Below are 65992 nucleotides of genomic sequence, written 5' to 3'. Positions count from 1 at the left end.
TATGGCTATAGAAAATTATCATATTTAATAACTTCTTATTAGGTGAAAAATTCAAATCTCTACGGTTATTACAATTATAACAATAAAACAAAAGTTCCGTTTTTCCGCTGTTTATTTTTTAACCTGTTATTCTCGATTCTTCAGAAAAGTTCTAGGACTTTTATAATTTTTGCCGCCCACTTCGACCAAGTCTAATCCGCTGCCAGAAACCAGGTTAAAGACTGAAACATTTATAATTACATATAACAAATATAATTTTATTGTAAATCCTATTATACTTAATTCTACTCAGAATCTAAAACAAAATATCAATATATTTTATATAAACGTAGTAGTATTTTAAAATCAAACACTCATTATTATTTACTTTGAAAATAATAAACATTTTCGAAATATTATATAAGATTTTAACCTAGAATTTGTATTAGTTTTTATATAAGTATTATCCTTATCTTTTCTTATTTTATTAGTAAGAACACCCCGGAGTATCAACTTATGATAATTAAACAGCAATATTTACCTCCTATATATTTTCATTTTTATAATCTAAAGCTAAAATTTTATTATTTTTACCACTATTTTTCCGAAGGTATTTAAATTTGAACCAAAATTATCAAACTAATGTCATAATTGAATTTTAATATCAAATATTAAAGCAATATATTTTTTTAAGACCAACAACAATTTAGATCAGACCTTATAGTTGAGTATATAGTAAGACATACTTTTCTGTATACAGATTTCAGTCGGAAATGCAAATATGTAGTACGAATATAAAATGTGCTTCATGCTATGGTTAATTCGTGCAAAATTTCTAAATGGTTTTTATGATTTTGCTCTCGTTCCACAATATACATAATACCTGTGTAGTACAATAGTATTCAAAAAAAAGAGGCTAGTTTTATGAGACAAGTATTTATGGTAATTGGTTGATAAATCATAAATATAATTAAAAGGTATCTTGAGAAATTCTCTTACTTCTATTATATAAAATTAAGATTAAAAGTTTAAAAAAAAATACTTTAATACCATAAGTAGATATTCGTTATTTATACAATATAGAGACGATGATAATAGCATTCAGTTTTAGATTATAGAATTATAAATTGAAAACTTAATAATTTATACTTTGTCGTTAAAAAACCGAAAGTTGATAGTGCACGTTTCACCAACAAATGCGTGAAATGTGATTAAAATATAATAATATATAAATTCAGTGACCATCCCGTCCGTCCAACGTCTCTCTATCGCCGAACACAATAATAATTGTGTTATTACTTATTTATTAATATTGTAATTAAGAATATTAAATAAAAGTCTTGATGGTAATTTTTTTTTTAAAATGCCTAATAATGTACAGAAAAAATGTGTAAGTACCAGGGTACATATTTATAAGATAGGAACTAGTTTGATGATCATTTACGGTAGGTAGTTCATGAATATTGAGTAGTACTTATTGGAAAATTCTATTAGGTACTTCTGTGATCTAAAATTAAAATTAAAATAAAAAGTTTAAAAATATATATATTAATATTCAATACTATAACTAATCAATTTTAGATTATGGAATCAAAAATTAAAAACTCAATCATTTATAGGTTGTCGTTAAAAATCCAAAAGTCAATAGGACACGTTTCACCAAAAAACGATATTGATAAAGTAAAAATAATAATAGCAATATGGAATGCTAAAGTACCTACACAGCGGACATCTGGAAATTTAAGACTGCAGCAGAAAATGTCGTTTCATGCATGATATAGATTATAATATCATTCAGGTCCAATCGTTTTAGATTATGGAATCGAAAATGTGAAACCTTTTAGATTGTCGTTAAAAACCCAAAAGTTGCAGATAGTGCACGGTTTACCAACAAGTCACTGCAATGCAAATAATGCTGATGGTAGGGTGAAAAATATTAAATTGTTGCGGGCATAATATGAAACCTGTTCATATTATTGTTACAAATTTATAACTTATAACTGATAATACGCCCTGTAGTACCAATAAATAGACAATACGTACTTAAAGAGTTATTTTTTAAATTAATTCTTAACAAATAGTGAAAAATATTTTCATAGTAAAAAAAATTCTTCTCTAAGTATTAAACATTTCGAAAAAAAAACTTTACATTATCACCAGACCCAATTAGGTCGACACGAAGTAGTTTTTAACTTGTAAATATTTTATGTAGTTAAAATGTCATTAAGATTACTCTACAGACGGAATTTAATCTGTATATTAAAGAATACCTACACAAAATCAATTAAAATATTTGGGTTTTAATGGAGGATATAGGTACCTACCTAAGTAGCCACATGTCACTGTGTAAGTCTCGATACCTCGAAAACGAACGCTTTCTTAAGCCACATATAAGATAATTGTGTTACGTTTTCAACAACAAGCGATCACTTTAATAATTTGTTTTTGTTGTCATCAATAATTCTTTATAACAAAGAACCATAAAACTATAGTAATATAATATATTGAATAACTATTTACGGGTTGTACAAGACCATAGCTTTTGATGGTTGTCTAATAAAATGTATATAATATTTTGATTGCAAGCCTATATTATATTATATAATGCAGTAAAACTTGAATGTTTAAACCAATTTATGTACTCGTAAATTCTTAATAAATAGATTTACCTAATTTAAATAAATAAAAGTACAGTCCAAGTGTCGAATATTTAAAACAACGAAAACAGAACTGTTAGATTTTGAAAATCATATTTAAAATAGATAATTTATTGAATGTTTCAAACCTATTGTAGGTAGGTGTCTAACTTGCTCGCAAACCCTATAACATATAAGCAATCCCTTAAATTTGATAATTAGAGCATTTTTCTACTGTAATATGTGGCTGAGGCCACAAAAAAAAAAACAAAAATAAAAATCACACATAATTTTAAAACTAGTACCTACATTCATCACTATGCTCAAAATCTAAAAACAAAACAAACACAACATTTTAAAATCATTATAAATTAAAAACCGTTTCGACCATAATATAATAAGACGTTTAAAATGTATATGATTTTAAAATTTTCTTACACACACATATTACATTTCTATACGGCAGTATACCTATATACCTTAAAAATACTTTAATATTATTATGTTTATTGGCCGAGAATATTAGTTCATATAATATCGTCATTTGACATCTATTATATTATAGATAACCTATCTCATACAGTATGTATGTTATATAATATTATTACTAGATTCACTTTCCTCGGAGAAAAGATATTGTGAAGTTGAAAATCAAAGCATTTTATCTATTATAAATCGGGTAAATATACACACAAGAATAAACACATTGTATTATCAATAGGTACATTCATCCGATTCACTCAGCTCAGAATCTAAAATAGAGGAAAATGTCATGTATTTATCAGGGACTTTTATCAATGTTTTTGTTTTTGACAGAACGGCTGGTCGTGGTCAAACAACAATATTCAAAAATAATAATTATCAGAGAATAGGTATATAATGTTCAGGGACTGGAACCGGAACCGAAAGAACCGGTTCTTGGAGAAAATCTAAGAACCGGAATCCATATTTTACAATGCTTAGGACCGGAACCACAATTTAATATAAAATAAGTTTTCCGGTTCTTTTAGGTTCTTATCGGTTCTAAGAAAAAGTCCTGTATTTCAAATAACTGAACATTTTATTTAAATTAGATTTTGTTGTAATTAAATAATAATTTTTCATAGAAATATTTTTGTTTTGTACATAGTAAGATGTGGTATTTTAATACTTTAACTCGAAATAATCGTATTATAGGTACGACCGAGACTGATTAATTTACACACATACAGGTTGCATTTTTCATTGGTAATGTACCGAGAATGGTCGACAACAATGATGTGTTTTTCTACAATCTTTCCCAAATATCTACGACTATTACGAGAAATAATATTTATATAGTTATTTATAACTCTGTCTCACATTCTCAAACACAGTCACACACTCACACATTATACGAGTAATTTACGACTTATTAAACTTATGGGCATACTGTAATTTTATGTTTTGCTTATTAGTTATTAGCAACTTCTAAGACCTAAACCCAGACACTTGTTAATCAATTAAAATCATTTTTGAAAATTAAATACACTTCTTAAACTAATAATTTCTTACCTAGTAAAATTATTAAATTAATTTCTGATTTTATTAATAACTGTTTAATTCTTTAATTACCCACCTAATAATAAATGATTTCAAAATTATTATATAGCCAGTTTTATTATATTTCATTTTAAATTTAAGAAGGAGGTTCAAAAAGTTCTAATAATATCTGGATGAATGTAACAAACTAACATTACACTATTTTAAATTAGCAATTAAAAATTAATTTTGCAAACTGAAATAAATTGAGTAAAATTAAAAAAGTATTTGGAATGTATTTTAAATACTTTTTGAATGGATGTATTTGTATTTGTATTTAAATAAAATTTTAAAAGTATCTTTTATAAGACTGGGCCAAGTTATGACTTTATGAGTAAACAATCTACCTAATAAGCAATAGGTAATTTTTGAAAAAATTAATTTTTAAGAACCGGTACGAATCGGAATTAACCGGAACCGGAACCCATGTTTTGTAATTTTAAGAATCGGAACCGGAACCTCTTATATTTTTTGTATAAGAACCGAACCGGAACCAGAACCGGAAAAATCCTAAAGGTTCCAGTCCCTGATAATGTTATGTATTTTGTATAATAATAACACTTTGAACTCAGTTATTTTACAATTTCATTCCATTCTGGATTACAGGAAAATGTTATAAATAAATCAGCGCTGCTATAATAGTGACGTATAAGCTGTGAAAATAGAGTGTTGCCTAGTGCAGTTTGTTTAGAAGACAAAGACATTTTATATAAAGTGCATTCTAGCTCTGTCTCTTTTCAAAACTCTTATGGAAAATTTCATTCATGACAGAGACAGATGCGTTGGATAATTCCATCACATTCTTATATTATAAAAATAATAATATTATTATGTGGTTTAGACTACACAATTTAAATTTGAATGTATTCAGAACAACTATCTGATTGTACGGATATGTTTTGATGTAGGACAGTTGTTGTAGGTGTCAAGTGTACTTCGTCATTCAGTAAGCACTGTAATGATTGTGTTAACAAATGTTCGTATTTTTTTTTAGTTTCTCCAGATTATTTTAAGAAGTACTTAGAACTTTCACTTTGACCTCTCAAAAGTACCAACTAGATACAATTTTTTACCAGAAATCTCCCTCAAAGTTGATAATCAAATCATTTTTCTACTATAAAAAGTGTCTTTAGACACAAAAAGAAAACTTTCATCATTTTAAAATCAATAAGCCATATCATTCATTCCCCTCGGAATCTTAAATATAAAAAAAGTATTAATATTTTTATTTGCTGTTTTATTGTACTACTAATATAGTATACATAATAATATGTTATATTATCCTATGTGAACGTAATTATTAACATTAACATTTTGCCCATCATAAAAATTAAAAATGGTGTCTAATCGATATATTAATATAAGACGTTTAAAATGTCTAACACACACATTATATTTATACTAGATGTATAACAGTACATTAAAAATAGGTACTTTAATATCATGTTTATCGGCTGAGAATATTATGGTTAATGTAGTATCGTCATTCTATATTATATAGATTATATCATATAATATAATATTATATTATATGTAATTTAGCTGATAAAAATAAAAATTGTAATTTATTCAGAAGAACTATCTGATTATACGGATATAACTCCTTTCTGCTGTACAGTAGGTGTCGAGTTTACCTCGTCATTGAGTAGGCACTGTAATTGATGTGTTGACAAACGTTCGTATTTTCTTTGTGTTTTTATATTATTTAAAAAAGTACTTAGAACTTTTAATTTTGACCTCTCAAAAGTACCATCTAGATGCAATATTGTTTTCCAGAAGTTTAGTTGAAAGTCGATAATTAGAGCATTTTTTCCACAGTAAAAGTGTCGGAAGACACAAAAAAAAATAAAAATATTATTGATTGTATTTGCATTATAATAGGTATACCTACATAAACCTAACATATCATATTATCCTATGTGGACAATATGAACGTTAAAATTATTTAATATTATGTTTATCGGCCGATAATTTAAGTTAATATTATAATAATAACGTCGTCTATTACATATGGATTATCTCATATAATTTAATATTTTATGTGATTATTAGCCGATAAATATTTTAATTAATTCAGAAGAACCGTCTGGTTATTACAACTGTTCTGCTGTACAGTTGTAGATGTCCAGTGCACTTCGTCATTAAGTATATGCACCGTAATGGATGTGTTGAATTGGAATTAAACCGTGTAAATCATTTCGCGTATACAATGAAGAAAAACTATTTCGAGGGAATGTGGCCCGCAGGATTACAAATCAACGATTTTAATAAAAAATATACCTAAAAACCGTAGAAATAAAAATAAAAACACGATTATATCGTGTTTATCGGTCAAGAATATTGGCTGAACATAATAATATAATATTACCGTCGTCCATTATATAGATCATCATCTTGCACGCCCAATAATATACGATGGCATAATTAAATTGTTCATGATATTTCGTTGTTATTACATTGTCATGACGTGATATTCAGTCGGTAAAAACGAAAATAAAAACGTGTTCGGAAGGACCGTCCGATTATTACCATACTATATTATACGGATACGGCAACAATACACGATCGTGTAATATAATATTGTACGATTGTCTTGACTAACCACCTCGCCCCCCTCCGCGGACGAACCACACACACACTATGTACGCACCATACAACAACTCACTCGCATAATATATATATATATACATACAGTCAAGTAATCCGCCGAGCCACCCAGCCGAACATATAGAATTGACCAAAAACTGAGCCCTGTCCGGCGATCGGCCGCGTACCACCAGTCAGTTGTGTCACAACTGCCATTCAGCGCGCGTCAGCCGTCTTCCTGCTCCGGTGCAAAGGTAATGTGCGTTCGCGTCACGTCAACGATCGTCATAATAATAATAATATTATTGTATAGTAATCATCAGTTCGCAATATTATAATGATCTGATTTTAGATTTTTATTTGATTTGATCTTTTTGTTTTTGATATACACGTTAACGTATTACTTTCCATTCCACGCCCGTTATTAATTCAAAATTTTTTTTTTTCGTTTGTTTGTTTGTTTGTTTATTTCTAGCCCGTGACCACTTACAAGCGCTTCATTTCTGGAAGATCTCCACGCTTCTTCGCAGCAAAACAGTTCAATTTTCAACAGACCACAAACACTAACTAGATGTGAGTTTATTACTTAGTAAGCAATTATTATAATATTTAACTGATCAGTCGAGTATCAAAATATAAAAAGTCTATAGCACTTATAGCACTCCATAGTGATCATTGTTCAATAAATTCAGCACCTATTTAAGATAATATCACCTATATTATAATATATTATTATTTCTAAAAATATATAAATAAATGTTTTATTTCTCATTTTTTTTTTCTCAACTGCAACCATAATAGTATAGGTACCGCACGCTAACCACTCTTATAAAACTATGCAATTGAGCAGTGGTTTTTTAATTAAATTATTTCCTGGTATTTTAAAATCATACTTTTCATTCTCGAATAATACATTTAAGAACATAATATATTAAATTAATACCACTTGGTTGACAAATGCGTGGTTAAATTTAAATCGAACAAATATTATTTTTCTTTTTAAAGCAATTTGTTGTATTTTAATTTTTCAAAAGTCATCAAATGATTATTAATTTAACATAATAATATGCGGGTACCCTTCAACAGTTTTTAACATTCCATATTATGGTGGAGATATGAACTTGAGCGTACGGGCATTAATTGTTGTTTGTGCCTAATTAAATATTTATTTTATGGGACCTGTGCTTTGAAACTATTTTTTTTATGAATAATATCATTAAATTTATAAATTAATAATATAAAAATTAAAAAAACATAATTTAACTGAAAACATTTAATATTATTCGAGTTTGTACCTATATATTTTATTTTTTAAGTACCTAGACGACAATGATGTTGTTTGGAGTAAATAATGCGGATATAGAAAAAATACTTAACCCATTTCCACCAAAAGTGTGTATCTTTCCTTATCCACCAATACCTGTTCCCGCTAAATGAGATATTGACAGATTCCACGTTTCCACTAAATAAATGTCTATACTATTAAAATCGGTTAGTTTATTTAAAATAGTGAAAACAGTACATTTGTTAAACATTTATAATTCAATACGATATACATCATACCTACCCACATTGAATAAAATTAAAATTATTTTTGTACTGCGTGAAAAATATTATTAAGCATTCGTCCGTATGAATTCGTTAAAAGTGTACCTTACAAAATTAACAAACGAATAAGAAAACTTATAACTATAAATTAATTATATATACCTACCTCCTACCTATCTATTATTTTTATTTATTTTCTCAATTATTGTGTATAACATATTTTAATGGTACCTAATTATTGAAATTATTCTGATGAAAACGTGGAGTTGGTAAATAACATTTGATGAAAGCAGCTAGGTGGAATCGGGTGTTGGGAAATGTACACTTTTGGCGGAAATTCTGGAAACGTGTTACCCCCGTTAATATAGGTTGACCTACCTATTTACTGCAAATAATCGCATAATCGTGGATTACGGAAACGTTCTATACGTGTTTGTCACATTAGAAACATTATGTATTTACACACACTTTATTTACGGACCTAAATTGTTGATTGATCGATAAATTGCATAATTGTGAAAATCCAGTGGCGTTATGATAATATATTATTACAACTAATTTTGTTTGATAATTAATAACTACGGTATCGGGTGTTCACGTATAGATTAATATAATGGGTTGATTTTAATATAGATTACATACATATTGTTTTTGTCTTTACGATTTAGCGCGGACTAGAAAATTGGTGATTCATTCTTATGATAATAATGAAATTGTTTTTTTTTAGATAAATTAAAGTTTTTTAAAGTACCTATTAACGTTAAAACATTTTTTTGATTTTTTTTTTGTTTTTCTTTTAATAAATTAATTGTAACTTGTTTATTTATGATTTAATTATATTTTAATTAACGTCTTTGTAAATGTTTCAAAATCAATAATATTTAATTTATATTAATTTATCATTACATTAAATGTATAATTTTAATTTCCTCGTTTGTTCCTTGTACCTGCAGGACGCGTATAATATAACATTATAATATATCAAAGGAGTAGCAGGTTTTATTTTGAAAATTTAATTTTTAATTTATACTCGCCTCAACACCGGCAAGGCTTGAGTACATTTTCAACTCAGAAATGTTGACTCGTGCAGACATATACTCAAATTAAAATCACGATGGCTCGAAATCATTGTGCTGCTGCAGCTAGCGTTTTGAACTTAGATTATTGGTCGGTATCGTTCGTTAATAATAGGTATAATACCTAAATAAAAGTACCTATAAAAAACAATACGCTGCGATTTTTTAAAGTATTCGTTTGTAGGTACTAATTGCCCATCCTTCGATTTATTTTAATTTTTTTTCTTATTATATAATATTACGTATGTTGTATCTATATAGAAAAAAATCAAATTTTGAATAATTTGTATATGGATAACTTTTTAGATTCAAATGATAACATATATTTTTAATATTATTTTCAAGTAAAACCAAATATTATTTTGGAAATTTAAATGTACAATTATGATGTCAAACATTATTCCAAATATTTAGTTATAATACTTTACTTAAGCATTTAAAATGTGAAAGTAAACTGGAGAGACTGCTTGTCTAAAGCTTAAAAATAATATAGTGAACTAGGTACTATATTATTATGGCTTCAGTTTACGAAATCAAAAATATGAGTTAAAAATGTAAATAATAATATGTACACTGTAAATGTTGATTCGCCTAGCATGCTCAACCCCATTGTTTTCATTAATATATATAAATTTCCAATTCAGATTTTTTGATTTTATAAATATAGTTATACTATATTTTGAATTATTTAAATTTCTATACCACTTATATAGTGTCCTATAAACACTTCTTTTTTTTCAAATACAAACCAACCTTTTTTCCATTAGATAATTTTTTTGAAAATGTTGATGTATTTAAATCAAAATTTGATCGTTTACTGAATTATTAAAATGTACATGGGATGAAAAAATTGGAAGTGAGCATGCTTGGTGAGTCACTCTGTGTTTTCTCAGTCAAAGTTTTTGATTAAAAAAATGTTTAATATAGTTCAAGGAACCTAACATGTTTGCAAAAATATCTTAATATTTACAATATTTTTTATTTTTTTGATTGCTATTCCATAATACATTTTAAAGCCGATTACAATATTTTAAAACTATCGGTTTACATACATTAAATATATCAAGCGTAGAGAAGACAGTATTTTTTTTATTTAAGAACATTTACATATTTGAGTGAGTTTGACAGAAAAATACGTTGCAATATAATGGTATAGTGCACAATAATACGTAGACACCGCTCACTTAAACTTTAAATAATTCATAACTTAAGATACATATTAAGTAACATTAACTATTAATTTGGTATTCAATACGAATCTAAATTTTTAGACAAACATCCACAGATTAAAACTGTAGATTGATAAAAACCAAAAATTAAAAATTAAATCGTTTTTATTACTTACTAAAATTTACTAATTTACTTGAAAGTAATGAATATAAGTATACACATTTTGAAAATCACAAAAATTGACTGAGGGTGACTGTGGTTAAATTATTTATCGCCTTGCAATATTATATCAGTATGATATATATTGGTATAATACCATGGTCCATGGTTGCTATTTTCTGCGATTGTATGTGTAATAGGCAATTATATAGTATAAACCATGCAGGTGATCAAACTTGTGGAGGTATATATGTCCCTTGGATGACCTTTTTTTCAAAGTTTTATAATAATATTATATAATATTACAATTTATATTATCTACATATAAAAAAGACAACTAATAAGAAAATTAAAATCAGCCCTCCCCCCACCACTCATGAAAAAAATCATTATTTGATCGCCTGCATTGCGGTCACATATTATATCACATTATATATTATAAATGAACGTAGTATAATATGTTATTATATATTTTATGCACTGTAGATGTCCGACCAGCAGGGAGACGACGGCGGCGACAAGTGGAGAAAAACGTCGCCAGGGCTCTCTGGGTCGGATAATCCGCAGTGCACGCCCAAGCAGATCAAAGAATTGACTTTGGACGAATTGCGCCAGGACGAGAGACTGTGGACAGCGTACGAGAGAGGCTGGTGTGACTTCTTACAATTGTACATGAACATGCAACTGATGCAGTCGGAAACTTCCTACATGTTGCCCGAACTCGCGCGGCCTGGGCTTCTGGGCCCCGCGGGTGCTGCAGATTCCGGTGCAGCAGAGCAGGCCACTGCGCCGAGCGCACGCGATCCTGAGAGTGCATCTTCGGGAGGCGATCCGGCATCGGCTGCACCTGCAGTTGCAGCAGATGTGACGGACTCGCAGGACAAGGCTAACGGCGAACCGGACCCAGTGCGTTCGCCGGGCAAGGTAGCCGAGGTGAAAGTGGACAACGGTCTGTCCAGACGGATCGATGTTCGCGTTCTGTCGTCGCGCATAAAGCGCACTTACAAGTACGCCGACGTCCGCCTGTGCGAATTCCAAGGACTTGGCCCGCGTGCTGTGGTGCAGGATGACGACAAAGATGATCCGGAAGTGGTTGCTAAGCAGCTGTCATCGATCAGGATCAAGATCACGACACCGGAAGCGACTGAGTTCGAACTCGATACATTCGAGGAAGAAGCTGACGAGGACGCTGACGACGACGACGATGAGAAGCCGAACGCCGACGACGAGTAGTTTCCGTCTGCTAGGAACACAGACATTATACTTTTTACGACATATAATAACCACTTATTCATTTAAATATTATATTATAATCTGCTCCGGGGCTTGGAAGTTGAAGCACTATAATAGTCACTTTTTAGCGCTTTGATGTGCAATGCTTATCGAAATGCAAAAATATGCGCTATCAGTAGAACTAAAAACTGAGAAACATGAAAAAAAAACCTTTTTGGAAAATCCATTACAATTTTGCTTTTTATTTTTTTTTAAATACTTTTAACTTTTGCCTTTATTATTAATTTTAGAACTTTTATTTCTGAAAATACAAGATTTAGGTATTCGGGAACCAGGTAGTTGGACCAGCTGCTCCATTACTACCAGCTGTTTTATACAATTCCATAATAATTTTAATTTTAATATTATAGACAATATTATGCTGGATGAGCAAATATAAAGAAAAAAATTCAACAAAATGTTTTTTGACTACATTCTTATTTGAGATGAGCATACAAATACAAATTTAAAAAATCAAATTCAAATTGTTTATACAAAAAAGTACTAAATAAGCATTATACGCTTAAAAATAAAATTTCGTAACTTTTATGACATCATCTGCGGGAAAAAAATTTGAATCTTACTATAGGATACGTTTTAAGGCTTAACAAAAAAAATATGCAAATGCTAGAACTTCCGAGCCCTGAATTCATTATATATTATTATATATTATTATTATTATTATTATTATAACGAGTAGAGTTTAGCTGTCTTTTTTAAAATCCCAGTGTCTTTTCATTATTTCTCCGACACTGGGTTATATTTAAGAATTCGATTTAATCATATAATATTATATTCAAAGCATAATTTTTTTTTCAATTAAATATTATTAATTATATTATATTATTTTTTATTTTTGCGTTGACATAATATTAATATACTTTATACGCGCACAGTAGCGATGCAGCTCACACGTATATTGTAAAGTATAATAAATATTATATGTCCAGAAAATATTCAAATTTAATTAAAAATAAACATAACGCTATTATATACTGAAATGTGCGTACCTATTTAATTATTTTATTTAACCTACGAATATTGTTGTGGTTTTTGTTATTGTTGTTGTGTAACAACAATTCTGTCATTCTGTTTGTAAACAGATGACAAACATAATATTATAATATAATAATAATATTATGATGATGGAACATGATAGGTATAATATCACATCTTGGTTATAAACACTATAAAACGTATTGTTCTATATAACATAATATATAGGTACTTAACGTTATTGAATTCGGAAACGACAGAAAACATTATAAAGACGAAAATAGTATTTTTTATGAAAAAAGGTTCTTTTACCCATAATAAATGTCTATAAAATCGTCGTGAACTTGCAAAAGCGATTTTCACGAAAACGTTTGCGCACTTTGGTGGATAGGTATGCCTGCAGTGGTCTGTGACACAATAAATTCTATGAATTCATTTTCCACAAAAGAAATATTTTCAGAAAATGTGAGATATTTTCCTCGTTGAAATTTGAAAACAGTTTATTTTTAAACTAAAATATTTGGCAGAGGTAAATAAATATAGTTTAATTATTAAGAACGATTTCGCTACCGCCGTAATGGGTACAAATTTCCGTTATTCTCTTATTTATCGTGGCTCAATATTATTTTACGCTAAAGTATAATTTCTTACAATGGAACAAAAATAATGAGATCAATTTCTAAGTACGAAATAGGTACTTATTATAATAACTAAATTAATTATGAATTAAATTAAAAATTATGATTAAATTAATTAATTATGAATTAAATAAAAAATTATGATTAAATTAATTATTTATTTATCTCAAAGTAAAACATCATAATATCTAATAATATAATATAATTATTTTAATAAAAATCGCAAGAAAAATAATGATAAAATATATTGAGCTTAAAAGGACGTCGCACCAACATAATAATTATTATGTTGTCTCCGTCTTACACACTTATGCGAGTATATGACGTACCAAATTTTCGTTCACCAGTTTCAATAATGTGCTGTTATTTTGATATTAGAGTGAATTGAAAACTATTTTCAAACTTTTAGGTAAAGACATTATCCGTGTTCTCTCGTAGGTTTTTTAAATTTTTAGTGAGTATTATGAGCATTTTCTAATATTATTATTTTACACAGGTACTCATAGCTTGCTTAAAAACAAAAATAAAACTGGAACATCATCGTATGTAGTATGTCTACTGAATTAGGATGTAACAGCAAGACCTGGCAAATAAAAATAAAAATAAATATTAGTTAAACGTGTGTTTATGTAAACTTTATGAAAATTATAATATGGTTAGTAAATAATTTCAGAAATATACGTACTTATTTCAAGAAATTCCCAAAAAGATTATTTTTAAAAAGTAATTACGTTTAAAATTAATTTAAAAATAAACTAGGTGGTAGGTACTTTACTTAAATAAACGTTTTTACCATCAAAATTTGTTTAAAAATTAGATTTACAAATAAGTTATTTTGAATTTTTCAAAAAAGTATTTAATAATATTTATAAATTATAATTTTTAGTATTAAAAAATGAAATAAAAAAAGGTAGGCAAGCGGGTGTTGTTCTGCTGTACAGTAGGTTACAAGTGGGTCAATGTAATGGATGGTGTTAAATTTGAATTCAATGATATTATATTATCATTGTATAAGAAAAACGATTCTGAGCGAAGTCCTATGATATTCCTAAGTATATTTAATTGATATAACTGTGAATAAAGTAATTTATATATTACCTCATCTTTACGTGGAGCCTTGTTTTAAATTTTCAATCCTTAGATATGAAAGTTGAACATTTTATACATTTTAAACTACAAAATAATTATAAAATTAAAAATTTGATACATTTTGTCAAAATTTGAACTTTAAATTATTATAAAAAAAAATTGTGCTTATGTATTTTTAATATTTTTCAACTACTATTATATCAATATATCAGGAGCCTTGTATTACATATTCACGCATTTTTACCCAGCAAATAAAATTGTATTGAAAATTATAGAAAAAAAACTAAATATATTGAAAACTGACAATGTCCGTAAACAGCTCAAAAAGAGTCAAAATATTTTCAAAATTGTATGGTGTATAGAAAATGAAAATATAAACATTCAGTGAACTTTGCATGTATCTACAGTTATTTGTTTTTGAATAACAACAAGCCTTCTATTAAATTTTCAACCTTTTTTACCCAACAAATAAAATGTTATTGATATTTATAGCGTAAAAAACTAAAAAAATTGGAAACTGAAAATGTCCGTAAACAGCTCATAATAAGTCAAAATGTTTTGAAAATGTTATAGGGTATAGAAAATTCTAATATAAATATTCAGTCAAAAATGCATGTATCTAGAAAATGCAAATATAAACAACCAGTGAAAATTACAAGTCATTTGGTTTAGAGTTACATCAAAAACCAAAATCGATTTTTCGTATTAACTCCCGTTTTGCCTTAATTTTTCTTTTGTTTTTCACGGTGCTTTTCAAAACTACTGGAAAATTTTTACTTTTGACTCCCTCCCCAACAAGATTCACTTTCCTATCAGAAAAGATACCGTTGAAGAAAATCTAAGCTTTTTTACTGTCCTAAAAGGTGATGCCAGTCACAAAAAAAAAAATATAAAAAAAACACATTGTAAAATCGATATTTTTATTGCTCCGCTCAGACTCTAAAATATTAGAATGTTAGATTATTTGTAGCACAAGCGTCTATAAATTATGTATATATATATATACTAATATTATAAAGAGGAAACATTTGGATGTTTTAACAAATAAACTCAAAAAATACTGAATTGATTTCAAAAATTCTTTTACCATTAGAATGTTACATTATCCCTGAGTAACATATAGAATAATTTAAAAAGGTAAGTAAGAGTTCAACCCGAGGAGGTGCTCAAACATTGATTTTGAGATTAACTATTGATTTTAATAATAATTATTGAACAAAAGTATAATAAATTGGTCGTAATAATAATTATTATTTATTATTAATGCGATACGCCTGTTGGCGTAGTAGCAATGTTCTATGTATTTAGGGATTTTTAAAGATGTAAAATAATTAACATTTTAAATTGTAATCAATTGACATTTCTTACGGTCAACGAAGTGTGCAGGATCAGCTATAGTATAATAAATTAAACAAATTAGGCATATAAATGGTGTACAAATATATTTATTAAAGATACAAATCTTTGGCCTGGACAACGTTGGGTTGGACAGCTATATAGGTATATGTATAAAAAAATGATTTAATATTGATTAGAACAAAAGTTATTTAATTTGTCAAGTTTTTCTATTACACCTTATATAATATATTATATCATGTGTATTTAATAACAATAAGGAACAACAACAAGTGAAACTTATCGTTACAAAATCAATTTTTCGTGTCGACGTTGAGAATAATTGAGTCTCAAGACCGAATTTAATTAATTGAACGTTTGCAAATTAACTGCGACAATGTCAAGTATAATAATATACTGGTATATCGGTACAGCGTTTTATTTCCGAGTAATTGAAATAATTAATAGAAGTTTAGTTGTAGTGGTCTTGTTGTTTAATAATATTTATATTGTTTGACGTTTAATTTGATTTTATAAAAGTTTGACATTTCTGTGCTACTATAATATAATAGGAATACTTATATGTGTATTGTTATGAGCAGGCCCAACATTTCAATGCAAATTACATTATTTTTTGGATAATGCGTTCCGAGTACCTACATAATTTGTTTAGTATAACAGATGCTTTAAAAGTTTTTATTTTCCATTATTTTACGTCTTCCCATTTTTTAGAACCATTTTTTAGTATTTTCAGGTCATTTAAATTATTTTTAGTGCATATTAGATTAATAAATTGTAAGTACGAGCTTTTAACATTTAAATTCAAATAATTATATTATGAAATATTGTTTTCTTATAAAGTATAATATATTTTTCTTTAATAGTTTTTACTTTATTAAGTAATTTTCATCCAAATTATAATAAATTATGGTATAATTTACTATAGATATGAATGTCAATCGTATTCTGTATAATATAAATGCGATAATGTCTTTATATTATATATCCAGTAAATTATCGTATCTGGTGTCTTACAAATGAGTGGAACTTCGACAAATAATACTTAACTAATTAGTCAGTACCTACCCCCAGTAGATCGCAATCACATTTATTGTCGGTATAAGTAATGTATAGGTCTGTTGGCTTGGTATTTTATATTTTTATTGTTGTTACCAGTTTAGTTTTTAAAATAAAGTAAATGTGTTGAAAATTCGAATGGTTAAACCACCACTTTCCCATCGCCCATCACCCATTAATAAATGTCTGTCTTTGTTAGGACGTTATTTCGTTGAAAAGGCATATTTGGTTTATTTTGGTTGTATATTTTAGATAATTTTGTGGTAGTTTTTACTTTTTTGGCTATTTGAACTTGGATCCTAGTTATAAGTTTTAATAAGTTATTAGTGATCGAGACTTAAAGCATTTGCATATTTTTTCTAGAAATATTAACTTAAAATTAAATTGTTTTAAAATGTTCAATATATAATGTACAATGGCTTATCTTGAAATGTTGAAAAAAAAATTATTTGTATAAAAAATATTTTTAGTAATTTTTGAATTAAAAATAAAAATAAATCTTATGCAGTTCAAATAGAATTTTCATACTTATTGCAGAGACCTAGTGTTGAATAATGTTTTAACAAAGCTCCAAGTTATGTTGATCTTTATAAATCTGAAGCCATACGTCATATTATAATGTCTGCCTCCAGAACCAGTCATCACTCGTTGGGGTACACGCATTAAGGCAGCGAGTTATATTTTTTGCATAATAGCTCGTAACTTTTTATTGCATACATACTATAGCGCATATTTTACGGTTTTTTTAAGCATATTCCAGCCCATATTTTGGCACCTATAGTTATTTTAAAGTATTAGTCTCAATCCTGGGTCATAACTATTATGTATTAAGTATATACTATACAAGTATAAGCAGCGATGTCTGTAGCTGTTATTCTCAATTGGTATCAACAATTTAAAATTCGAAATTGAAAAAAACCTTTTGTTTTTTATTTTTGTCAATATGAAGAAAACTATTATTATTAATAACATTTAAACATCAAAATATAGGTATCAATTATTATTATATTGTTATAATTATTTTGAAAAAGAAATATGAGTCGCCTTTATTGTTCACCTTATTTATCTATGATCCTCCCTTTAATATTAAAAGAAATTAACTTGGTCCTACCTATAGTCAGATCTTTTTTCTATGTATACTATAATAATTATAAACATTGCCACGCCACTGCAGTTTATCGCCATTACTCACTCATATTTCATATATAGTACCTATAGTCCAGGTGTTTATTTGTTTTATTTTTTTTTATAATTTACACAAAATTTCTACCAGAAGGCTTGCTTTGATTTCAACATATAGTACCTTATCTTTTAGCAAATTGGATCAAGCTGGTACCTTAGAGAGGTATTTTCTCAATAGTTATTTAATGCCTCGGGAAAAACCACCGACAAATTACGAAAAACCGCTAAAAATGGAATTTTAATTTCTAACGCTTTGTTTATCACCATAGAAACGAATAAATAAAAATAATATTTTAATATTCATCAAATAATAGGTTATAATAAATACTAACAATATAACATAAAAAGGTGGGCAAGTGGATGTCGCTATGCTGTACAGTAGGTTACAAGTGGGTCACTGTATAATGGATGGTATTAAATTTGAATTCAATGATATAATATCATTGAACGATTCTGAGCGGAGACGGTATGTCAGTCTAGGTTTAAGACATATTATATACTTATCGATGGTATAAAAAAATTAATTGATTTCTAATAGGTACCTAAAATAAATTATATAAATTAATCATATCACAATATCCATTAGGTACTTCTAACGCGTTATACATCAACAACAAACCGTGATACTATTATAGATAATATATACTAGTATACTAAAGAAGTTTCAAGTACCCACGAATAATTATATTATACAATCACAACAAAATAAATAAAAAAAATATTCTAAGTTTTTTTATATGTAATTTCGTCCAGATTTAAACTTAAAAAGACTATAAAAAAACTGTGTTTGTGTATTTTTTAGATTTTATGTTCATATAATTAACTACTTACATGAAATCTTGTTTTAAATTCTCAATCTTTAGATATAAAAGTTGTACGTTTTATACATTTTTAACTACAAAATAATTATTCAATTTTAAATTTGATAAATTATGTCAAAATTCGATCTTTAAATGCTTATAAAAAAAATTGTGCCTGTGTATTTTTAATATTTTTCAAATGCTATTGTAACAATATATCAGGAGTCGTGTATAACATTTTCACACTTTTTGGCTCAACAGATAAAACTTTATTAATATTCATAGAAAAATAAATTAAAAAATTAAAATATGAAATTGTCCGTAAACAGCTCAAAACAAGCCAAAATATTTTGAAAATTGTATTAAGTAAAAGAATTGATAAAATAAACATTCAGTGAAATTTTCATGTATCTACAGTTATTCGTTTTTAAATTACAACAAAATAAGAAAATCGCTACATGAGAAATCGAGTGAATATCCAATGTTGTAAAAATATAAACTTCAAACGCTCATAAAAATTTAATTTGGTTTGCCTGTAGCCTTTTTTTTTTGATAAACTTAGATAAACTTATGAGGAATCTTGAATTACATTTTTATTACTAAGATTTGGAAAAAAAAATGTTTATGAATTCTTAACTCAAAATAATTTGCTAATTTTCGTGATTTTTCGTATTTTGTCAAGATTTGAACTTTAAATGCTTATAAAAAAAAACTGTGACTAAAGATTTTTAATATGTTTCAAAAGTCATTGTAACAACATAGTAGGAGCTTTGTATTAAATTTTCAAGATTTTTTACCGCACAAATAAAGTTTTATTAACATTCATAGAAAAAAAACCTAAAAAAGTTGGAAACTGAAAATGTTCCTAAAAACAAAACAAATACTCAAAACAAATCAAAATATTTTGAAAAAATTGTTCATGTATAGAAAAGACTAATATATACATTCAGTGAAAAATTCATGTATTTACGATCATTTTAGAGTTAAACCAAAAGCCAAAATCGATTTTGTCAAAAACCGATTTTGCGTAAATATTCCCGTTTTTCCTTAATTTTTATTTTGTTTTTCTGAGCGCTTTTGAAAACTATTGGGAATTTTAAATTTTGATCTCAATGCACCAACAATATTCACTTTCCCATCGAATAAGATACTGAAGTTGAAAATCTAAGCATTTTTTTGACTACTTATCGTGTACATAGACACAAAAAAAAAAGGTGGGTAAGTGGATGTCGATCTGTTGTACAGTAGGTTACAAGTGGGTCACTGTAATGGATGGTGTTAAATTTGAATTCAATGATATAATATCATTGTATAAGAAAAACGATTCTGAGCGAAAATTGTCAGTCAGCCTATGATATTACTAAGTATATTTGATGATAATATTATTGTGAATAAAGTAATTTATATAATATAACCTATTTACGTGGAGCCTTGTTTTAAATTTTCAATCCTTAGCTATAAAAGTTGAACATTTTATAAATTTTTAATTACAAAATAAATATTACATTTTGTCAAAATTTGAACTTTATAAATGCTTATAAAAAAAAATTGTGCCAATGTATTTTTAATATTTTTCAACTGCTATTGTAACAGGACAGGAGCCTTGCATTAAATGTTCACGCTTTTTTCACAACAAATAAAATTTTCATTATTTCATTGTTTCTCAAAGAAAAGTAACCAGAAGAGATTTCAATTTGTATCGTTATTCGGAGTTAAGCATCATTTTTTTATTTCTATTTATATAGATTAGCTTATAGACAATTAATATTGAATGTACACACTGAAATTTATTATTAAAATAAAATTCAAGATTTAATCAGACATTTATTTTTCAAATTAAATCAATTTTTTTAATGCTTTTACTTATATGGCATTTTGTTTGTTATCCGTCTTAAGATTTTGTCTGAATAGGTTTTATTAAGTCTGATTTATTCAAATTAGTATGTTATTGAATATTTTCTGTGAATAGAAGCAGTTATAACTCGTAACTCAAAAAATATTTTTCATGAACAAACAAATTTGATTAAATAAAATAAATTTTATCTTATACACGACGAACGTTTTTGAAGAAAGTTTATAAAATAGTTTTTAATTATTAAATTTTGTTATTTTGGGGATTATTAATTGTATTAATTGTTTTGTCATTGCATTTTATTAATAATTTGGAGAATAATCTATGCTGAGTAACAATAGGTACGTCCTATTCTGAATAAAATTTTGATTATTATAATTATGAACTAAATGTTTTAATAGGAAGTATAATAATTTTATCTAAGTATTTCTTTATTTGCTTCGTTTGTTTTTCATGTTTTATGTAATAATATTATTTTTAATAAATTAATCTTAATTGAACTTTTGACTTGTCATATCTCTAATATTGAAGATACTATAAATGTTTCAAATCATATAAGTAATTATAAAAAAATATTAAATCAATATTTCACATTCTTATCCAATCAAATTTTAACAATAAAAGTACTTACCAAAATGTATTTTATTTTAATTTTTTTAAAAGCATAATATTAAAACCCATACTAGTTTATGTATGTACACATTTGATGAAGTAGGTAATTATAATAATAGAAATTACAGGTGGATAGAGTGATAGACACTACCCAGTAATGCCGAAAAAAAGGAAAATTAAAATAAAATAATTATTTAACACATGTAATACAAAAGTAATTTGATAATAGTGGTATATTATAATTTATAGTATATTAAATATGGCATATTATGAATTTGTAATATAACTATATAAGTAGGTAACAATATAAATATTAAACTAAACATGTTTAATCAAACAGTAACATAATATTATATGACTATGTAATTACTAATTATTTTTTTTTTAGAAATATATTGAGCCTAATTACGTAGAAGTGGATTTCAATTGTACGATAACTTAGAATGTTTATTCTGGTATATCTGTATGAACCCAGTTTGGAAATGAAACTTCGGACAAGATCATCAAGCCAGAGGAGAGATCGCCGGTTATTAGCTAAGCTACCGCTGTGGATGAACTCAATAGTCACGTCTATGATAAATTGTATACCTACCAAAACGTTTAAAACTTATAAAATATAAAATGTATAGTATACTAATAAAAAATCGATAGGTTACGCGTACCTACATACGCATTGTTGTATTCAGAATAACATTTATTTTTATTTATCAATATAAATTATAATAGTACTATATTTTAATACTTACTATTAAAACTATAATATGTAACAATAACAATATAATTGTGTTGGAATAAAACTTAGAAATATATTAGTAAGTCCGAAACACTGCCTACTGTAACTATGGTACAATTTTTTTTCCAACCTATATTTGGTTGATTTACTACGTCTTTAACTTTGCTCTCCATTTGTCACGATCTTCAGCAAGTCTTTTTAACCCGGCGTAAGTATCCCTGCGTCATTTTTCAGTTGAGATATGTACGAGTTTCTTGGTCTTCCTGGTGGTTTTTGTCCTTCTATTGCACCTTCTACTATAGTATGATGCAATTCTTCGTAATGGCGTAAAACGTGTCCCATCTTCGTCGCTTTATGACTTTAATTATGAATCTTGTTTCTCCAACTTGTTTCAGTACATCTTCATTTGTTACTCTTTCTGTCCAGTTTATTTTTTGCATTCGTCTCCAACACCACATTTTGAATGCTTCAAGGGATCTTTTTTCCTTTTCAATAAAGGCCGTATAAAGTGAAACTCCATACAAACGTTTTTAAAAATGTCTTCTTTAGTGCTCTGTTAATTTTTTTCAAAACCAAAATTTTTTTTTTCTTGATAAAAGCTGTCTTTGCTTGCCCGATTATTTGTTTAATTTCCTGCAAACCTCTTCCGTCTGATGTTATTAAACTTTCCAAGTATTTAAACCTAGAAACTTGGAAAATAAATTCGTTTTCTAAATAAATATTTGCGTTAATTGTGGGTTCACGAGCACAAACTAAAATTGTTGTTTTACCTGAATTTATACGCATTTGATTCTTATTTATAATTATTTGCATTTCTGCCAAGGCTCTCTGGAGGTTGTGCTCTGTTTCTGCTAACATTACGATGTCATCTGCAAACCGGATCATTAGAATCAATATACCACCCACTTTGATTCCAATCCCAGCCTGGTACAATATGACAAATTTATTTCACTATACCCACCTATCTACTATAGTTGTAAGCACACTAGAGCTGGATTAGAGAATTCGTTTTATGTCTTGAAATACATTCTTTAAATATCCGAAAAACATGAAAAATCAACACTGAATTGATCGGGTCGTGTAATTAGCGTCGTCATTTGTGGGAGGAGAGGTGGGCATTTGACCCAACTGGCTGTCTGATTTTAAAACTAGCCGCCGGTGCTCGGTTATTGCCGTTTAATAGAATTACATTATTATTTAACAAAAAACAATTGAAATATTGTATAAACGTTATTTTAAGCGATAATCAAAAATAATTAAATACCGCAAAACAAAACATGACGATTAACAAATAAATTATATATCATTAAACAAAACATAACGCAACACGTAGTTTATAGAATATCATTGAACGAAAAATAACGCAAAACAAAATATTTTAAAATCTATTTAGATAAAAGGTCTATCGATTACGTGGAAACATTTATTTCATGCAAACAACCTAAGAATATTATATTATATTCCGTATCCGGGCCATTACCTACCCGCATTAGTTATTATTTTTAAATGTAATAGGTATTAATACTATTTTAAATAAACGCAAAAGTTGGATAACGTTTTAATTCTAAATAACGATGAACGCAAAAATTGTGTAACGTAAAACGGAAATTTTTTTCAAATGCAAGTCATGGTTCGAGACCACATATTTAAGTTCGACTCACCTCTAGTACCTAGGTAACTGCTTAGGCTTAGGCCCAAATATAGTCCTCATATTGTATCCTTATAAATTATAATATATTATAATATGTGAGGACGTTTCCTCTATACACCCTTCTACTAAGTTGGTATATTTGCAAACGGCTTGTAATAAATAATATATTATTATTAAATTAACATTAATATTTATGCAATATGATTCACATAGGCGCAATTAGGGAGGGCTTGGAGAGACTTAGCCCCCAGTCTTATTTCATATTTATGTTTAACATATCAATTCTGCGCTGCTGATACAATTCTAGCTCCCCCCCCCCCCCCCATGTTGATCCACTATGCATACCGCCATTTTTTCTTTAAGAGTATCGGTGCAAGTTTTTCCAATTTTCCACTATTCTACAAAGTTTGAAATTTATATTTTATAGTTAAGTTGCTACCATTGTTATAATACATTTCTTCTAATGTACTTACTGTCCGATACCTACTTAGGGGAGGGCGGTAATGATACAGTGTATTATATCAACAAAAATAATTTCACAGGAAATACTCCATGCCTCATTAATATGTCAAATTTTGATATTTTTTTTTTTATTTTAAATATGAGAACATTTTTCAGGTTGGATCAAAGCCCAAATTTTAATTTTACTATAAATAGTGTTAGAAAATACCTACGTTTGAAAAATAACAAATATTGTGTATTATTCAATTGCATAATATCTTAACTTCTAAGATTAGTAATTCTATTATAATATTTTGAAAATTGGACTTCGATCCGACCTGAAAATTTTTCTCTTATTTTTGATAAAAAATTTAATCATCGAAATCCGACTATTCTACAAGTTGTAGGAGCTTTTTCTGTAAAACATGTTTTTGTACTAAAAACGCGCCGGTTCCGACGCCATCAATAATGTGTTTATTCAAATTCTGGCATTCTGATGATTGAACTTTTTAAATACACATAAGCACCTACTTAAGTAAATTATATCTATCTATCTATTTATACTGTATATACACTATTTTAAATTATTGTTTTAGTTAATAAGTAAAAAAATTGCATAATAAACAATCTTGCAGCATACCTACTCATTCTTAGCCAATTTTATGCTTTATTGAAGAAATAACTTTTTTATTATTTATAATTCATTATTTATTTGGAGGGGAATAATCTCGCCACAAAGCCTCCATCTACTTGCACCTATGCGTACCCACTATCAAGTTTTTAAAAATTATTACGTAGTAAATTTATTGATATCAGGTAATATTTCATCGTTTATACAAAAATTGAAATACATATCATATACTATTATCAATAATTATGGAAATGTAATGAATGTACTTATACTAGTATTACTACTGCCATTACTGTAGCAGTTAATGTGAATAATTTATTTCTATTTTGATACAAAATACAACTAACTTAGGTTAGGTTCCACAGATACAGTTTTTAAATTAAAGTTTGTAATTAAAGTTAAAACCAGATACCTACTACCTTTATTATAATGACACGCGTTTTTCTTTCCCAATTCAAGGCTTGATTAATTACAAAATTCATTCAATGTGATAGAGTTATATTACTTAAATCATCGTTTCTTAAACTGTGTTCCGAGGAACCCCAAGATTCCGCGGAGATCACTTCAGGGTTCCACGAAACTTATGTGCTTTTTTTCAATGAAAGATTTATAACTGCGAAGTCCTGTTTGTTCTGTTATTCAAAATATTTTTTGAATTCAATATAGTATACTCATTAATTCATTATTATTATAGGAAATATTGATCTTTACATAAAATGGCACATTACAACTATGAAACAAAGTAGGTTGGTGCTCTAATTGTCGAACTAAAATAACTTATGTTTGAAAGCTTAATTAATAAAAAAAACTAAAAAACTAATAAAAAAATAGGGGTTAAGAGTGAACATAAAAAAGGGTTCCTTGGATAAAACAGTTTAAGAAACGCTGACTAAAATGTTCGATGTTTTTAATTATTAGCATGTAGATTATAATAATACCTAATACATTTATAAAGTTGACGTATTCTGATAAAGTGTATAAAGCGTATAGACAGAAAATACTAAGTTTACCAACTATTTATAATCTATAATTTATAAAATTTTTGTAAAATCAATACATTGGATCTAAAAGAGTTTAGAGAAGAGAATAAGTATATATTATACCTATAATGCAATCATTAAAATTGGATATTACATCGATAAATCCAGTACATATCCAGACAGCCAATAATATTAGTATAAAGTTAGTATAATAATATTATAATATTATCATTACAAAATGCTGTCTCACCGCTATAGATGCTTTATATATTATATAAATTAATTTTAAATTAGAGCTTGGAACTTTTTATCTTGCTTGGGAGGTCAAAATTTTTTTAGGAACTACCTATTAATACAATACAAAGAAGCATAATTACTGTAATTTTGCTTTTGTGGTTGTACATATAACATTTATACGTGTTGGTAGCGTGAAAAGTATGTTATGGTATATTGCCTGGGATTTTGCCGTAAAGCTCTAGATAGTAAATTAAATTAATTAATAGCTTATATAAGAAAATAGATTCATTTTTTTATTTTTTAACTGTTTATCTGCGAGAGATTGGAGGTTTATGTATTTACTATTTAGTTATTTAGCTAATGTACGTAATTGATAGATTGTCAATTTTTCCTAATTTGTAATCCATCATATTATTATAAAGAAGTAAGAACACGTTATTTTTTCGATCAACATAATAATATAATAATATAATGACCGGATTGATATATTATTAATGACTCCATATTAAAACTATTACCTATTCACTTTATTTTATTTATTCATATAATTTAATTATATTCTTAATTAACTCATTGTTGGCTTAATAATTAATAATTGTTTACCTATATTGGCTCTAACAATATGTATAGGTACTTATGTTATATTTTAATTTAAAACTACCAAGGTATTATATGTATATATATGTTTAATAGGTAGGTATTTATAAAGTATTTATATTACACTGTTCTACACTAGCTGCTTTATTGAGGACGTCTCATCCGCATGTGTTGTCACCGTCTTACACTCGCGTACGACATAACAAATTTTCGTTCACTAGTTTCAATAGGGTGTGGTCAGTTTTGATATTAGAGTGAGTTTACCAATTATCAAACTTTTAGGTAACAACATTATCTGTGTTCTCTCGTTGTTTTTTACAATATATTAATTTTTAAGTGAATTATGAGCATTTTCAAATATCAATGTTTTACCTATTCATAACTCACTTAAAAGTTAAAATATCGTAAAAAACCAACAAGAGACCACAGATAATGTTACTTTTGAATTCACACAATTTGGGAAAAATAAATTAATTTTAATTTCGGGCGCCATCATGGGTCATCACCAACGAGAAATGATAACAAAATTCGAAGGTCGAGCACTTAGGTTAAACAAAAGCCGAACAGTTAACAATACTGAGTGAAAGGACATGGTGCCCCATCTTGTTAATATTTTTAAGACAAAGCCAAAAACATTGTTCCCAATACTAGCACAGATCTACGACTCCGTTCATGCACCACTTCCTAACTTAAACTTTAGCGACATTTAAAACATACTTGATAGCTACGACGCGATAATTCTGTGGGAGGGATCCACCGACCACAAAATATTAGAACTATTAAAAATCGATCACTGCATGTTAACCATGTTAACCATGGGTGGGACGTGAAAAACAACATACGATTTTATTTAGAACTTATAAACATAAAAAATAAAAAACTTATGACTTACGTGTATACTTGGGGAACTTTATAAGACGGGGGCATGAGTTAAAATTATTCGAAGCATGTGAATATTATATGACTTTTCAGTAAACGCATTACTTAAAATAACTAAAAAGAACAATAATTAAGAAATTACATAACTAAACATTTTATGCTAGTAAGCCTAATATTAACCAAACATAAGGCAGAAACAAACACGCTTTTGGACATTATTCAACAAGCACAGATAGGAATCATAAACCCAAATTTAATAACTCCACAAGAGTTTTTAGAACACATTAAAGATACCTATTAAAGTATCATTACCAGGAGGGACTGACTTACCCATTAATTTAGACATAACTAATATTTACGAACTTATAAAGCTCTCAGACCTTGCTATATATTATGCTAATGACAATTTAGTGTTTATACTCACATTACCACTAATTTATCAAAATGATTTTATATTATATAATTTAATACCTGTACTGGAAACGATTGTGTTTATATAAAACGTAGTAATCAGTATTTAGCAATAAGCAAATCTAAAGAACACTATTCTACTTACGACGAATCTTACTATACACATTGTAAACACGTTAGAGATTTCCTATTATGTCCTGAAATAAATCCTTTACATCCACGAAATATTCGACTCACATGCGAAGTACAACTACTACAGATCCAACAGAACTACCACTAAGTTGCGAAATCATGCACGTACAAATTGGAACAACAATATTTCACAAAAAATGGTTCAAGAACAAATGGATAATGGATATAGGTAACTGACAACAACGTAGTATTCGTAACATAATGTGGTGGAGTCAACAATCCATGCACTAAAATGAGTAGGAATTATACATTTAAACTAAATATGTAAAGGGTATGTCTCGGTTAGGTAGCAGATGCGAAAAAAGCAACTAGACAAATAACACAAAGTCTGCCACAAAATCGACGAACTACAGAATATACAACAAGTAAACGATTATAGTGATTTCGTACTATATGTAATCATAAGTATTATATTATTATGACAATAATGGTGAGATGTAAAGGATCAAATTAAAGAGAATCAAAACACAGCCACAACATTTAGAGAAACTGACATGGTCGAGTACCCTGTACCCTCTTACATCTAGGAGCAGCCCAATGAGCTACCCTAAAATTAAAACACACTTTAAAGTTTAAATAACAGAAGTCAGAGACTTCCATCTTTGAGAGGAGGAATGTAGTTAACCAACCGACCGTTTTACTATATTATTTAATAAATATCATATCGTATATTTGACATTATGATATTATTTAAGACAGTGCAAATTTGCATTAAGTAATCGACAGCATCTCACCTATCAGATGACAATGAGATTACACCTATGACTGTTTTCTACTTTCGGAATTTCCAAGAATCAAGACGTACTGAAAACGAGTATGACTTAATGTGAAGAAGTTTATATTTGCAAACAGCATTGGTCCTGTCAGTAAAATATCATATCTGAACCTGCAGCTACTAATAAAATTCAAGGACGGGATAGCAACAACAACGCCTGCGTCGGTGCCCTTTTGATTCACCTCCTAGTCACTACCGTGTATCTATAAGCTAGGGGAGATTCTGTATATATACGGGACTCTATCCGTAGCCAAATTAGAATTAGTCTACCTCACATACTTGTAGGACTTAGTTGGTCGTGGAGCAAGACCTCCGCATCGTCGCCAGCCTAAGTCCATTCCAAGTATTATTAAATAGTGTTACTATAATTTCTCTGGCAGTCTTTTCGCTCTGTCCACAAATTTATCAAACTTTAAACATAATAAACATAAATTACTTTATATCATTTCAAAACTGTGTCTCTCTTGATTTATTTAAACCTCTCCTTCGTCTCTATCAGATCTGCCGTAATCTTCACAACATTTAAAAAGAACGACTTGTAGGTAAAGTTGGGTGAGTGTGACAGTGTAACACCCACTTAGGTTAAGTATATACAGTCTTGTAAAGGACTTGAGAAAAAAATTCAAATACTTTGTAAGTACTCAAATACGTATTCTAAATACATTTGAAAACGTACTTGTGGGCACAGTATTTGAATACTTTTTTCGTCTTACTTTATTTACAAGGACGCCAAATTGAAATAAAATAATACAAATTTGAAACTGTACAAGATTTTTATTTATAGATCGTTGTATTTTGGTATATTGTAATATGTTTAGTGGCCTTACTAGGTATCACATTTTACAAGGTAAAACACATAAAAAAATTATTTGAAAGTATCCGTAAATACTTTTTAAAAGTATTTGTATTTATACTTATATACTTTTTTTCCAACTACCTATTCAGATCCGTATTTTAAATACTTTTGAAAATAAGTATCTGTATCTTTAATTGAATACTTTAAATAAATAAATAAATATCTAATGATAAAATATTATAACTTTTAAAAATTAAATAGGTACCTATAGTATAGACCTGCAAGGGCCGTACATTTTCGGCCCAGTCAGGTCCATCAATTTTATCCTCAGGCCAAGCCCGGCCCGGTCCAAAAAATATTGTGAAAAAAAAACCCCTGACCCGGTCCGAAAATAATGCTAAGCTCGTAAAAATCCCGGTCCAGTCCATACATTTTATCCTCGAGCCCGGTCCGACCCGGTCCAAAAAATATTGTGAAAAAAAATATAATATTATTATGGTATATGTATAAATAGCTTTATTATACAATCAATATATTATTATATTCATTGTGATTGTATTTACTATCTAAAATCTATCCATAGAGTATACTCTATATGTATCTACCTATACCAACGTCGGTTTTATCATTATTATTAATTATTATTTTAAATTGTGATTATTTATTGTCGAAGAAAAATCCTTAAAAAGCCCGGTCCAACCCCTGATTTATAGTTCGAAGTCCAGCCCGGCCCGGCCCGAAAAATTGTACAAAAAAAAGCCCAGGCCCGGTCCGGAATAAAATTCCAAGACTTAAAAAGCCCGGTCCAACCCTTTACTTTATTTCAAAGGCCCGGGCCGTCCCAATGTCACTTTGGGCATGCCCGGCCTTTGCAGGTCTTTAGTACCTAGGTAGAAAGTCAGGTATTTTGTAATATTATTTCCTTGGTATTAAAATAAAAATAAAAAGTACCTACATAGTATATACCTAGTCATATATATAACATATCTAATAATAACAGGTACCCTAGTTCCTAAGTATGAAGTAGGTATGTATAAAATATGTAGCCATGTATGTATGACGTAGGTATTATAATACCTACGTCCATAACGAGATCAGATTTGAATTTCGGGTGCCTGGATAATACAATAGGTATGTACCTAGATATTAATCAGTGGTAGGTATATAATTAGTAGGTATTTACTAGAATCACCTACCATTTTATATGTATATTCTTGGATCTAATAATCTAATTTGAGATTGGATCTAAGATAGTAAGATGGGTAGTTGCAATGTTTATATTTTATTATTTGTACTTTTGTTGTCAATAACATACTCTATAGTTGCTCTGAGACTTATATAAATTTTAGGGCACCAATTACAACATTTCGGGGAATGCCCAGTGCCTACCGTGCGCACACCTACGCCCAATAAAATATAAATTATAATATACTTTTAATATTCTTGATTTTTTTGGATAGTATTATTTGTTATCACGTCGCTCGCCACCATTACTACCACGAGCACTATCAATGCGCACCGCAGCTCACTAGTGCTACATCGACAGTTGACCACTGTTGCGGCGGCGGCCTCAGCGACGACGACAACAACGACAAGTCGACAACGTCAATACTACAGATTACAGCGATTACATACGTTTTTTTTCCCTTCTATCATTGTTATCGTCGATCGCCGTCACTGTTGTCATCGAAGATCGAACGGAGACCAACTTACACTCGGCGAGACGACCGTAGTACAACTGCGTCCGACATTTTACGGCGATCTCGTTTCTCTCGCTGGTCACTGACGTTTTGCGAGCGGCTAGTGTGCTGGACGACGTTCGCGTTTACACGGTGCCCAGCCAGTGGGTCGGTTGTATAGACGGGCGCCATTGTCGAGTCTCGCGCCGCCGACTACTAAGACTATCCAGGCCGATCTGCGGGAGGCGCCCCCCCCCCTCGACGGCGAGAGAGTGAGTGAGAGATTCGTACACGGTGCTGGCAAAGGGTAGGTTGGTCAGGTTCGGCGAGAGGGAACGGTCGGCCTCGCACGGCTACCGACCGTCATGGCTCTCCGGCGTTCGGCTGGCGGCACGTCGTCACCATCGTCGTCCGTCACCGACAACGAAAACGCCATCAGGTTACTGGAATCGCTGCAGAACGACTTCAAGTGCTTGTCCATGGAGACAAAGAAGAAATATCCTCAGATCAAAGAGGTGAGTACGTCTTACAGACGTTTTACATTGCCGTTTGTGTGTACCTATGCCTGTGCTGTGGTGGTTTCCGAATGAAGCCATAACTTCCATCTAGCTGCTACAGTGTAATGATATTATTGTTATGATGTGTCCATTACAGGCGTCTGAAGAGGCCATTGTCAAGCTGAGAAACTCGGCGGCTGTTGCGGCCGATCACTTACAACAACAGCAACAGTCACACCATAACCATCATCAGATCTATTATGTTGTTAACCAAATACTATATCCTGTTGTCCAGGGGTGCGAGACCAAAGAACCAAAAATTGTCAAGGTCTGTACAGTAAACACTTTGGCTTGGTGTATTTAATAGCCATTTAATAGAGATAGGGCCTGTACAATAGATTTATAATTTTTTTAATTTAAATTTGTTATTCTTGGTTTCTCTTATTATTTCAAAACTATATAGATGTGTCTGGGAACCATACAAAAACTAATTACACACCGAGCAGTCGACCAAAAAGGTGCCCGTTATATAACTGATACCTTGTGGATGCTGATGGAGTCTGGGACTGAGCATGTAAAAGTATTGCAGAGTGTCACCCTACTATTGACCACCGACTGTGTGGTGCGCGGCGAAACTCTAGCTAGGGTAATTATAATGCTTTATCAATATTTTATGGTAAATGTTGTATTAAACTACTATTGATGTTTACTAATTATTATCATGCATGATAGAATTTGGTGTTATGTTTCCGACTGCATTTTACCAAAGACTCACAAGCTGTCATCAACACGGCTGGCGCTACTGTGCGTCAGCTTGTGGCTCTAGTATTTGAACGTGTTATGCACGAAGATGAGCAGCGCGAACAGCTACTTAAGGTCTCCATGAATGATGATAACGGATGTGACACACAGCAGCAAAAAAATGGCGTAGACTCCTCTGCTCCTTCTCAAGATCACAAACAACAGCAAAGTAGTAGAACTCAACCATTGCCACTGCTTCACCACCATAATCAATATAATGGTAGCAATGCAAGTGGCTATGAACCCCCTGTGTCAACATTGGGCCCGTGTGCAGCAGATGCATATCATATGTTCCAAGTATATCATAATAATATTTTAATCTATTGTTTTTTTTTTATGCTTTTTCTACTCTTTCCATGTGTTTAATGCATACTTTATTATATATTTCCATAGGACCTTGTGCGATTGGTGAACACAGACCGTCCATATTGGCTGGTGGGCATGACAGAAATGACCAGAACGTTTGGCCTGGAACTATTAGAATCTGTGCTTTCTGATTTTCAGCCTGTGTTCTATAAAGTAATTATTTATTGTGTTGATTTAAATTATGTCTGTCAGCTGTTTGTTTTTACTATTTGGACAAGAGTCTTACGTTTTATAAGCATAAAAATGCCGGTAAACTGAAACCAGATGTTTGTTGATGTTCCGATACATATACTGAATGACCGTTTTAAATATTGTAATGATCGTTCGCTACCAGCCAAAAATTTTAGATAACATACAAAAATAACTGTGATATGATGACTTCAGGTTGCGCGCCGCCCAACTTAACTTTGAATGGCGACTATGTGTCGTCACCAGAGTAGAATGTGTTAAAGATACATAATTTCATAAAAGAAATTAATATAATTTTACCTTACAAAAACATTTGGTAGCATTTGTGTGGTAAAAACATTTAATATAATATTAATGATACCAATGTTTAGACTGCATAAAAATGTATTTATTTTTAACCACCTTTAAATGTTCATTAAATTGTCAATAAACTAATCTAATTTTTAATATTAATTTAACATTTTTCAAATATTTATAGTTTTGTACATACTTTTGTTATAAGGACTAATATTTTATTTATTATTTAAGTATTTTAAATTAGAAGTATAATGTTATTGGCGGTTATCAATTTTTAAAATGTCATTCATGTTCACATGGAGGTCAGATAAAATTATAATTAAGACAAACAATATGTTATAATATTAACTCATATTATATTATTCCATTTTATAAATATTTCTGATATTTTAAAACTTAATAATTTAAATTTTATTTGTTCAAAACTCAAATATTACTAATTTATATATTTAATAACATTTTATATAATTTCACTAATTGTATTATGCGTAAATAAAAATCCAAAAGTGGCACACTTAGTTTCTAAATTATGTAAATTATATTGAATTTTAATATGACATTTCGAATGAAAAAAAAATAGTATTCAATCATATTTGTCATCATTTGAATTTATAAATATGTAATATCAATTAAAATAATAACAAAAACATTAAAATATATAAAAAGTGCTAACCTTAAAGGATACTGGTTTAAAGCATGGTCATGTAAGATAGGTAATAGTCAAAAGGTATATTAACAAAGTAAATTTTTTTTAATATTAGTGTAAACAACATCCAACTTGACTAATAACTTAATAGTATCAAATTTATCTTAATAATACACTAAAATAAGTATATTTCAATAGCTCTGCCTGTACTAAAATTATATTCTTTTCTTCATATAATAATCTAGAATATTCTAAAAATGTTGACACTATTCCAGTAATTGTCATGTGATATAAATAAATTATTAACAATTAATTTTAAATTTAAGCTGAAATAATTTATAATATTTTTAATCCTGCTAATGAGTATAGTTAATGAGTTTTAGTTTAGTATTAAGTGTATAGTATAAGTAATATATTTACCATTTTTCTTTTTTAGCACATGGAGTTTAGATACCTATTGAAAGAGCGTGTCTGTGCATTAGTCATCAAGTTATTTTCGCCTAATGTCAAGCATCATAGTGGCAGTAGTTCTGTCAGGAGAAACACAATCTCCAACACTGGAACTGGTGCTTCATCTGTTTCTGGCAATAATAGCTCTTCAGTAATGATGATGGGTGTTACTGGTGGTGCTGGTAGTCCTACCTCTAATCACCGTGGCGACGATAGACCGCATTATGCTATCACAGTACGACTGTTGCGTCTCGTCTCTATACTCGTTCGCAAATACCATAAACTACTGGTACGTATGTAATCCATTAACAATACTGTGGAAATATTCTATGAGTGTTGGATTTGCATTTTAACATTAAAGATGATGACTGTAATTTCTCAAAACAAATAAAAAATAATGCATTTATTTGTTATTTTTCCTAGATCACAGAATGTGAGATATTCTTATCATTGATTGTCAAATTTTTGGATGCGGACAAACCTGCATGGCAACGATCTGTTGCTTTGGAGGTGTTACATCGCCTGGTTGTTGAACCTGGCCTTTTAGCCGCATTTTGTGCGTGCTATGATCTAAAGTTACATAGCACTAAGATATTTAGAGACATAATTGATTCATTAGCCGGATATGTGCAATCATTATTTAATCCTGCTATGGTGGTATCAGGTGGTGGCTCTATGAACAATGCTGCAATGATGGGTGTGTACTTGTAATTTTGTTTAAGGTTGTCATACTGCAGTGGTAGCTGTACAATTTTTTTGTCTTGGCGGTGCCGCCGTGGTGGTAGTAAATTGTGACTGGCTTCATTTTTCCGTTACCGCCCCAGCGGAAATAGCCACCGCTGCAGTGTGTGGGAATCTTTACTGAAACTTATTCTAATAATGCAAATAATAATATCGATTACAATTTTACGTATTTAGCAGCAACCGCAAATGCAGCACTCCAAGGACAGTCGCCAGCTGTGTTGGCAGGCATGCCAGTCGGGCCTGGTGTGTCACCACAACCGGGGTTTTTTGGCCGTGGTGGTGTATGGTTACCAGTAGTGATCCAGCTACCAACTGGTCAAGCTAAATCTATCTAGTGAGTAGCGTTTATAATCAACTAATACATAACTTCAAAGATGAGTATTAACGAGTTAAAAATTTAAAGTTAAATTGCTTTTAATTAAGTAAAAGTTACATAAATAGTTTCTTTTTTTTCAATAATTTATTTTATTATATCTTATTAACTTAACATACATTTTAGTGTGAAACTACATTCTTACCCAAATAAATTAATTTCAAATTCTATGTGGGCGCCCAGGCGTTCATAATTTTATATATTATGGTAAAATATAATCATGAAATTTATGTCCAATACTTAAATATAAGTTGTATGAAAATTTATTTTAAGTACAATAAAGAATATCAAGCCAATTTGTAAATCTGATAACAAGAACAATGTTGATGGTAAAAACATTTATTTAAGTCAAGTAGCTGAACTATTATAATTAGAGAACGGATTTAAATGTTCTAAAATAAAAGAAAAAAGCCTTAAAAAAAATATGATGTAATGCACTCGTACAGAATTTTTTTTTTAAAAATGCACTAAACAATATTCTTAAAATTATTTTTAACTTTGAAAAAATTCATGTTTATTGAACAAAATTAGTCGTGGTCGATTTTGATAGTTTTTTCTATTTTCTATTTCATAATAGAACATAAAATTAATAGAAAATTAGTTGCCAAGCCCTGCATATTATTATGGCATTTGAATAGGTTTTGTACAAGTTGTCTCCCTAATGTCAATCATTATTGTGTTGAAAAATTTATTAAAATGTTTTGTTTGTTTTATTTAAATTTAATAGCCTGGAAATGAATGACAAACATGATGAACCACCACAAGTGGCTGACGGGTATGGTGTGTCTGTGGCGTATGCATGTCTAGTAGACGCTGTTCGTGCTATTCAAATTGAAGTGCATCCTGACATACATCAATCTGTTGTGTCTCCGCCTTCAACCACAGCCGTGTCATCCAGTGTTGGTGATGATGGCTGTAGTCCTCGAAATACTGATGGTGTTTCCCAAAAGAACACCCAAGAAGAAGATGATAATGGCAATGACGAACAGAGGCAAACTACAGGAGTTAAGAGATCTCCTTTACATGAACAGATAATTAACAGTAGCTGGTATGGACTACTAACAACGTTTTGCCCGCTAATCGAGTCATGGTGTGTATTAGTTCTCCTCTTTGTTTGTTGTTAAATCGTTTTATAATATAGTGTTGTGTGTGTCTTTGTGATTGTCTAATTTGTATTATTCTTTTTTAGTACTGACGAAGGAATCACAGAAAACATGCTGAAAGCGATGCAAGCATATATTGGCCTATGTGGTCTGTTGGATATGCGGGGGCCACGTGACGCCTTCATTACAGCTGTGTGCCGTGCATGTTTACCACCGCATTACAACCTGACAGTATTTAGCGGGTCTGTCAATACTTGTTGTGTTGGTCAACCATCAATGTCTTCGTCGTCACCAACCGTGCAATATGCCACTTCCGCAACAATGTATGATGACCACCATCACCAACAATATAGTAGTGCTACTGGTGGAGGATATGGCCCAGAATCAGCTGATTACAAGCAACAACAGCAGGTCATAGTAGCCGTAGGTACTCCGTTGGCCACACCTTCGTCAGTTTTGCAGACATCGTCGCCGTCCGGTAAGACTATTTCTACTTATGTTTAAGTATCATGCGCAACTTTTTAACATTTATTTTATTTTTGGATCACAATTGTGCTTTTTAGGTACCTCACTTCAGAACCATGGGCCTGTTATGCTAACCGCTAAGAATCTACAGTGCATGCGGGCTCTCTTAGTACTAGCCCATTGCCATGGTTCCATCCTGGGTTCATCGTGGCATCTGGTGTTAACCACTCTGCAGGTATTGAATAATTTATTTCTATCTTTTTATTCTTTATAATATTATGTTAGGTGATGTATGATAATTCACTTTTTTTGTAAATTGTGAAGTATTGGCTATATCATAAAAAGCTATAGATAAGATTTAACAGTAAGATTTTTTTTTGCAGCATCTTGTCTGGATATTGGGTTTGAAACCATCAACCGGTGGTAGTCTCAAAGCAGGAAATAGCGCTGCTACATCAGTGCCTAATAGACACTCAGGTGTCACCACTTCTGCCACTGCTGCGGATGTAACGGGTGTTGGCTCATTGTCATCGTCCACTTCCTCAGTTTCAACAACTTTGTCATCATCAAATGTTGCTGTCATAACTACGGCTGTCATGGCTGCTGACCTCCCTGTACTTTCAACGATGCTCAGTCGGCTTTTTGAGTCCAGTCGGTATCTGGATGATGTTGCTCTTCATCATTTAATTGATGCACTGTGCAAGCTGTCACATGAAGCCATGGAATTGGCCTATTGCAATCGGGTAATTTTTTATCGTTACATAGTATAGCAACTGATTTATCTGTGAACATAAATTCATTTCTGTGTATATCTGCAGGAACCATCATTGTTTGCTGTTGCTAAACTTTTGGAAACTGGATTAGTTAATCTTTCACGTATAGACATACTATGGAGGCCTGTGACCAATCACTTGTTGGATGTGTGCCAGCATCCACATATTAGAATGCGTGAATGGGGTGTCGAAGCTATAACATACCTGGTGAAAGCAGCTTTACAGTACAAATACCAGCCTCCACTAAAAGATAATCAAGTCAGTTTAGTATTGATGATTCATCACATTTAACATTTTTAACTAAATTATCACTCATTGTTACATTAATTATGTTATGGTGGAAGAAGGATAGACTATCTCTAATGCACATCATAACTTGATTTATGAATTATGACATAAATAAGATTTCCTCCCTTTTTGTATTATATTTGTGTTTGAAATGATTACAAATTGTTTTTAAAAACAAATATTATTACAATATTATATTATGTTGTGAAAATAAATATCTTCACTGTGCAGTTAATTTTGTTAAAATTATCATTAATTGATACATATTTTAATAATAGAAACTACAGACATTGTTGCTGAGCCCATTATCACAATTGTCATTAAATATGAATGGTGATGTCAGACAACGACAATTAGAATGTGTACTGCAAGTACTGCATGGATCAGGGCAGACATTGTCACATGGTTGGCCATTAGTATTGAACATAGTTGGTGCTGTATCAGACCGTCATGGGTAGTGTATTATTATTACATAATGCTATATTTTTACAATATTATAAACATGAATTATGTTATACTGTATATTAATATTATTGATAAAGTTAGGTGAATTGCATTCATTGATTGTTTACATTTTTTAGAGAGAACCTGATAAGGATAGCATTCCAGTGCTTGGAACTGGTACTCACAGATTTTTTGCCACTGATGCCATGTAAATGCTTGCCTTTGTGTCTAGAAACCACAGCAAAATTCGGAATGCAAACACGTGATTTGAACATATCGTTGACAGCATTAGGATTAATGGTAATAATTGATTTACAAGTATTTACAATTATGCGTTCAATTGCGCAAATTAAATGGGTACGAGAGCAAAGTCCCTCAATTTTTTTTTTTAGACAATATTGAGTATCTGCAAAGAAAGATAAAAAAACATTTTACTAATTTTACTTCACGGTGTTCACATTTACGTAGATACTAGATAGAAGGGACCTACGGTTCATTCAATATTTTAGAATATATTATGTTAATATATATATAACTTCAGAAGACTGGTAATATTACCAGTAACTCACTCATTGCTATATTAAGAGAACGCTACACCCGCATGTATTGTCTCCGTCTTACAAGTGCGTAACATAATACATTTTATGCTCAGCAGAACACGTGTAGCTCAACTAGTTTAAAAATTAGAGTGAATTGCCCTGTTATCAAATTTAGTAGCAAGCATATTATCTAGTGAACCTCATTGGGTTTTTTTTTATATTTTAATTTTAAAACAAGTTATGAGTATTTTAAAATGGTAAATTCTTTGTGCATTTTAAAATACTCATAACTTGTTTTAAAATTAAAATATTAAAAAAAAACCCAATGAGGTTCACTAGATAATATTCTTACTTCTAAATTCGATAATAGGCCAATTCACTCAATTTTTAAACTAATGGATAATATTATGGTAGGACTCAAGTTTCTCCCCAAAAATGTACGAGTTATTATAGTAGTTGTTCTTCAAAATTTTAAATATTTTCGTTGTGCTTCATATTATACTGAGGACAACTCTTGAAATATTTACCAAAAAACAATTGTTGTTTTTATGTCTTCACAGTGGAATGTTGCTGATTATTTCAAAGATAATAAAGACAAACTACTCTGTAACAACAGTGGAGGTGATAGCATTAAGCAACGAGGAGCCAGTGGTGAAGCAGTGACTGATAGTGGTAATACAATAGATTCAACAATGTCTGGAATCACTGACCCTCAAGAACTGGTGTATCCCGATTTTCCAGGTGTAACTACGCTAGCCGAAATGTCAGAGTTTGACAAGTTGTGGATGTGCTTGTTCACCAAGCTTGGTGAGTATACAAACATAAAATATTATCATTGTTGCAATAAAATGTTCATATATAATATTGATCAAAAAATAATTATTCTTGTAACTCCAATGCGTGTTTTAGGTGAACTGTGTATTGATCCCAGACCCGCTGTTAGGAAGTCAGCTGGACAAACGTTGTTATCAACGATTTCAGCCCATGCAAATTTGTTGACGCCGTCGTCTTGGAATGCTGTCCTGTGGCAGGTAATAAATTAAATTGGTTTTACATATTCTGTGTGTTTATATTTTGTTTGTGATAATTTATAATAATTATTACTTGTCGTAGGTACTGTTTCCGTTAATGAACAAAGTACAGATGCTCTGCGAGTCGGCCAGTGATTCTACGTGCAACACGGTTGCATCTTCCGATGGAACAGGTGGCACAGGTGGAGGTGGAAGTGGTGGAAGTGGATCGGCCGGTGGTGGTACGATCCTGATACATCATTCGCGGAACACTGACCAGAAACAATGGGCAGAAACACAGGTTAGATAAAGTATTTGATTTTGATTTTCTAAGATCAATGCAGATGTAATAACGATCTTCCCATAATTATGTATGGTTGGTTTTGAATTTCAAATAAAGGTGTCTACACTGTATGGTCTAGCCAGGGTATTTAACGCAGAGAAATACTCAATGACAGTGGGTGGAGATTTTGTCAAGGCGTGGACGTTGCTGTTGGAGTACATGGAAAAAGCGGCTTTAAATAGAAATGTGGAGGTTTGTATATTATAGTAGACCCACAATTATTATTATGTACTTAATACTTATCTTAAATAATGACCTACCATATCAGTAAATAATTAGAAATGCTTAATTACTTGTGAAGGATCTGAAGATGCAGGTACTGTTATAATTAATGGAGTTTTTAATAACGCTGGAGAATAATCATTCCAATTTTTTTTCTAGGATAACTATACTATATTCCAAATAAGATCAGGCATCGGCGGCGACCAGTTTTCGTTTCGCGACGGTCAGACGTCGTCCCCACTACGGCGGCGCGTCATGCGCTGCCACGGAACAAAGCCACGCCCATGCGCACAACTCGGAGCCTGATATTATTTGGAATAGAGTATAGATACAGAAAAAGCATTTTTAACGGTCACTTTTTGTTTTAATATTTATTTTTATTCTTCTTTTTCATCTCTTTTTTAAAATATTTACAGTACGGTATTTAACAGATCTATTGTTGCTATTAAATGTGTTGGTTAGTCTTCTCGACTTGACTTTTTTTGTTTGCACGTCAATGATTCAGACACATCTTACATTCTATTTTATCCTGTCGTTTATGTACCAACATTTTTAACAACTCTAATTTATTAGCAGTAAAGTTTTGACTTCTTTTTTTCATCTTATTAACAAAATAAAACTATTATGATATGGTGATATGCATTAAATATTTAATATCCAAAAACTTTAATTCTTAATAAATTGTAACTTGGTTTTTAATAAATGGTAATATTATTATAAGTAATTAAGAGGACGCTACACCCGCATGTGTTGTATCCGTGTTGTAGCCTTCTCGGTTCTTTAACGCGCAAAACCGATTTTATTGCTATGTTGTACATTTGTAAGTCGGAGACAACACACGTGGGTGTAACGTCCTTTTAACAACAAAAGAAAAACCAAACAATTGATTACAAATTATAAACATACCCTAGTGGTGGAATATTTCACAACTTACAAAGTAGTTCAAATTTACTAATTAAATTGAAACTTGAAAAGTCGTATTTTGTATTAGGTATCATTGGCCGGATTACGTTCGTTGCACGAACTCTTAATGGTCTATAGCAACTCCAATAACGTCGGCGATGGTACAAATATGACGCCAAACGACAAAAATGCAGCGGCCATGGACCGGCTGCAGCGAGAAGAGGATTGGCAAAGTAAAAACGGCGTTAGCGGATCAACCGCTTCTGCAGCAGCACCGCCGCCTCCATTGGTGGAAAATGAGATTTGGACGTGTACATGGACTGTGTGGATGCGAATTGCAACAGCCGCCACTGAAACTACGGTGGTCGAAAGCCCCATTAACCCACCGCCGACCACGACTACCAGCAGCGGCTCGTCAACGGTTGGGGCAGAGGACCGTCGTCGTCGCGAATATCCACTACAACAACATCATCAGTCTCTGCAACACAAACAGAAATTTTTAACGGCCCTGTTGCAAATATTTCCGTTAATATTCACCCGCATCAAAGCCAGGTTTGTTTCACTAAGTGTTACACCGTGGTGTATATTATTTAATTTTGTGTATACTTGGATGTTATAGTGTTATACTTGGGTATTGTTTTTTTTTTTTTTTTGTAATGAGGGGAAGTGCATTTCAATACAATTAACAAAAAAAAACCATAGCAAGCTACTCATACTTTTCCTCTACAAAGAAAATCTAAGAATCATAAATATGATTTTGTAATAAGTACCTAACCAAAACCACAAAACTCCTACAAAAAATCGGTCAGAAACAAAAAACATATATCAAGCCCATACACTTATATTTATGTTAAAAACTTTTTTGGATTCTGAGCGGAGCAATAAATATATTGGCTTTACAAATTATTATTATTATTTTGTGTCTGTTATCACAATGTTTAGCAGTAAAATGATTCAATCTTCAACTTTGGTGGTGAATTCTGGTTTTAAATTAGATTTTATTAGTGCTGGTTGAGGGAGTGGGTAGTGAGGTTAAAAGTTAAACTAAGTGCAGAAAATTGGAAATAATTACGCAGCATCAGTTTTTAACAAAATTTGTTTTATTTTATTTTTGTTGCAATTGATAAATTAACAATCATAAAACTTGACGTTTATACCAAAATATAGAACAATACAGTTTATAGTCATGATTTATTTTTAAAAATCTGACTTTTTTAGTTTTTTTTTTCAATTAATTTTGATAAAATTGTCATATTATGTAAGTCAATAAGCTTGAAAATTTAGTATAAAATTTCTCATAAATTATTTATTGAAATATTTCAAAATCGAAAATAACAATAGGTACAATTTATTGCTATAATCGTTAGAAGTTCAAATTTTTATAGCGTAAAAAGTGGTTATTGGAGCAAATTATATGTATTGGAAATACTTACATTTGCACAATTTTTTTTGTAAAGATTTTAAAAATTAAAATTAATTTGTATATGTTGCAGTTTTATGATTTTAGTTATGAAAAGGGTTTAATTTATCATTATTAATAAATAATATTTAATTGAATTAAAACCAACAAAGGAATTGACTATTATTATTGATTTTCTATAGTAAAATGTGATTATTATAGAAACCATTATTTCATACATTTTTTCTCACCATTCTGTCATCGTTGTATTTTAAGGTTCACTGACAAAGATCTTAACGATCTTTTCCGAGTATTGGATGCAGCAGCCGCTGTTGACGGGTCAGCGGCTGTGGTCCTGTCTGATCACCACCATCAATATTATCACCATCAACCGCAACTGCAACAACAGAACTACTATGGTGGTAGCTACAGTCAACAACAATTGACCCGATTGCAGGACGAGATTTTACAGTGTCTGGAAACGTTGGAACGAGAGACATTGATTTTCGATGACGAAGAATTTGGCGGTGCCTCGACATCTAATGCTGCTGATAACGCGACGCCAAGTAGTGACAGTGGTTACATAGACAAGAAAAACTCGATGATGTCGATGGAGCAGCAGCAACATCGGCATGAGTTGGTCCAGAGATTTCTGTGTCCTCTGTTTGATCAGCTGTTGAAGTTTTGTCGCTTCGTGTGTCCTCCACTACCACCTGCTGCGGCCAACAGCGGTGGCGATCGACAGCAAATGACAAACGGTGCAGCGGCGGTCGACCACTTCCACCACCACAATAAGGTACGTGTTAATCTTTAGTGTGTAATATATATTTTATTTTTTATCTTTTTCGGTCCATGTTTAATACAGTTCGCAGCGGCGGTGGCTGTTGATTCGAATTACGTAGCGTTTGGTGAGAAAGCAGTGCTCATGATTGTCGATTTGTATGGGATGACAGCGGCCGAAACGTGCGTTGTCAAAGGCGAGATTCTAAGACGAATCATTGAGGTAAATTAAAATTAACTGGTGTGTGCGGTAAGACATTCATTATTTAACTGGTACTCCCTACAAAAAAACATTATAATAATTTTAGTTCCTTATAAGTTATTGACAGTGTCGTATAGACATTTGTATTCATTATTCTGCTGCCTATATTTTAAACATATTTTAGATTCTAATAGCGGGTGAGCGATGAATGTATTGATTTTACAATGATGTGTGTTTTTTTGTGTCTGTCATCATCACCTTTTGGGGCAGCAAAACTACTTGGATTTTCTTTTAAAATGCCCAGTTATGTTCAAAAGTGCCGAGAAAAACAAAATAAAAATTAAATAGGTATAAACAGGAATTTTTACGCAAAGTTGGTTTTCAAAAAAATCGATTTTAGTTTTTGGTGTAAAACAAATTACTGTATATACATGAAATGTTCACTAAATGTTTATAATAGCATTTTTATAACTATTTTGACTTCTCTTGAGCTGTTTCCGGACATATTCAATTCCCAATTTTTAAATTTTTTTTTTATAAATGTAATCAATAAAATGTTATTTGTTAGGTCAAAAATCTCGAAAATTTAATTCAAGGCTTCTAATATATTGTTACAATGTCAGTTGAAAAATATTAAAAATATATAGTCACAAATTCTTTTTATAACTATTTAAAGTTCAAATTTTGACAAAATACGTAAAAATTACGAAAATGTGCAAATTATTTTGAGTTAGATATTCATAAAAATTTTTCTTTTTGAATCTAATCTTTTAAAATGTAATACAAGATTCCCTTTAAATTTTCCTACATTTAACATAAAACAGGAAAGTCAAATTACATTTTTACGAGCGTTATAAATTATAAATTGGATATTCACCCATAAATTAACAAATCCTCATGAAACGATTTTATTATTTTATTGTTATTTAAAAACTAATAACAGTACATACTTGAAATGTACACAAAATGTTTATTTTATCATTTACTATACTTGATAAAATGTTTCGTATAAAGGTGTTTACGGACATTTTAAATTTTCTTTTTTTTAGTTTTTTTTCCTATAAATATCAATAAAAAATTTTTGTTGGGTAAAAAACGGTGAAAATTTAATACAAGGTTCCTGATTATTGTTACAAGAGCAAATTAAAATATATACATAAGCAAATACATAGGCACCTTAATTTTTTTATAGTCATTTAAAGTTCAAATTTGGACGAAATTATCAAATTTAAAATTAAAAAATAATTTTGTAGTTAAACATTTTTAAAATGTAGTATATATGTGTACAAATTATGTAAACAAAGTTCAGCGTAAGTAGGTTATTCTGTAACCATAAAATCTATAAGACATAAAAACCCAGTTAATTAATCGGCGCGTTCTCTCGCTGGACAGCGTATAGTTATGTCTGGTTCTGGAACCTAACTTGGTAACTTTAGAAGTTATTATTTTATTGTAAATAAATTAAATTGTATTAAAATAAATGTGCTGCTATTTACGGTTAAAAACAATTTCTACGAATTTATTCTTATAATGATTTTAGTTAAAATATTGTCGTATTGACATCGGTGCAACACGATTGCGCACTTTTTACCTTTTTACCTGAAAAAAACACAACACGATTGCGCACTTTTTACCTTTTTATATTTGAGAAAACATAACACGATTGCGCACTTTTTACCATTTTATATTTATGAACTTATAATTTTTTTTTTTTGTTTGACGTGCGATCAATATTTGACATTCTGTACCAGTTTTACGGGGAATAAAAATAAAACCAATTTTATTTTTCGAATTTTTTTATTATTTGATGTACATGTCATATTATACATTTTCAAATGCATGATTAAAGTAGATATATAATGTGTTCTTATTATTCATATTTAATTATTACATCCTAATGAATGAATATGCAAACATTTTTATTTAGTTCTTTAAATATTTTAGTTTACCTAAATCCTGAATTATATAAGACCATTTGGAAGTACCTGGGTACCTACATGACATCAAAAATTAATTTTTAATTTTTAGTATTTTTATCTTGGTAGATCTTAAATAGAATTTCTTTTTTTGCCAATAAACAATGACTGTGTTTTTTAATTGTTGTTGCTGATTACTTATATATAACTTATAACCATAAGTTAATATATTTTAGTTTTTCAATATTATTCGAAGAGTTAAAATACATTTTGCAATTTAAACTTCCGGGATTGATAATAATTTTGCTCATTCCGTGCACAGGTGTTTTCTGTGCCTCTGGCAGGCCGATACTCCTCTTACCCGACGCCAGCTCCAGCATTCCATTACCATATGGACGTTACTCCCTTGTCGTCAGGAAGTACGCAGCAACAGCAACAGCAACACGTCCAACAGCAGCAACAGCAGCACCTCACGTTAGTACGACGGCGTCAGCAACAGCAACAAAACACATGGAAACTACTGGTGGTCGGCCTAATGAACGTGCTGTCCGTGGGCGTACCGCTGGCTCGGGACTCCGCTGGGGACGATTATATTTCTATCTGGTCACCACTTGGTTCCGTTCTAGAAGATATATTGTTTCCAAAAAAGTTCGTACACGCTCAGTTATTGTTACACTTATTTTAAAAATTTTTTGATTTGTTATTCGTACCTAACTCGTTTGTTTTGGTCCGTTGTGATGTGTAGCTTGCCCCCAGCGTCCGCTATGTTGAAAAGCAACAAATTGGTGGACGACAACGACGAGAACGATTCCGTGATAATCGACTGTCAGCTGGTGGAGTTCCTGAAGGATGAAATACTGTCGCAGTCAACCAACGTACCTCGGGAGTTCATCATGCGAGTGGTGGTGTTGCTGAACCGAGGCTCGGTGTTGTCCACCACTACCGCGTCGACATTGCCCAACTATCCTTACGGCGGTGGTACGTGTTTTCGTTGGAAATAAATGAAAAATAAATAAATATATATATATTTAGACGTTTTGGTTCGATGATTTGTATAAACGATAACATTTTCGCTCTATTCTCTTCAAAGGTCTTGTGTTTGTGTACTAATCGGCGTGGTTGTCGGCTGTGTTTATAACAGGATATGATACGATGATGATGGTGGATTGCCGTGACGGAGGCGTCTCTGGCGGTGTCGTCACGGGATCCGGCGTCGGCGGTTTCTCGCCGCCATCACTCTTGCGAGAACAGTTCGCCAAAGTGTGTTTTGAAACGCTGTTGCAGTTTTCATTGGTAGATGGCATATCTTCGTCATCACCTCCGCCGACGGATAACACGGCGAACAGCGGCAGTAACGATTCCAACGCGGACGCCGAACTAATTACCGGCAAACTTGCTGTTACGGCGCTGTTGCACAGATTCCAGGAGGTTGTCGAGAAGTTCTGTCACGATCAAAGTTTGACCGGAAAGTGCCCATTGCCCAGGTCGATATACAATCACCAATATACCGAACCATAAATCATAATAGATTTAAATTACACGCTATAAGTTTAAGATTTAACCTCGTGTGTGTTCCTCCTAAACTTTAAAACTTATCACTATTTTATTATATAATGAAAATTCAATTTTATAGATTTTATTAATTTTATTAATTCACATTTTAAAAAATACTAACAAGAAAAATGACGTGGACAAACTGTATTTTTTTACGGTTTTCTATTTAGTGTCTAAAAATATTAATATGCCTTTTTTGTGTAGGTATCGCATGTCGGAAATATCGTTTGTCCTGAAAGCAATCGCTACACTCATCGTGTCGTTGAAAAAAACTCCCGACAAAGGTAAGAACCAACAGTTATTTTTAAATAAATAAATAATAATGTTATTAAGACAGTATATAATGAGAGTAATGTAAAAGTAGACAATGTATCGTTTTTTAAGTCCTTATATCTATAGTATTCTAGTCCTCGTGATGCAGCATACAATAAGTCTCCCTTCTCAAAAAGTTCCCCATTATTTTCACCCATTTCTATTCAAATTATATCATTACATTAGTCTTAAATGTGATGAATTAATCTTGACTTCCTAATTCCCTAATCAATATTTATAAAAGTACACCAGTATAATTATGATCAATATTATGTTTGATGGAGCAATTGCCATCTTTACTCCTCCTCTACCCTTTTGGATCGGCGGCTGTCTCATACCATCAACTCACATTAAATGTTGCTTACGTTCAAAAACATGGGACTTGCGCTAATTCACTCACATTTTTGCTTATTTTTTTTCGACAGTCAGTAAAGCCGTGTGGGACCAGTTGATCAGACTCTACCCGTGCCTCGTGCGGTGCGTACCGTACACTCAACAATGTTGTTCGTCACCTCAGGTCACGGACTCGCTAACCGAAGCTCTGCTCCAGTACGGCGACCTGTTGCTCAAGGCGCCGCCCTCAACCGCTGCCGACGCTCAACAACCATAACTCCAAAACCGACATTATCGCCGCCGCTCGGAGACATTCCTCTCGCTGCTTCTCGCACGCCTTCATTGTTTGAACGTATTTTTTTTTCATTATTGTTTGTTTTCTTGTCTTTGTCGAAGCCTATGCCGCCACCGCTGCATTCACAATTAATAACGTGTTCTTAATTGCGAATGATTTTTATATACCTATTACCTATAACTATTATTATATTATTATTATTACTATATTATTATTAGTTATTATTATCATAATTTCCATCATCATCGTCATCTTTGGTGTTGATTTTATTAACCCAATGCAATTGTGCCTATCTAATAGTGTAGTGAATAGCAGTTTTTAATTATTGTTATCATTATTATTTATTGTATTGTTATCGTATTACATTACAAACTTTTATATAATAAACAGGTATAAATTAGCCGTGGGCGCGTAAAAGATACCTATTGAACGACGAGCTTATATTAAAATGTAGTATGGTGGTATGATGATTGAGATTGTCTCGCCGGCCAACGCATATTATACTGAATGTACCACGGTACAAATGATTAAGTATAGTCTAAAACGCCACGGCGGTGGTGGCCATATTATTATTATTATTATTATTATTTTATATTATAGTGATGACGACGATTATTGTTTCCGTCCTCGTCAACAATTTTTGGACATTTGTATTTGTATTTATAATATTTATACCGTGGGAGGATTCCAGATGAGAGTCTATTTTTTATTTTTATTATAATATTTGAATGCACGTTAATACAATCATGTATTTGTGTAATTTTTTTCTATAATATTATAATATATTATGTTATGTGTAGTATTTACTACTAACTATTTAGGTACTGCTCTCACGCTAAACGCGATAATAACTATACTTTGTACAACATTATATAATATTTGATATGATTGTTGTAGAAAATATTGACGTTTTACTACTATTATTTTATATTGTATTACGTGATGTGTGAGTGTGTAAATATAAAAAACTGATTATTTATGTGCTGATTATTATTATTATTATTTAAATTTTTTTGTCAAGCATTTAAAGGCCGTTTATGTCTTGCTGCTTCTGCCTAGTTAGAAGCACACAATTTGTTTTAATAGTGTTTTAAGTTAGAACTTTGACAAAATTCATCAAAATCGAGACAAAGTGCCAATATTTTGTAGTTAGAAATTCATAAACATTTTTCTTTTTATATCTAAGATTTAAAAGTGTAATAAATGATTACTCATAAGTTCATTTTTATGAATGTTTTAAGTTGTTTTATTTTAATGACCAATTTTTATGTTTCTTATTTTAATATTTTAAAAATTGCTCTTTAAATAATAATTTAAAATTTATAATATTTATCAAATATACAGAAGACACAATATAATAGTAAAAATTTATATGTGCCTAGCTTGACAATTTCATATGTAGTTAACATCTGAAATTCTTGAATCAATTAAAGAATGTATTAATTAATTATTTCATTTATAGATTTATTAATAATTTTAAGTAGGTATTTGTGATAAACATAAAAAAATATTTTAATATAGAACAAACTAGGTATTTGTAAAGTATTTTCAATACTTTCAGAATGTATTTGTATTTATCAAATACTTTTTAAGAAAAAGTCATTTTTCCATGGAATTTTGTATATAGGTATAAAATATGGTTATCATTGGTTACATATTATAATATAGGTAAGTAGTAAGTAATAGTAGAAATTAGTTTTTTTTTCTGTACAAATGTTTGCCACTGGTTACACAATACATAATATAATATAATTATTTTTATTATTGAACATTATATTTTTTACTTATAATTTTTATATTTGGTTACCTATTATAACCCGTGTTGGTTTAATCAAAGTTAGTAAACTCAGCAACTATCGGACAGTTTTCAATAAAAAGTTATACCAATACATTCCTTGAGACATGGAGAGTGTTAATATCTTATTATTAGTTAAGGGGTATAGCTCAGTGCCCTGTGCTCAGAGTTAGCATACCTCAAATCGAAGTGTTTATGACTTCCAATAAAGAATTCATATCTTATAACAATTAATATGATAGTTTAATGTATGTATTTGTAGCACGGTCTTAAATTATTGGTACGGTTAGTAGCTTACGAACAGGATCTGATAGCGCTATCTAGCGTTCCGTCGTACGTCCTAAGTCCAACGATCTCTAAACTTAGAAACTGTGGTCGCTGCTCTGCCGCAGAGGTCTGTCGTGTGACAAACGTCCGAAAAAGCCGTATGGCATTTATAGAGACGAAGACGGTGATGATGACAACGACGGCCATCCGCCCCGGCCCACCTGACCCACGAGTTGGGGCAGACTTTCCATAGTTTCAACTATTCCGATAACTACCCACATATAATGTGATGTGTATCCGACTGGGTCCCCATCACGTTTGTCCACGAATGCTTTAGAGCACTCGACCTCCACAAAATGTTTGCAATTTTATTTAACCATAACATTTTTTAACCTCCCTTGTGTAATAAATTTTAATCATTCGTGCGAGGTACATTAAATTGCGTTACTATATTGTGTTCCACTCATGGCAAAAACTGTTATATATACTTAAAAAAATGTAAAAATCTAACAAACCTTCTTAACTATTGTGATGTAATACACAATTTATTTATAGTCAAAATTTGTTTTTAATTTTTACTATTTGAACACTATCATAATTTGTGTAATGTTGCCAATTATTTCTTTTTGTTGGTTAAATTATAGGCTAGCATCACCAGTTGTCAAAATTGTCTTAATAATAATTATCCGTAGCCAATGGCAATCCTATAAATACAATTTTTGTGAGCAGAAAAACAGCAAAAGCTCGCCGCCACAGGTCGATTCATCGACATTCACTATACGAGATCGTGTGTGCGTGGGATGTTTCAATAATTATTATTTTATTTTCAAGTAATTTGTTTTTAACTGATCAATAAATGAACGTTATATTTTAACGAAATATATGGGTGTTTATAGGTGGTGTATATACGCTCACATTTGACTTCTTGATAAGACGTTACGTTTATAATTATTAAATTTATGTCTGATTAATTTTGCGGTAGCCACTTTCACGATGTCGAAATTTTCTGTTACATTCATTATTATGAATCCGTTTTACTTAAATATTAATATAAGTACAACACAACTATTTACTCCCTCAACACTGTTATACGTAGTGATTCGACAATGTTGTAGTATACTAGACGGTTCTAGAACCTTCCCACCCCGAGGTCCAATGAAACGACAATCATCGAAGAATTATCAATCATCTTGATAGTTATTATATTCATTGGACTTTGGGTTGCACATTTATAATGTCAGTCGAACACACAGTTTTTTTCAAACTTGTACAAGTTCAAACAGGCAAACACGTAGTTGTAGCTGCTCGAAAAGTGACTTATCATTTTCACTTAATTTGCCATCGCAGTTTTTAAAGAACAAAACAAACAGACCACCATCAATAGCGAGCCTGGTGCAAAGTGTATAATCTTCGGTCCTCTTCAGCATCATCACATCAAGATGTTCTTAGCTGTTTAATGTAGACCAGTTTGTGTCACGTTTGCACACTTTTGAAGCCCCAAACTTTCATGCTATAAAGTAGTAAGTACAATGATATCATGTCATTAAATTCAAATTTAATACCATATCCATTACAGTGACCCACTTGTAACCTACTGTGCAGCCGAGCGACATTTATTTGGGACGCAACATTATATAGCTAATAAAAACAAAGCATTTGACACCAATCTCAGCTAAATCTGGTGAAGTAAGTGGCTGAACTTCAAAATTTGAAAGCTCATATCTGAGCTTTGAATAACTCGCAAATTCCGGGACCAAGCTTGCAAATTCTCACAAATCACAACAAAGCTTTTGACACCAATCACAACTAATTTGGATGAAGTGGGTGGGCTACATGAGGTTGGCCCACTCTCCAGTAGTTTGTGTAAAAGATACTCGCAAATTACTCGCAAAATATTGGCACAATTTTCATATTGATATGTCCTAGTAGGTGGTCCTTATATTATATTATTACAATCGCAGTTGATAAATATTAAAAATACATTATGTACAATTTTTTTTATAAGTAGGTATTTAAAATTCGATTTTTTACATAATTTATCAAATTTAAAATTAAAAAATGATTTTGTAGTTAAAAATTTATAAAATGTTATAGCTAAGGATTGAAAACTTACAACAAGATTCCACGTAGTTAGGTTATTCTGTAACCGAAAAATCTCAAAAATGTCAAAACACCGTTTTTATATTGTTATTTTATGCTCAAATTTGGAGGAAATTACATAATAAATAACCAAGAATAACGATTTTTAGTTATTTTGTTGTAATTTTATAATATGCATTCAACTTAACGGCTACTGTATTAATAATAAGTAATATTAACAATATAAATACAATATAAAATATTCACACTGACAAACCGTCACGGTTTAGAATCGTTTTTCGTACCTATACAATGATATTATATCATTGAATTCAAATTTAATATCATCCATTATACAGTCACCCACTTGTAACCTACTGTACAGCAGAGTGACATCTCTTACCCACCTTTTTGATACATATTCGTATATTGTGACGTATAATTGTAATGGAAAAATCAGATGACGATATTATGGTGGCTATGTATTGCTTTAGTTTTAATTAAACAAGCAGCATATTATAGCATCGTCGGCCAATATATTATTCCTCTGTTCTAATAGAATTAATTGTGTAAAATACATTTTCAAAAATGTTGTAGGTAATATTGCCTCTTGTATGGAATGAGCCACTTTAAAAAGTACAAAATGTATTTGGAAGTGAGTTTTCAATAATTTTAAACATTTTATAATACCTATATCTTTAACTATTTATTACCTATAGGTACTTAGAAATAATAGATATTCACTATTTTTTCTTTTCATTAAATATAAGACTTAACATCGTAGGTACCTTATAAAAACATTTTTGTGTACTGTTGAAATTTGGGTTACATACCGCTTTTGGCATCCATAGATTTTCCACTCCTGCTATTAAAGATACTTTTGATAATACTATAGTCATGAGAATAACAAATTGTATCAAATAGGTATACAGTAATTTATTTACGGTGGTAAAACTATATCTCTATTTATTTGTTTAAAGTACCTACCTATGTTGTATGTGATTACCACAGACAATAGGTGTTAGTTTAATATTCTAACTTTCAATATACTCGTGACTCGTGTAAATATATTTGTGTGACTATTTGAAAAGTTTAAAATGTTTGATAAACTTTTGTATTAATTTTTATTATAAATCTTTCCGAGATTCAATTTTTCGACGGTTATAGTTTTATAATATATATTATATAGGGGTTCAAAAATAAGTTATAAACATTAAACACCCTCTAAGTCTCAAGGAATCTATAGGTATAACTTTTATTGAAAATTGTCGAGTAGTTGGCGAGTCTCTAGATTTTAGACGGAAATTTATCCATTTATGTATAGTAACATATTATCTATATATGTATATAAATGTGAAATCAGATTTCTACTTAAGGCTAGTCACAGAAAATACGGCACAGTTTCAATAAAAGTTACGTCAATATTCAATTTTTTTTTGAGACTTGGAGGATGAAATCAGTTTTTTTTTCAATCCCTATAAGTTGCTAAAAAGTGGCTCACTTGAATTTTGTTTTGGCTCACGAAATTGAATAATATTGAATATTATTAGCATCGATATTGGTTGAACACAATGTTTTTTTCTTATGGTATAGACTATCCAGGCCGCCACGTAATGCTATGAAATCTCAAGAATTTAAAAATTTTATGGTCATAAATTTTAAAATTTCAAATATTAGATTTTGAATAACTGCATTCTTTATGAAAAAGAGAGTGATCTGCGTGCTTGATGAATCACTCTGTAGCCTGTATACATATAATATAATGAATAATATTATGTGGTGCACGTTATTGCGATGCTGTTGTATATTATGGATTATGTTTTATCATTGTTTGCAAAGTAAGAAGTACAAGTCAAGATATGCTATATAGTTATATTTATTTAGGTGAATCTGCAAACTGAGAAGGGGATGAACTCTCTTATTAATAGTCATCTTCCTCTATGTATAAGTCGTCCTCATCTGCGTTTGACTTTTTGGCGACCATTGTGTCTATCTTTATTCTTATTGGTTTGAGTTTTTGGTTTCAAATTCATCACTAAAGCCTGTGCTGTCACTATTATCGATATCTTCTTTCTTACTGCCTTCATTTTTTTTATTACCGACGTTCTCTCTTCTGTGGACCTTGCTGTTGGTGCTTTTGGCGAGACTGGTCTCAAACCAATCGTCTGATTTGGATTTGGCTTTTTTCTTTGATGATTCGATCGTAGTTTCGGTTTTACTAAACCAATCGTCATCGTTGGGCTTACGTTTGGCTGTTGTTTTCGCAGATGGTTTCGATACGTTTTTGTTGACATCAGCACTGCTGCCTCTTTTTCTGTTATTGATCATTGGCGGTGGTGTAGTATTTTCAGTGGTATCATCTTTAATATCGCCTTCTTCATTTTCGTCATTGCCCATAAAGAAATTAGCCAGTGAACCAACAATAGTCGTCGGCTTCTCCGGTTTACCAGCATCGGCTGGTACTGAAGTGTCACTGGAACAAAATGTAAAAACTATAAGTAGGTAATCATAATATGAACAACACCTCTTTGTTTTAGTTTATTGTACCGATCGGCCGTGAAGGTTTATTTTGTATATAAAACGTCTAAACATAATGTGTATATTATAATGACGTGTCCAATGAATAGGTATTTAGTGTATTTATGAATTTCCCACTCATCTGTATTTCGGACTAATCAGACTTAGTCACCTAAAATATTTTTTTGACCAATTTTGTTGGCTACGTTATTCCAGTATCCCAAGTTCTGATATTGTATACAGAAATTTCACTAGATTTTGTAACCATTTGTGACAAATTATAATATTGATCACTTTTTTTGTAACTTACAAGGTTTAGAATTCTATTCTTTAATTCCTGGTACTGGGGTGACGTTTAACAAGTTATCATATTTAAATTTTGTTACTAAATGGTTACAAAATCTTGTGAAATATTCGATCAATAATTTATAACTTCTTAAAATATTATCATAGTAACTTTTCATAGTTAGAAAAACAATTAAAACAATTCTCTGTTGAAAAACAGGTGTTGGCCATTTTTTTTACTCTACTTGTTTAATTTATATTCTTTTTTATGCTGATAACTGTATGACAAATTAAATAGGTTATATCCCACATCAATATTATGTCAGGGAAATATCATAACACGGGCGTGCAGTTATCAACGTAGACCCGAAAAAATCAAAAATATTTAAGATTCACATCATATTATATAAGATAAAGGTACTAATAATTTTCGATATTTTATTTAAATTATCTGAAATTTAGTTAGTACCTACTTATATAAACTATAGACAATGTAAAGAAAATAGATATTTTTTAAAATGTGTTAAATACAAAATATCTTGAAAATATTCACCATTCACATATTATAGGTAGCTTTATTACTAGAATTCACCTGGGTTACAATTATTCCAACTTTCTTTTGGTTCAGTTGGTGAAATATATATAACACAAACACGATATATAATGATTACCTAATTTTATGATTTTCCACTACTTAATTCTGGACATATTATTTTTTTGTAAATACAATACACTGGAGAAAGATTCAACGAATGCTTAAAGCTTATGTAAATTCAATACATCGTCAATATTTACATTTATGCATTTGCAAAAAAATATGTCAGAATCAAGAAAACTAATGATAAAACTACGGTGTATAGTGTAGTCAATACCTTTTGAACATGGACATCATGCCCAAGGCCGATTCCAAAAACGCTTTCGTATCTGGTCCCGTGGTCAAGTCTGACACCAGCCCCGCAATGGTTTTCAACATCATCTGTCCGTTGCTGCCCACGAACACATCAAACGCCATCCGCACGTCTTGGGGAGACAACGGCAATTGGTCTAGCAAGCATGACGTGGACGGACTACCGTCCAAAACGGTGAGCACCAAACGCACCATGGCTGCGCTCACTTTGGGGTTACCCATAAACCTTTCCATTATCGTGGATATCGAATTGGTGACCTCGTCGTCTGTGGCTGCGAAAGTCGATACCGTACCCACATCATTGATGAACTGAGTCACACTGCCTTTGGCTCCTTTGCCAACTTTGGAACCTAATTAAAAAACAAAATTCTGTTTCATTCACGTTTTATATATAATATGGGCACTATCATATATTATTATTATATATGCAATATGCATGTACGATAATAAACTAGTTGACTGTGTTGGGGAAGTTACTTTTGTTCGGTCAAATTATGTCAGTTTTGAGTAAAAAAAGTAACTCCATTACAATAAATATTAAATTATAGTTACTTTTATTTTTTTTTCCAAATATATCACTGGGCACTGGAGTTTAATAATAATTACGTTGCCAATGTAAGTGATGACAATAAATAATATGAAATTATTAACAGACACTAATTTAAATTATAAACTTTCTTAAAAACGAACTCATATGATATATTTACATATATTATCAATTGGTTTTTAAGATCTATTAAAAAAAAACCCAATAATTTGGTTAAGTTTACTACAAAAAAGTGAAAAAAGTACTCAACGCAAATCACGTACCTATGTATAAGTTATATAACACGTGTTTATAAAATAAAATGTAATTAGATGACCAAATGTCAATATTTCAACTGTCAAAATGTCAATATAGGTAATTTAAAAGCACCAAATTTTGTTACAATAACTTAAATTATTTTTCATTACCTGTATGTAGGTACCTAACTTATTGTTTGGTATAAAATTTCATTTTTATTTTAGCAATTTTGTTTATTCATTTTTTTTTTCCATCAATCAAAAAGGACTCAACCAAAAGACCTACGACCCAATATCACAGAGGTAATACCGATCCTGAAGGTGCTGTCCATCCTTTCTATGTGTTTTGGAGACGAAAACTTTAGTTTTTTAAAACCCTTAACTTATGTGTGTTTAGTTAAGACACTACTCAAAACACTACTAACCTACTCAAAGATACGATAAATAATAATTAATATATTTCTTTCTATTTACATGTACCTATTATTAGGGATTATTACCTATTATTATTATCAATATTATTATACTTATTGATTCAAAATTAAAATACAATTATCACAATTTTTATTTGTTCTCCCCTATGCTGCTATGCACGTCTGTATTGTTTTTATTTGAAGTATTTGTGTATAATATTATTATATTTTATTAATGTTACTTATTACAATTGTATCGTATTTGACTGATCATCCGTCCCGCAGTTATCAATTGCTTAAGTTATTATCATCCGCCTCAGTGTGTCCCCTGAATTTTGTGTACCAAATAAAAACGTGTATTTGATCTTAACAGTAAACCTTTTGAAATAACAATATTTTCGATGGTCCAATACACTTTTTTTACTATCCATTTAAATTAATATTTTATTTAAATATCATAACTCATAAGCATTAATGATTAATTACATATTACAATTACAATTACAAGAGATTTTTTATACTGTAATATAGTGTGATGTTATTGTAAATTAAAATTAAATATTAATGTAATCGAATAATGATCTCAACCATAAGTTATATGCAAAAGTAGGTACAACATATTAAAGTTAACAAGACGAAATTAGTTCAGCTGAACATGAATTTGCTATATTGTATGCACCTGTACACTAATTATTCAAATCGGATATATTTTAGGGCTTTAGGCTTAGCGCTTAATAGTTAATAAATAATAAAAATTGAGTCTACAGTTATTAGGTAAAGAAAAAAAAATCTAAATTTTCAAAAACCGTTCTTGATACCAAAAAATTTGAAAAACTTTTTTTGAAACCGAAACCAAAACCAAAAAATTTTAAAAACCGATCTGAAACCCTTAATCAAAACCATAAAATGTAGATAGCTGTTCTCAAAAACTGAAACCGTAACCGTTAAAATTTGAAACGGTTTCGATTCCTGATCAAAACCCAATTGTTTGAGATCGGTTATAATCGGGAAATTAGTAATTTGAAATAATAATCGAATACTGTACAACCGTCGTTACCCATCTGCCTATTTTATTTCGATCATAATAATAATAAAAATAATATTATCTGCGTGTATAATCGTGTATCGTCGTTGATGTATTTGACGAAATTTCTTTAATGTTAGTCCAAATTTCGATTAGTAGGTGACCTATGATTCTAAAAAGGCCTCTGCTTAGTCAAACACGACTCTGGGTCCAATCATATCTAGCCCACCCGTAAGCACCATTACCCTATATCAGGGTGATACCGATCACACCTAAATACATATTTTAAGAGCTTGTATTAAATTATCAGTAAATAGTATTCCAACCAGCTATATTTGTTTTCCTCAGTCCCCACATATCTATGTCTAAAATAAATAGTGTTACTTACAATATTATTATATCAATTATAAATTATTAATTACAAACGTTGTTATAATTTCATTGCTCCGGAGTAATGGCAGTCACTTGAAATTAGTCGTCATTAACCATTTTGTTTATCATTTTGATGGACACAACTGGTCATAACAATTATTATACACTCATCAAATAGGTAAACCTAATGTGAAAATATACATTTTAGCTATCAGATTGAACGGGACACCATACTTGGTCACAGACAGGCAATGGCCATTGGCCGTCATCCCCCCGTTGACTGGGGGGGGGGGGTCCCAACCAGTGGTCGTCCATGGACCAGGAGCTTAGGGGTTACTAGGTACCTATGTTAGGTTAAGTTAACTACTAGGTTCCTCTAGATGATTAATTGGGAATCCGCGAAGTAGATTTGAATATTTTAAATTAACATAAAATATTAAATAACAATCGAAATTGAAAATGATTTTTGTGGAGTAGGTTCATACTTGTTTTCATAAAGTGATCTATAAAATCCATAAAATATTAAGAACCCCTGCCCTATCTGCTATTCTATTCCTCTTATTACAGTATAATACTAGTGTCGTCCATCTCCACGTTTTATTCGTTTGGACGTTTCATAAGATGAAAAAAAAACGTGTATTTTATTTTTGAGTCTATACGTAAGCTACAAACGGACATTGCTCTTTGGGGTACATATGAATAAAAAAAAAGGAATCATCTATAATTATATATTTTTATTATATAAATTGGTTAGGTTACTGCTTTTTATATTTCGGATTATACAAGTATTTACCCTGAAAATTGTTGTTCTTATAATTTTATTTTACTGGACGACATAATAATATTATGGTACCACCGCGACTATTGTAATTTTATTTTCGTATTTTACTTAGGTACCTTAATTTCAATATCTCACCATATGTGAACAACTTTTTTTTGGGGGGAAAAACTACCCAACAATACCTTTCCAGTTATGTCTCTGTTTTTCATTACTATGTGTATATGTGGAGTTAATGGTACGACCGAAAAAGTGTTATTTATTCATGTATAATAATATATTATATAGATTAACAATTATATTATGAGCTCCAACCTTATTTCTCACGTTATACAGGTACGTACCGACGAATTTGATAAGCATTTTGAATATTTCCTGGTTGCCGCTCTTGCCGTCCAGCTTGGACAATATCTTGTGAGTGCCTATATTGCCCAACAGTACACCTAGGTCGGTGACCTGTTCAATGCCCGCGATCCCTGTATCGAGCATTTTGGCCACCCTCTTGACGAAGCCGGTCGGTTTTTTCTCGGCGACCGCTTGTCGCTTGGCCGGTGTCCGGTCTCCATCGCCACTCTCGTCCGATTTACCCGCGGATGTCGACGAAGAACCGCTGGCACGCTTCACACCGATCTGTTTCCGGGCCACGTGGTACACTTTGTTTGACACCCCCTGGAACGCGTTCATTCCGCGTTGCACGACTCTTACGCTAGTCCGCATGAGACTCTTGAAAATTTTGTTTGGTTTCCCGAACAAAAAATCTCGCAAACCGCCACTGCCAGTGTTCACGTTTGGCGATTTGATGATGGCGAGCGTGTTAGTGTCGGTGTCTGTGTCAGTGTCGGTGTCAGCGTCAGCGTCGGGATCAGTATCGGTGTCAACGTCAGCGTCGGTGTCGGTGTCCGACGATCTTTCACCGCTAACGGTCGCGGTACCGGCCACCACGGTCATCAAGGGCATGCCGGACGTTAGGTCTTGGGTCTTCTGCAAGCGTGTCGAGCTCTTTGTCCGCACGTGATCGTGTTCATTGGTGGCCGCCTGCGATACGAAAACGATGATGATATATTATTATATCCTTGCGTATGTGCATTTAGGGGGTGTTTTAAATAATACGGGGTGTGTCATAATTAATGGATATATTTAGATCAGGTGTTACTCTTTGATAGGATACGGGGGTAGAGGGCTAGCCCTGTGACTGTTGGGTTGGCAGACTAATGCAGTTTCAGTTGTTATACATTATACGAATAAGTATAGTTCTTTTAAACATGGATTCAACATTTGTGGTAGGGAAAAATATTTTTTTGTTACAAAATTCATTCGACAAATTTCTGGACATATACCTATAATAATTTAATATTTAATAGTAACTACATCATTAGTGAGCACTAAAAAAACATTTCCAGATTCGTTTCGCTAGCCGTTTTAGTTTTATTAGGAGAATAGGAATCGCCACAAGTTTGAAAAAATAAAATTGAATGGATTTAATTCACTTAATCATTGTACTACTAACCATTTAAGACTGAACTAAAAATGGTCAGTTTACACGCGATTACTATTGCTAGGTTAGACCTTAGTTTAAACTAGATTATTATCAGAAAAAAAGGATCATGTCCACACTATAGTTATAGCCGTATTTGTGACCAGGAAGGTACCAAATCAATAGTGTTGTTTTTAAAAATAAAGTCGGAGTAACGCATGAGTATGTATAGTGTATACTATTTTCTTTTTTCGCCAATTTAGACGCAACTATAGATATCTAGATATAGTACCTATTTTAATAACATTTCTGTACCTACATAATGTAAACAGTATTCTTTTATTTTATAAAAAAATTTGATTTTTTTTGTACCTAAATACTTACTAAAAATATGTAGGTAATATAAAATGTACAATTTTGCATTAGAATTATTCCGGGGATACCACAAAACAAATTTGTATCGGATCCGATTAATTCCATTTACTTTCCAAACAAATATAAAAATTGCAAATTCATAATATTATCTGATTATCATCTATACAAGAGGTGGCCAAACGGTCGATCTTGGACGATTTCTAAGTCAATCCCCTTTGTTAGAATTTATTAACTATTGTTATTTAGTAGATACAGTTATTAATTATTAAATACATATATCCGATTAACTTGTTAGTGTGAAATGGAATTTTATAACATGAAAGTTAAAAAAGCTGAATATGTACTGAGCTTAACTTTCTGATGATCATTTAGAGCAGCGTCTTCGTTAATTAGCAGTTAGCGACTATTACCGAGATTATAATTAACTGGTCATGATTTGAAACAACACACTTTTACATCAACAGTATAATGTTAATACATGTATAAACTATTTAGAAATTTAATGTGAAACACTCACTTTAGATAACCTTACACTTTTGTTTTATTATTAATATAAAATATTTTTTTTACATATGTCGATCCTAAAAGAAAAATATACCCTCAGTAGATCTTAATCAAAAAAAGTCTGGCTATCCTTGGTCTATACTCAATATTTTCGGGCGCATATTCCACTCTTGATTTCGGTACTGTTTTTTTAAGCCAATCCGTGGTACCTATTCAATATTAATTATCATATCCATGGTGTTTTTAATAATAACAGATCTAAAAAAATTAGTTTTAATGTTTTAATGTTTAGTTTCAACTATTTTATACAGATGGTTGAAAACATCACTAGTTTATTATTTATTATTTGTTTGTTATTGTACATCTTTCATCTATTTTTTAATTTGAAGATTATGTCTATAATCTATTTATAAACGTTTATAAATTCAAGTACAGATTTAGTTATTTTGCACCCAGGACCGTCAGTTTTTCTATTATACTATAGTAATTAATAATTAACATATGGAAATGCAAAGTTGGGCAAATTAATGAAAATAATTAACTCAAGTTAAGTTAAGTTAAGTGAATGTAAGGAGTTTTATACTGCAAGGGTAGGTAATAGTTAATAAATAAAACATTTAACTCACTAAGTTGAATGTTAATATAAAAAATAATATTAACTTAACTCAGTTTAAAAAAGTTAATCTACTTTTTTATTAGTTGATGGATTACCTATTCTGTGTCTATCAATATATAATATTAATTTATCCATAAGCAGAATAAAACATATAGTATTAGGCTATTAGATTGTTTTTATTTAAAAATTGACTGTGTAGGTATAGTATAATATCCAGGACCTAATTTTGGGAGGGGCGTGGGGGGGGGGGGGGGGCAAAAGTACAAAAAGTTCCAAAATTGGCTAAACACAGTGTAAAACAAAGGAAAACTACAGCTATTGGGGAGGGTTAAAATGCCCCCTGTGTCCTTCCCCTGGATCCGCCGCCACTGGACTATATATATGGTCATGAAACCTACAAATTTCAAAGACATTTTTAATTTTAACTCTATGGATTATTTTTATATCAACTAAGAAAATCAAAATTTATTCAACAGTCTATTAATCTAGTTATGTTATAAAATCTGTTATAAAATTAATTAACTAGTTAATACATTTTAGTCAACCTTTGCGTACGTATAAGCAAGGCTAGGAAAGTTAATGATATTTTTTAGCTCAGTTAAGTTAAGTTAATTATTATTTTTTCAATTAATTTAAAATCAAGTTAATAGACCCTATTAATACATAAATTAAATTTAAAATTAAGTTCACAAATACCATTAACTTAACTTAACTTCAATTAATAAGTGAAGTAAATAATAAAAATAAATGCATTTATAAGGTATTATTAAATAAAATCAGTGATATTCGCTTGAATAGTAATCATCATTCATAAATCATAGGTATATTACTATTCAAACAATCTATGATAATCATTATTCTACTAATAAAAATGACTAATGATACTAAGCTATTATGATTTATGAATATAATTCGTGGCATCGTAAGCTATTGATGTCTTATAGCGAAAAGTGTTACCCCTATATTAATATTTATAAGTATCTACCTAATTAATACAATATAATATTCGTTTTCATCTTTAAATATAAATACGAATTTCTTTGTAAATAAATCTCATTTCTGATCATATTTTTTATATTCTCTCTAGATAATACGAAAATTCAAAATTAACTTGATTGGGAAAATAAAAAAAAAAATTACGAGTTGATTTTAACTTAATGTAGTGGCGGCTAAGTTTAGTTAAATTTAAGTTCATTAAAACACCCAACTAGTAAGTTAAGTTAATAAGTTAAAATTAACTTAACTTTTAACTTATTAACTCATTAATGCCCAGCCTTGCCCTTGCGTATAGGTATACCAATAAATACCAAATTAACTAAAAGTGACTAAATAATTATAATATTACCTAATCATACTATTTGTATCTATTTTAATTGATAATACTATAGCAAGCTTATAATATTACCAGTAGCTACTATAATTTATATTCAGTTATACTATCATAAAAAAGAAATTTATAATAATATGTACCTAGTTATTTCAAAGAAAATAATTAAAAATATTATACGTAATAATAATTGTTTATTTCATATCAACAACATTTTTAGTTCAACAACGGACCAATGGGACTTTTAAGTCCGTTACAAATTACAATATTATACTGAAATTAAATACTTAACGTACATTTTATCATGTTTCATACGCATGATTCATTAGATGTTTACGATATTAACAACACCGACTTATAGTGATTATCAGTGGGTTTTCATGCGACAGTTATTTTTAGAAAAATGATAAATATTATTTGAACAAAACTCATGTTTTCCTTACAAAATTATGTATACAACAGCGTTATCTATTGGTGAGCCTTAAACTCACTTCCTATAAAATCTAAAGAAAACACCGTGACTTATTGGTCACATAGAACATATTTTATTTTTTTACTCATTAAACACGTGTAAAATGACATCGGATTTAAACTTCCCATTGGTCAGCAAAGGGAAGTAGGTCTCGACTAACTTTAAAAACAAGTAATAATTTTTTCAAAGAAAGAATATCATTTGAGTCATAAGTATAGGTTAAGGCGTTAAGCAATACGTCTCATTCTTGAGCTTCGACTATGAATACGGCCCTAAGTAAGTTAAGTACCTGAGTATAGGTGAAAAGTTTTAATAAATTAACTTTTCAACTTAACTCGAGCTTTTTAAATTGTCAATGCCCACTTTTACTACACTACATTACACTCACTTGGTCGTAGTAACAGCACACCAACCACAGCGCAATAATCGTTGCGCGCTTGGTAGTCGTTAACATTTCGGCGACGGCGACCGCAAATAGACGAGACGATGACGGGCCCCAAGCGTCTGTGCTAAAATACAACAACAACAACAACAACAATAATAATAGATATTATTATGTTAATTATTGTCAATAAATGTATCTGATAATAATATAATAGATATAAAATAATTATGTATTATATTATTTGGGACGTCTACAAAATATTGTAGGTAGGTAGGCCTTCGGGATCCGTCGTGCAGCGCTTGCCGCGTAGTCTTGTCTCGTGTGATTATTATTATAAATATTGTTCTACACACGCGGTGTGTTAATTATTTATCGTGTGACGGTTTTGCGGTCCGCAACTGCAACAGCGCACTATAATATTATAATATTATCATAATAACATCGCGCGGTTTTCGACAACCTGCGACGATCGCGGCGACGTCCGACCGGGCGCGTGTCAATATTGGCGCGGAAACGCTTGACGAGCGTATAAAACATTATTATTTTAATACGCAACCCATCACACTATAATAATATTATACAATCATCATAGTGCCGTCGTTATTATTAGGTTTTACACGCTCGGCAATGTATACGCAAGTGTTTCGTCTAACCTCCTATGCGCACTGCGTTTCTCTCTTCTGTGCGCTCGGAGCCTGCCTACCTGTATTATTGCGCGCGTACGCAAACACCGCGCGACGATTGTTTATTTTTTGTTAATTATTATTCATCATCGTATTATTATACTACGCCTCGTGTCGTGCCAT

At 30.7% G+C, this 65992-nt stretch overlaps 3 protein-coding genes across 4 annotated transcripts; 2 read left to right on the top strand and 1 right to left on the bottom strand.

Annotated features, from left to right (window-relative positions):
* The first annotated feature begins 6869 nt into the window (after positions 1-6869).
* On the top strand, positions 6870-12987 carry LOC132935398 (coiled-coil domain-containing protein 177-like). The gene is made up of 3 exons (XM_061001948.1): positions 6870-7015; positions 7237-7334; positions 11201-12987. Exon 3 carries the CDS (start codon positions 11201-11203, stop codon positions 11945-11947), a length of 747 nt encoding a protein of 248 aa, XP_060857931.1. The 5' UTR covers positions 6870-7015; positions 7237-7334; the 3' UTR covers positions 11948-12987.
* An 18453-nt stretch (positions 12988-31440) lies between these two features.
* On the top strand, positions 31441-49792 carry LOC132935397 (protein MON2 homolog). Of its 2 annotated transcripts, none has more exons than XM_061001947.1 (27): positions 31441-32084; positions 32224-32394; positions 32530-32712; positions 32799-33164; positions 33261-33386; positions 34802-35104; positions 35239-35512; positions 35737-35893; positions 36660-37022; positions 37122-37513; positions 37599-37735; positions 37884-38243; positions 38319-38531; positions 38840-39015; positions 39143-39305; positions 40105-40351; positions 40454-40575; positions 40658-40855; positions 40955-41089; positions 42111-42574; positions 43698-44217; positions 44287-44424; positions 46642-46967; positions 47065-47297; positions 47461-47803; positions 48078-48157; positions 48611-49792. In XM_061001947.1, exons 1-27 carry the CDS (start codon positions 31935-31937, stop codon positions 48793-48795), a joined length of 6525 nt encoding a protein of 2174 aa, XP_060857930.1. In that variant the 5' UTR covers positions 31441-31934; the 3' UTR covers positions 48796-49792. The 2 variants fall into 2 exon arrangements, with proteins under 2 accessions (XP_060857930.1, XP_060857929.1); XM_061001946.1 differs by having other exon boundaries at positions 31442-32084; positions 35734-35893.
* Positions 49793-54812: 5020 nt separating this feature from the next.
* Positions 54813-65722, bottom strand: LOC132934666 (uncharacterized). Its single transcript, XM_061000993.1, has 4 exons — positions 65190-65722; positions 60378-61068; positions 56629-57013; positions 54813-55427 (listed from the first exon to the last, which is right to left on the bottom strand). The coding sequence occupies exons 1-4, from the start codon at positions 65253-65255 to the stop codon at positions 54956-54958; spliced, it is 1614 nt and encodes a 537-aa protein (XP_060856976.1). The 5' UTR covers positions 65256-65722; the 3' UTR covers positions 54813-54955.
* Between the last annotated feature and the right edge of the window lie 270 nt (positions 65723-65992).

Source organism: Metopolophium dirhodum, chromosome 1, assembly GCF_019925205.1.
Source record: "Metopolophium dirhodum isolate CAU chromosome 1, ASM1992520v1, whole genome shotgun sequence".
NCBI classification, from domain to species: Eukaryota; Metazoa; Arthropoda; class Insecta; order Hemiptera; family Aphididae; genus Metopolophium; species Metopolophium dirhodum.
Note: the sequence above shows the minus strand (reverse complement) of the source record. Positions and strands in the feature narration are given on the sequence as shown.

Bases quoted from the DNA above. Each gene is read 5' to 3' on its own strand.
- LOC132934666 (XM_061000993.1), bottom strand. From the start codon at position 65,255: ATGTTAACGACTACCAAGCGCGCAACGATTATTGCGCTGTGGTTGGTG. The intron at 61,069-65,189 runs GTGAGTGTAATG...TTCGTATCGCAG, and splicing joins TGTGCTGTTACTACGACCAA to GCGGCCACCAATGAACACGA. The intron at 57,014-60,377 runs GTACGTACCTGT...TTTTTTAATTAG, and splicing joins AATGCTTATCAAATTCGTCG to GTTCCAAAGTTGGCAAAGGA.
- LOC132935397 (XM_061001946.1), top strand. From the start codon at position 31,935: ATGGCTCTCCGGCGTTCGGCTGGCGGCACGTCGTCACCATCGTCGTCC. The intron at 32,085-32,223 runs GTGAGTACGTCT...TGTCCATTACAG, and splicing joins AATATCCTCAGATCAAAGAG to GCGTCTGAAGAGGCCATTGT. The intron at 39,016-39,142 runs GTAGTGTATTAT...TACATTTTTTAG, and splicing joins GCTGTATCAGACCGTCATGG to AGAGAACCTGATAAGGATAG.
- LOC132935398 (XM_061001948.1), top strand. From the start codon at position 11,201: ATGTCCGACCAGCAGGGAGACGACGGCGGCGACAAGTGGAGAAAAACG.